A 72089-nucleotide genomic window follows, 5' to 3' on the forward strand; every position below is an offset into this window, starting at 1 on the left:
ATTTCTAGTTTGTAGTATGGATCAAATCAAGCCATGTGCAAACCCTATTAGGGTTGTCAGACTAGTCATGGGTTTTAATGGGTTATAATACTAGGTGCACATGATGGTCATAATTAATATTATGTCAACATTAACGGTGGGTCAAGATTTAGTGGTGTAACCGATTGCTTAGAATAATTAGAATAACCCATATTTACATGTTTATTATGTGTTTAAGGAATTGCCATGTCTATTTTGGACCTGAATAAATATGATGTGGGTATGGGTTAGTCGATTAATGATATTGCTATACATGTAAATTGTGTCTGTTGATGCCATACTCATATATTTAGATTGTTGAATGGTTGTGTGGTATTGTATGATGTTCGAGAAGTAGGGTTAATACAGTCGAGTCTTCCTAGATATGAATCAAAAACACAAATTATTCATGATGTTAATGAGTAGGTTATTAATGTTTGATAATAAATGTTATTAATAAATTATTCATGATGTTATTGAAACTATTATACGAAGTATGGATGAGTTTGATGAGTTGATGAATTAGTTGATCTAAGTTGGGTAACGAGAGGATGTTTTGATACTTGATTTGAACTCTCAATGCATAATTCTAAGTACCTGATAATAACGAGGTTGTGATATGGAGTTAAATCGTTGATTTGGGCTTGGTAATTATGGGCCGCATATGGCACAAAAATGACTCATGAATATGTATGGGCAGCACACACCTAATTATATCAGAATAATACATTGGGTCGCATCCTTTATACCGTTTCGATACAGGATTTTTGTAACCAAATGACTATTGCGTGTCATGAGTGATTGTTGTTACATGCAAGTTCATTTGAATAAGGTTTGAGCTGTTAATGTGTGTCATTGTGATATATGAACTTGTAATGTGAAAACACATATGGCCTGAATACTCGTTACAACTTGTGTGATAATACGTGCCATACTTGCTTACCACTTTTGGAATATATATATAAAGAATATGTGATCAATGTGCATATAAAACTGACTGCCTTTGGTAACCACGGTAGGGTTTGGTTGACCGACTTGGAACAGGTAAAGTAACTTAACAATCCGAGCAATCTAAGGTGAGTTCACTGCACTTTTCTAAGCATGCGTCCCGGTGGTTTGGGACATCTAGTAAACGTTTCTAAAGGGAATACTGGGTAAACTGATTACTTAGGATGTTGGTTATTGAACACAATATAAATCATGTAAGACCCCATACATCTACCGTGTTGCTGAAGAAGCAACGAGGTATTTAGTTGATAGCGCTATTAGGTTTGGCACCCTCACACCGGGCCGAAAGGACGGGCGTGAACTAATTACCTGGACTTCATGACCAATGCCTAGTTAGAGGCATTGGGGTTGGGCATTCACATCGTGTACATATAAGACCCCTTACATCTATTCAAGGTTGTTTGATACCTTGACATCATGACCAATGCCTAAATGGAGGCATTGGGGTTGGGCATTCACATCTATTCGCCACATACGGTAATCGAGCTAATAACAACATCAAAACTAAGCATTAACAGTTGTAAACACACATCTGGTAACTAAACACGTTAACAAAACTTTGAACTCACCAGCGTCGTCTGACACACTTGTCTGCATGCTTGCAGGTTTATAGGGTTATATCTTGTGGAACTTGCCGTCTGGAAGGCTGGAGTGGTCATGGGTCGAGAAACAAAGAATCGTCATACAAGCTTAATGGTTTATGTACACATGGGTTACGAAATACTTAACAAATGAATAATGCTTCCGCTGCATACAATGAATGACATGTAACATTTGTAATACCTTATGTTAATGAATGAAAGTTTATTTAAATACAATCATGAGTTCAATGTGATTGGTGGCTTGGATCCTGGTACGTCACACGCCTCGCGGGGGTTTCCGCAGGTGGTATTTTGGGGGTGTGACATTTTCCCCTGTGAATTCCCGGGGTTTACAAGACACGAAGTACTTGTAGGTGCAGCCCTTGGCACCGGATGCATCAGTATATTCTCGATCACGACGAATACTATTCTCAGCGGACGAGTGATTATCGTCATCTTTCTTGGGTTTGGAGAGTGGTTTGGATTGTGACTTTGGTTTGGAGGGTGGTTTTGATACGGTTCTGCTATGAGACTTGGTGTATTGACGATCAAGAGCTGCCTGAACAGCGTTGTCAATCAGAGCCTTTAGCTGTGTGCCTGTCAGATGCACTTGCGCATTGTCGTAGTCATCTTCGTTTATATGGCTGTTTACTCCGTTGGGATCCGCCATTGTAACTTGAATCTGTTACAGAAGATAACAAAATTTTATTCAGGAGTTTATTATGGAATTGTCTTTTATGGCAATTCGTTAACCATGGTAACAGAGACCATATCTGGTTAACTTATTACTCACTTACTTGTAAGATTTGAATATATCCTAATTTAGCTATAACAATAATATTGGCGGCACAAAGCCTAATCACGAGGATGTTTTATAATATTAGCCGAGATTTCAGAGAATCAAAGGCACAGAGGTTTGAACCGTAGTTATTTTACCCATTTCTGTCAGGGAGTCATAGACCACCACTGTCTTTTGTCTTTATAAGACAATTATTATGACCCATAGGCACCACATCACAAATGGATGTTTTAATAAGGTTGGCCCGTAGGCACTACATCACTAATGGATGTTTTACAAAATTGGCCCGTAGGCACTACATCACTTAATGGATGTTTTATAAAATTGGCCCGTAGGTACTACATCACTAATGGATGTTTTATAAATGATTATCTTTATTGATGATTTAACCCATGATTTATAAATCATTTATTTGGGTTTTGTAATCCCTTAAAGGATTATTGTATAAGAATGACGTGTGTGATTTTAACGAATCACATCTGCCATGATTGTTAACATGCTGACAGAGGTTAACAGGGAATCAGAATCTTTTAATTAGGTCTTACCATCTTGGCTGGATCTTAAAAGACACCTGGCTAGGTTTCACTCTAAGATTCTTTATTTTGGCAGATCAAATTAAAAGGAATGGTTTTGATTTATTTCATATATAGAAATCACAAAATGAAATTCATAACATAATATTCCAAAATTTTAATATGATTACACACCGCCCTAAACGGGACTTTTAAATAGTACATACCTACATAGAGGTTTAAAATAAGTGACAAGTCCACGCAGGGACTAATATAAGATAAGTGTCCATGCAAGGACTAAAAGATAAGTCCACGTAGGGACTGAAATACGATAAATGTCCACGCAGGGACTTCTTTTAAAATAACATTACATTAGAACATACATAAGGACTAATGGTCACGTTTCTTCTTCTTGCCCTTTAGTAGGTTTGCTAAGCCCTTGAGGAATCCTCTGTGGCTCTTACGTTCTTCCTCGAATTCTCTCTCCACACGGCTCAAACGGTGGAGTATTTCTTCTTGTTCGGGAGGAGAGAAACGTGGTTGTGGTGCCTGTTGCGGAACTGGAGGTCTGGGAGGTGCTGGATACCCATGAGCTGAGTAGTCCGGTGCTCCCATGTTCCCATGAGCCCCGTCAGGATATCGTGCATTATACCTGGCCGACACCACATATGGGTCGCGCTCATAGTTGTAGTTGTAATGTGCTTGCGATGACGGTTCGAACGGGTTGTAAGCCGTTGGACCCGTGTACGCAGGTATTGGGTGGTCATACCCAAATGGTGGCGAAGTTGGTGCGGCTGGTGCGGAGTTCGCCTCCTGTACAGGACTTGAAGGTCCTTCTTCTTGTAGTGGCGGGTAGTGGCTACTACTAGAGTGTCGTGGGGTGCTGAAGTGGAAATCTCCCCCTTCTCGTGTGGACATACGGGCATTTGTCCGCCTACGCCTTGGCGGATCAGGCATTACTGGTTGTACCGGTGGCGGTGGTGGTGGCGTAACTGCCACGAAATGTGGATCCTCGGGGGGATCTCGCGGATGTCGCGGTTGTTGTGATGTCTGCTGAGGTGGCGTGTAGTACCACTCATGTCGGTCAAACAACGCTTGGAAACTATCTGGCCCCTGATAGGGTGTGCCATGGAAGGATGACCCATCAGAGACTTCTATCGGATGCGTGGGCGTACCACGAGCAGGTTCTGTCGGATCAGTATCTTCGTCCATATGATCTTCAGAGAAGTGATCTTGTGGCCCTAGTGGAACAAAGCCTGAAGGTTCCTGGATGTAGTCAGCCGGATTAAACTGACCTCTGAAGTATGGAGTAGGGTCGTCAAAATTTCGGTGTGATACCGAACGTTGTAGAGGTATGAAGGAGGGTTGCGGGTTATTGGGATCATTCTCGGAATTTGGCCCAAATGAGTGCCGGTATGATGGCGTCGAGCTGTGCGAGGTGGAATGCCTCGCAGGTTCGTAAAGGTCTCTTCGTCTTTGCGGTTCTTCACTCCTCGTGGTTGAAGGAGCTCGCGTACCTGAAGGCCCGGCTTCGTGATCGTGATGAGTAACGATCTCTCCTCTGCCTCTTCTTCCCCTTCCTCTTCCTCGGAAAATCACTGGCGGCATGTTTCCTGCTTTATAAAACTTTAAATGCCAATAATAAAAGAAAAAGACAAAGTTGGAATAACAATTCGAATTTGTCCTATGTTCTTATCACAACACACTCTACAAGTGACCATGGATGAATGGCAGGTGGCCTAGAGAGTTATGGGTCGAGTAGGGGGCACCCATGACCCTGAGAAACCCATTACTTCATGTTTTACCGCTTTGGACAGCCAACAGCCAACTTTCTGTCGCTGGGCATCGCTTACGGACCGTATGGCTTCGGCCTTGCGGTCCGTAAGCCAGAGGCGGATCAAAATCAATCATTCCCCTCCTTACGGTCCGTAAGGCATAACCTTTACGGTCCGTAAGGAGTTAAAATGAATATCTTTTTAAATCTTTTGTAATGATTATAAAATCTTGGTAATTAATTACCTGACCTTTCGGGTTTGAAGGGGTAACTTTGCGATATGGCCCTCGATTAATTACATTTTAAGGACCTCGCGTTATTTACCCGCATTGTTAAGCCCCCGGTTAGTTTATTTATTATCCGGAAGACCTTAGATTATATTATTGACGCCTTTAACCCTTCTCATACGAATTTGATCATAACTTTCTCGTTTTAAAACGGAACTTCGTGGAATTTATACAGTATATTCTGGTGAGCGTATAATACTGTTACAAAGCCTCGGGAACGTTAAAGGGTCACTCAGAGGTATAATTTAAACATGTTGACACGGTTAACCCCTGTAGCTCGTAATCTTTCACTTTCTTCCGCGTTTCGCTTCCGTACGATCCATGATTTATTCGTTTGAAGGTACGAGCATCATTTAGGGTTACTATACAGTATATTTGCCCTTTGTTGACATTTATAACCCTCGAATTTACATACTTTCAAGGCTTGTCAAAATTAGTCCTTTATTTAATATCAATGCCACGTGTAATCAAATGACACGTGTTAACACATCATTGGACACAAAAATTCGAGGTGTTACATCAATCCTAGGTAATGGGTATCGATTCTTAATTGTAACCTTATTCAACTCTCTATAATCGATACACATTCTCATAGATCCATCTTTCTTTTTCACAAACAACACTGGTGCACCCCAAGGGGATGAACTAGGTTGTATAAATCCTTTGCTTAGTAATTCATCTAGTTGCTTCTTCAATTCTAGCATTTCGGTAGGAGCTAATCGATAAGGTGCCTTGGCTATCGGTGTAGTTCCTGGAATTAGATGAATCTTAAATTCTACCTCCCTATCTGGTGGTAACCCAGGTAACTCTTCCGGGAATATATCTGGGTATTCTGAGACTACAGGAATTTCTTAAGTTCTTTACCTTTAGTACTAATGATTACTGAAATCATATATACTATTCCTTGTTTTCGTTCATAATTAGCAACTTTCATTACTGATATGAATTTCAGTGGCTTTCGAGGTTTATCTCCTGTAATCATGATTACTTCTCCAGTAGATGCTTGAATTTCTATAGAGTTTTTATCACAAATGATTTGAGCATGGTTGGCTATTAACCAATCCATTCATAACACAACATCAAATTCAGCTAATTTCATAGGTAATAGGTTTGCAGCAAATTTATGACCTGAAAGTTCTATTTCTACTTTTTGCAAAACCTGATTGATTTTTACTGAATTCCCATCTGCAGTTTCGACTGTAAAAATCTGCCTAATGGTAGTTAAGGGTAACTTAAGAGCTTGGCAGAATGAAGTATTTATAAAACTTTGGTTTGCACCAGAGTCAAACAATACTTTTGCATAAACGTCGTGAACTAAAAACATACCGGCTATCACATCCGGGATGAGCTCTGCTTCTTGAGTGGTTAGCTGGAATGCTCTGGCATTCTTCTTAGTAGCTCCTTCGGTCGCCTTGGGTTTGTTATCTACTGGTTTGACTAACTTAGGACATTCTGTTTTGAAATGTCCAGCTTCTCCACAATTGTAACAAATTATGGATTTCTTTCTGCACTTTTCTTTACGATGTCCTATCGTTTTGCAAAAATTGCAAATTTTATTACATTTTACAAAATGTTTCTTTTTGCAAGTTTTGCAGAATGGCAAAGTTGAAGATTGCCCTGCTCCTCTTTTCTTGAAACTACTATTACCCACCCTAAATCCTTGGGTAATTTTCTGAGCTAGTTCCTTCTTCCTGTCTTCATCTCTTGTGCGTATTAATTCATCAGTCAGAGTGTTAGCTAATTCTACGGCATCGTCAATAGTGCGAGGTCTCGCAGCCTTAACGATATTGCGAATTTCGCTAATTAATCCCCAAATATAGCGAGAAATGAGTACCGGTTCTGGCGAAGCCAGTGTTGGTACCATTCTAGCATATTCAAAGAATGTCGAAGTATAACCACGACAATCCACACCTATCATCCGATGATTTAGGAACTTATTTGCCATTTGTTCCTTTTCATACTCAGGACAGAATTTTCTTTCTACAAAATTCTTAAATTCTTCCCAAGTCATAGCATAAGCCCTATTTCTTCCTTTAGCTTGTAACACAGTGTTCCACCATTCGAGTGCTCCTTCTTTAAACAAATTTGATGCGTACATGACCTGATCATCTTTGGCACATTTACTTATTGCAATTACTGCTTCAGTTTTCTCTAACCAACGCAGTGATGCAGTCGCCCCTTCATTGCCTGCAAATTCAGTGGTTTTACAAGCAAGGAATTCTTTGAAAGTGCAACCAGGTGTTGCAGCTTTCAGTTTCTTAGGGAGCGGCGTGTGTTGGGATTCATTATCATGATTAATATAATTATTGCCCCCGTTTATACTATTACTGAAGTTATCTTCAGAAGTACGTTTACTAGGAACGATATGTTGTGGTTCGATTGGACTTTTTACAGCAGCAACGAATGCTGGAATAGCATTAGCTATCCCTTGAGCAACAATATTTTCAATATCTTGTCTAGTCATATATTGATCCCCTGGATGTTGCTCCGACTGATTAACCTCATTTACTGGTTCATTACCAATATTTGTCATCTGAATATATATAATTTTTATTAGTATCTGATAAATAGCAATTATCCACAAACAATCAGACAATTTACAATACACGTATAGTCAAAACTATCAATTTCTCGATTCCATTTTATATCTGTTATAGTATGCATCAATACACACCAATATCTTACAAAGTTTTATTCGTAGTTATGTTACAGACTGATTTCACTATTACTTTTACTATTACACAACTACAGTCTTACCATCCTCCTATTTCTCGTCACTTGTCGTCCTAAAAACGAAGCTCCCTTTCATCATACTTCCAGGCAATTTGTCCCCCTATCTCCCTAATTCTATTTCCTGCATCCATCAATTCTTCACCATAATGACGAAGTTCTGCCATATTTTCGTTACTCATTGGTGGATTAGGTAGGGGTTCTGGATCGAATTGTGGAAGAAAGGAATAAGGATCGTTGACAATATTTTGAAATTGCCAATCATTTGTCCACTATTCGTCCATTCCTACAGGTTGGGAGTGGACTATTGGTTCTGGGATTGCTGGTTCAAGACTCATAGGGAGTGGATTTTCAATAGGATAGGTAAAAACATTAGTATTGACAGGCTGAATAGTCTCACAGCTTGCCAATGGAAAATCTATTTCCTCTTGAAAAGTTATTCCCTGGTTTTGGTTGGAGCTCTCTCCAATTTCTATCTGAGTTGGTCTAGAACCTTGTCCTACTTCAATTTCTATTTCCTTAGAATATTCCTCAAACTGTATTTCCATTTGCCTAGAATCTTTCTTGACTTCATTTTCCATCTCTTGGTGTTTAATACTTTCTTTGATTACAATTTCTTTTCCTTTTTCTAAAGGATTATTTATTTTAGGAAGTTTCGTAGCTGGCTTTTTCCTACGTGTACGACTACCCCATACATAATTCTTTCTTTTCTTTCGTTTTGGCTTTGTCAAAGGTGGAGCATTGAATTCTACAGGTTGTTCCACATCAGCAAAGTATCCAGTAAAATCTTTGGAAACTTCTACATTCACCGGGTAAAGATTGAGGTTCTGAAAGGCTTCAGATATCTCATTCATGCTGTGTAGCATATATGCAAAATGCACAAAAATACTAAGTTAAAACTTTGGAACAAAGTTTAACAAATAAACATTGAAGTTTTATTGCACCCTATTTGTACAAAATAACAGGAAAGAACACACTCGGATTTATTTATTTATTTACTGGGAAGTGCTATTACTAGACTTCTGCATGTTCTGCTACTGTGGCTAGCATATACAAATTTGCCCATTTTTCATCTAGCTTGTCTTCCCAAGGTGATTTATTGATTATTTCCTGGGTTTCCTTTTTAATCCTCTTTTCTCGGATTTGCTCTTTACTTTTCTTAATAATCATACTCCTTTTTCTAGGAGAAAGCGGTTTCTCATATTGTGCTTTTCGCACAAATATTCCTTCTTCAGGAATTGTAGGGAGTTTTGAAGATTTAGTTTGGGATGAACTTCCCTCTTCGTTAACTGATCTATCTAATTTAAGATAGATATTTTGCAGCTTTTGTTTACCCATACTGTAACTAACAAATAGTCAGTTTAATAAAACACATAATCACATAATAGTAATCAGGAAAAATTAAGTATCTCTAAATACTTAATTAGCTTAACTCAGTGGCTCTGATACCACCTTATTTCTGTCACGGCCCCCGACCCGGTTTGACCCGTTTCAGGAGCCGCGGGACAGAAATCCCGTGATATATATTTAATTGATTTGCGGAAGTTTATCATCAGGATCTTTTTAAAGCTAAAAACTTTTTCCCGATTATTTTATTCCACAACTCGGGATAAAACTCCGGAAATTTACAATAACATGATTTACTGAGAAATCTTTATTTTTACAAAACATATATTTTTTTTTATTTGATAATGAGCCACTTTCTTAAGCTTAAAATGCTCCCCAACACTTTTCCTGAATTACAATAGATCACCTGAAACATGTTTGAAAAAGATTTTGTCAGCGGGAAATGCTGAGTGAATCATTCAGTTTACTAAAACGACTCGTTTGTTATAATTTACAGTATTAAGAGTTTTTACATATGTTTCTGGTATCTACCAACTACCCACAGTACTTGTCACTCGACCGGATCTGTGACTGTGGTCATATCACCATTGGCTGCCCCAATGAATGACGAATATCACTAAATTTTAGGTTCGCCCACCTAAAGTGATAACAACAGTAGTAATGTGCACAATACCCCACATACTGGCTGTAATTTGGTGATTACATAAACTTAATCACTGTAATTATAATTCTGAAAATAATTTGGAGTATTGTAAAACAGTTGATAAAAAGAGAATGACTCACATTGCAGATTTAACACGGACAGAATATGGTTTAGCCTTGTTAACCTACTTTAAATAATAATGCACACAAAACCGGGTTAGTGATCAATACAGCATTTACGATAACTCACGAGATCAAATTCTCACAACGAACGACAAAGTGCGATACTTAAACATCCATCGAATTAACGATGAACGACAAAGTATAACCCTATGTGGGCGGCACTTAAACATCCATTGGATATATTGATCGGTCGGAAAATGAATCGTAATAGCGATCGAGTTATTACCCTGTTTTGCGGCAGCAATTCGAGACCCGTGTGTGTTTAATTGTAATAATACTATGATAACTCGACGTACAGAAAGCTTTTGGCCGTCGTTTCTAACACAGAATTCAATTGCCAATGTCTGCTATTTATACTGATTTTTGGACACGCTTACGGACCGTATGCCATTTCCCTTTATGGTCCGTAAGGGAAGCAGTCTAATTATATAGGCTAGCTGGGTTCGGGACTAGCCTTGCTGACTCATTTTTAAATCGTATTTCAATCTGTACAACGAAATTTGGTGATAATCATCACTAGGGTTTACCCCCCTTGCGTTTTAGGGGCCCTGATCCTAATTCCGATTGTTCTGAAAATTTTAGGGTTAGTGCAGAATTACTTGGGTGTCTCAATTAGGGTTTTCTTATTGACTAATTATCATTCTAATTATTGATTTTAATGAGAGTTGTTACATACGCCGCCGCACCGGAACCCTAGGATCGCACACCGCTTCAACTATTCTCCAACGGTATTTCAACCAACCACCACCACCACCCACCCCTTACAACCAGCCACCACCACCACCACCTGACCATCGCACCCCCACTCTCTCTCTCAATCCCTCCGGCGACACTATCAACCATCGCAACCCCTTCTCTTTCTCAATCCCTCCGGCGACACCAACAATCGACACCATCAACCATCAAGAACCACCACTGTCTCCATCGCACCACTGCTCGACCTACCGCCATCAAAGTAGACGCACCAATCACCATCATCTCCGGCGAACAAAAACAAGCAGTCGTTTTTTTTTTCAATTTACAGATTGGTTTGAAGGCTTGAATCGGAGGTTAATTTGGGTTTTATTTGTGAGGCTGTAAATTGATGATGGTCTTTTTCAATTTGTATATCTATGCGAATGAAGGAGATAATGATCAGAAGAATAAACGGGTGTTTGTTTAAAGAAAAGAAGAGATAAATGATATATAATATCTTTTTCTTTTTTATGTATTTTTAAAGAATATGGTGAAAAGACAATTTTACCCTCATGTGCATTGCACATGAACAGATTTGACAGAAAAATCTAATTGGGTTAGGGCTAAAGGACAAAACGTGTATGATTTGAAAACATAAAGTACAAAACTCGTCAATTTTAAACATAAAGGACAACGCCTAGGGATGAGCTCGGTACCGTCCGGTACCGGTACCGAAAGAACCGGTACCGAAAATCCCCAAAAGTGGGTACCGGTACCGGTACCGAATATACCCGGTTCGGTACTGGTATTTGAGGGTAAAAACCGGTAAATACCTGTACCGAACCGGTATCGAAAATATCAAAAGTCGGTACCGAATCGGTACGGAAAAAGTACCCGGTCCGGTAAATTCGGTACAGGTACCAGTTCAGTACTGGTTCGGTACCGGTACCGGGTCTAATTTGCTCATCCCTAACAACGCCTGCAAATGGGTATAAAGATAAAGGACAATCCTTGCAATTCACTCTTTTTCTCTAATCACGAACACAAACATGTTTACAACATGTTAGACACAAACTTATTGATTTAAATATAGGCAAAAGATCAAATACAAATAATCTTAACATACTAAACATACAAATTGAAGGAAAACTCAAAAAGACAGGGTGACATTTTTGTAATTACCACCAACTATCAAAGTTACTATACAAATGTTAACTCAACCAAAAATACCTAAAAAACATAATTTTTTTAACATTTTTTATTAAAAAATCGCTACATTTTGTTAGCAAAAAAAAAATAATAAAAAATATTTTTTTTGCTACTACTAAAAGTAGCGATTTTTTAGTTAAAATGTTAAAAAAAATAAAATAATTTGTGTGTTTTTTTTTATTTTTTTTTAGGTTTTTTGGGGGGTTTAGTTTTTAGCATTTTAGCTTGGATGGGGGGGGGGGTTAGGTTTTTTTAGGTTTTTGAGGGTGGGGGGGGGTTAGGTTTTGTTTTTTAGGTTTTTTAGGTATATTTGTAGAGTAACTTTGATAGTTATTGATAATTACAAAAATGTCACCTTGTCTTTTTGAGTCTTCCTTCAATTTGTATGTTTAGGGTATGTTTGGAAAAAGTAGCTGGTAGCTGGTGGCTGAAAGCTGCTAGCTGGTGGCTGGAAGCTGGTAGCTGTTAGCTGTAGCTGGTAGCTAGTAGCTGTAGTTTTGTAGATATATTTGGTGTTTGGCAGAGTAACCGGAGCTTTTAATAAAATGTATAAAAGAGTTAAATGCCATTTTAGTCCCTGTGGTTTGGGCCATTTTGCCAGTTTAGTCCAAAGGTTTCATTTAGAACATGTGGGTCCAAAAAGGTTTCACCGTTGCCATTTTAGTCCACTGGGTTAACTTTATCCATTTCTTCTGTTAACGAGAAGACCAATTCGGTCATTTTATATGGCTGAATTGCCCTTTTAGTTAACAGAATTACATACAAAATGACCAAATTGGCCTTCTCGTTAATATAAAAAATGGATGAAGTTAACCAAGTGGACTAAAATGGCAACTGTCTTTTTGGACTCACAGGTTAAAAATAAAACCTTTGGACTAAACTGGCAAAATGGCCCAAACCACAGGGACTAAAATGGCATTTAACTCTGTATAAAATGACTAAAATGGACATAACTAAAAAATTTAATAGTTTGTGCATTAAAAAGTTCATTATATTTAGAGGTTAAAATAGTCATTTTATCCCTAAAAGCTTGTAGCTCCTTCTAAACGCTAGTAGTAGGAGCGTTCAACCAAAAGCTTCAAGCTCCTAACCTAAAAGCTTCAAACTTCTTCAACCAAACAATGCTTTTTATTGAGTAAGAACTTTTTGTTAAAATCTTAAAGCTTGAAGCTGCTAAAAGCTCCATGCCAAACATACCCTTAGTAGGAGCTTTTTATAAGTTGAATGAGCCCATAAAAGGTACGAGGGGTCCGTCCGCTAAAAGCATTCACATCCATTCCATCATTTTTTCACCTTAAATTACACTAAAAAACACTACATCTTCTTTTTTCTTTTCAATTAAATAATATTCTTTTATACCTTTATCATTACCTTTTCTCTCTCCTCCACTCACAACCACTTTCAAAATATATTAAAAAATTATTGGGGGTGAACAGTGTCCCCTCAAATCTATACATATAATAAAGGAATTCAACTATGGGACACGTGTACTTCAGCTGTGCAATTGCTTTTTGCTTTTGGCGCGCTTCCTTTATCGGGATCCGAATGCCCGTTTTTTTTGACCCACATATTTCACAAAACCCAAATTCCTTTCATCCATTCTCACCAAAACCCTAGACAACTTCTCCTCCCCAGTTCATCCATCTACCACCTCCTAACTTCTCCTCTCAAATCTCTAATGTCGTCGATGGTTTCAGCACCATATCCGCTGCTGCACATCCTCCAAACCCTAGATCTGATACCGGAGTCGATGGTTTCAGCACCATATCCGCCGATCGATGGTAAAGTAAAGAGGAATCATCAGGCTTCCACTCATCTGGATGAGCTTGCTCAGGCTTCTATGGTGGGGAATTTTGTTTTTATGTGCTGCATTTGGATCTACATAATTGAATTTAATGTGCAAATTAAGTGACAGTCTGTTAGGGTTTCTCATACTTCCCTATTCCACATGACTTTGTTACAATCTATCAATTTAACCACTTGCTTGATCAATTGATTTAGTGTGTTTTTTTTTTTTTTTGGTAGGATAAGCAAGAAATTAGAAACTGCTATGATGGATTACTATCTGCTGCTGCAGCTATGACAAATAGTATATTTGGTAGGTGTTTTTCTGTTGAATCCAAATGATATATTTTTTTACAAGAAATTGATATATGTAAATGATGAAGTCTGTTATATTTTGTATCTCATAGTTTTCAGAGTCACTACAGGAAGTAGGGACCTGTTTGCTGGACAAAATCGTAACCGATGCTAATGGTGAATGTGGTAATAAAAGTTTTGTTATAAAACTGTTTGGTTGTTTTTACAGTATTTATGACTTTCGTATACACTTTTGCATGATGTGTTTACTATATACGTTCATGAAGAGTGTTACGGTGGCACAAGGCTGAATTGGGTGGTGATCGACGGCTGATTTACAGCGGTGAACTGCGACATAAAACAAGACGACAACGTCATGCGTGCTGGAGTTGTTTTGGGAAGAGTCGCCAGCCACTAACACAGCAGCTGCTTCTCGACGAGGTAGGGGTTCTAAGAGAATTCGTGCTTCTGAAGTTCGTAATTGTTTTACATAGTCCTATATTATCGGGTCTGCGAGTCATGTACCCTGTTAAGCACACATCGGTTTGACATCTATAAGGTATGTATTCATTTAATTTGTACTGATAGATTATATCTGTATTGATTTTTTTTATATATTGAACTTTTATGATTCTTGATTGGTATTGTGCAGAACATTGATAAAATTCAGTTTGTGAAATGCCCTGTTCTTGTCATCCATGTAAGCATTATTTTTCTTAACTTCCTATATAATCACTCATAAAATCGCCCTTCCCGTTGATACTGATTTTTTTATGAGAGGCTTCTTTTAAGCACTTCATCGTTAGCATTAATAATTTAAGTGTTGCCATAAATATAGGAATGTGGACTTTGTTAGAAACTTATAATAGGTGTCGATGATTACTCATTTTGTTTCTGAGCACCAGGAATCATTCAGTAGGTAAAACATTGTTTATTAGATGATGATCTGTGTCTGATGTAGCTAATTTGAGGTTTGACCTTTGACCATCACCATAATAGATAAATAATAAATAATAATAGATTATTAAATCTCTTATATTATTATATACTTCTATTGTAATAATTATAATATATTATCCTGTATGTATGGTAATTTGTCCATGTGAAAGCTTAAACTTCTAACCTTATTAACGTTATGTGTAATCTAACTTATAATAAAAGACTCCAAATAATGACATATGTCATTCTCTCCTTCAATCTTATAAATTTTATTTATATTTGTTTAATTAGTTTCTTTTAATATTAATATTAATTAATAACCAATATATAGATATCACTTATTTTTATCCTTATCTTTATCCTTATCTTTATCTAAAATTAATAAAAACTTCAATCTTGCAATTTAGACCCTTTATTTTTTTACTTTTAACCCAAAATCTTTCATCTTTTGCAATTTAATCCCAACTCTTTTTCATTTTCAATTTTGTTCCACCATACTTTTCATCTTTCTCAAGTTTTTCGTTTCGTTCTAAATTTTGTGAGTTAACGCACCGCAACGTGCGTGTGTGGTTCAACATTTTTTCATATATTTTTTTCCCGTTTGACTAACCCGTCGCGTCACATCTATTTTTCTACGTTTGGCACGTTCGTCCAACACGCGGGTTCTGGATGGACTTAGTTGTTTTTTTCTATATTTTACGTTTCGGTTTAATTTCTCAGCAACGAGCGTGCGTGATTCAAAGATTTTACGTCTGTTTTTCGCTCGGCGTTATTTTTTTCCCGTTTTTATTTATTTTGTTTTTACGAGCTTTTCTGGTGTTGGTGGTCGCTGACAATGGTATAGTATTGCTACTACTTAACACAGTTTTATGACAATCCCTGCAACGCAGGGGCTTAATACTAGTAAGTAGATATATATGATGACATAAATATTGTAACTAATCAGTAATTCTCTATCTAATCGAACCTATCACAAAAAAAAAGAAGAAATCCTGGAACACACTAAATAATAATTTGAATTCCTTTTAATTCTCCATTATTTATCTCCTATTATTTTGGGGTTTGGGTTTCCATAATATATAGATTCAATTAAATTCCTATAATTTTGTGATATGGATTCCTAAATTTAATTCCACATTTAATCTAATACTAAATAATCTAAACAATCTATCTATAACTTACAAAATAATCTAAACAATCTATCTATAACTCAAATTCTAACTAATTAAATTAAATTATACATTGATATACAAACCCTTATATTTGATATATATATCTACAATTCTCTATACGATAACCCCAAAAGCTCTGGATTATCCATAGCACTGCAGTATATATATGGCTATTTAGTCCTGTTAACCTCACATAAACCCTAAGACGCCTCTACCTGCAATTTTACTCCAGCTACGATTGTATCTCCGGGTAATTTTTCAAATTTCTATCCTCTATATATTATTAGTTTCATCACTACCGTTGTTCTATATGTGATGTGTATATTTCTTCATTGAACCATGGAAGGAAGAATTCTAATATATTTGAACGATATTGATGGCACAAGAAGAAATTTTCAATAAAGGTCAAAGTGGTTAGGCTTTGGAGAAGAAAAAAATCCCAAATTGCTTTTATATTAATTTTGTTTATTTTTATTTTTTGGATTTTAGGTACAAGATTTCAATACGAGTAGAGGATTGCACAGGAACTGTAAATCTTACTCTATTTGTCCGTGATACAGTCAAGCTTTTGGGTTTATCCGCCAAACAATTGGTTGACAAATATTTGCAGGTAATTTCATTATCTTTTAACCTGGTAATTTCATTATCTTTTAACCTGAACAAAACATTTTTTGAATACTATTTCAACATTAGTATCGTTTGAATGTTTATTATTATATTTCAGGAGGTTTCTGGTGATGAGAAAGTCACACCTGTTGAATTCGGTGCTTTCATCGACAAAAAGTATGCCTTTAAAATTCATGTTAAAACGTATATTGTGGACAATAAGGTTGACGGATTTTCTATCAATAAGTTAGTTTGATGCTGTTTCGGTATGTTAAATTAAATTTAATTTTAACCCTCTAACATTAGTTATAACCTTTATCTTAATGTTACAGTTTAAAGAGTTTGACTCGATGAATCTCCCCACCACTGCTTCATTGTCACAAAGTGATGCTGGTGTCAAGGTTGTAGATTATAATAACCTATCCTATTATACAAGATTTAAATAATTACTATTATTTCTTTGTTTTTGTTTTTATTTACTTTTATTTTTTAGGATTCAAAATCCTATACTGTAGATGATGCAACACCGCTATCCGGGAATAATGAAAGTAGAAAGAGTACTGGTGATCTTAAACGCACACTGGAAGGTTCTTATGATGTAGACAACTCATATTCATTTTCTCCATCAAAAAGTCGAAAAACTGAAACCAAAGATGAAACCAAGGCTCAATCCAAAGACAAACTTTTGATCCCTAAACTTGAAAAGTAGTTTTATTACTTTCAAGCTGCAAAAGATTTCGTTCTTTTTTTCCTTGTGTTCTTGTGATTTTATTTTCAAACAAAAGTAGTTGTTGGTTTTTTTATGATCTGATGACTATATTTTATTTTGAAGAATTTTTTTATTACTATTTTAGTTAGTTGTTTATTTTGGCTTGTCTTATTATATACATGAATGCATTATTGTTTTCTATACTAATCACGTTAAATTTGTATATACAAAATCTCACCATATATGAATCATTTACCTTTGAATATAACTTTGCTGAAGCTGAAAGACAAAATTATATGAGTTACGTTACCCAAAAAAAAAAACAATACATAGGCTGAACAACAAGCTAGCGAGACTTTGTAATAACATTCAAGTGTCAAATCAGTGAAATTTGAATTAGATTTTGTATTTTTTATAACTATCATTTGAATTTTTTTACTTGATTTTGTTAATATTGAATAATATTTCATTCTATTTTTATTAAATCCAAACAACTTCAAACTATTTTCTTTTCTTAAACCGCGTGTACACGCGGGTTCTAACCTAGTATACAGATGAACAGTAACATTTTCTCTCTCATCCACTCACAACCACTTTTTATACTGTTTATAGGATTAGGATTAAATACAAAGGATCCTAATTGTAAGAAGTGTAAGAAGGATTTATAAAGTGACACAAAAAAACCCCACTACAAAAAAAAAAAAACCCCTTAAACATCCACCACCACCAAAAACCTAACCCTCCCCCCCACATCACCCACCTTAAAAAAAAAAAAAAAAATTTTTTTTTTTGCCGAGGGGGTGGGGGTTTAGGTTTTTGGGTGGGGGTGGGGTGGGTGTTTAGTTTTTTTTAGGTTTTTGGGGGGTGGAGGAGGGGGGGGGGGGTTAGGTTTTTTTAGGTTTTTGGGGGGTGGGGGGGTGTTTAGGTTTTTTGGTGAGGTATAGTTTTTTTTTTTTTTTGTTTTTTTTGCCGGGGGTGGGGGGGGGGTGTTTAGGTTTTTGGGTTTGGGGGAGGGGGCGGGGTTAGGTTTTTGGGTGGTGGTGGGGTGGGGTGGGGGTGGGTGTTTAGGTTTTTGGTGGTGATGTAGTGGGTTTAGTTTTAGGTTATTGGACACTTGTCACTCTATAAATCCTTCTTACACTTCTTACAATTAGAAGCCTTTGTAGAATAACTTGACCCACTGTTTATATTATAAAAACTCCACTCAAAGAGTGGGTTGGATGTGAATGCTCTAAAGCTTTTCTTTCTTCTATGAAAATCTAAACCTATTTATCTACCCCTTTCCGGTCTCATCTGTTTCAATTCCGCATCATCACAGCAGCCATGATCAGCATCCTTGCTCAGGTAATCAATCATACAAATTCATCTATATCCGTACGCAGACGCAGAAACTAACGGCGGTTATTGCAGGAGCGTCTCCTTGGCGCTGCCCTAGGGAGCGTATTCTCCGGCGTTGTTGTGTTCGAGCAACGGAGAGATATCTACAACACGATCGCACAAATTCAACCTCCTAAACCACAGGTATCTTTCCATATCTCGATCTCTTCTTTTCTGTGTTCTGAATCGCGATTGTGCCTAGTATGTTGTGAAAGTTATATACCGATTTGTGATTGTTTGATTTGATTTGATTCTGATGCAATCTAGGTATTGTTGTAGACTATTGTATTGATGTTAATTATGTTGATTATATTGATTTGTATGCTTATGACTTCTTTTGCCCTAGGGTTTCAGTTTTGATGATTTTGCTTTAATGCTTCTAGTTTTTTTTATTTGTATTTTGGACGGTAAGAATGATGTTTTTAAACGTGCATAGCAATGTATCAACGTTATTTTGGAAGAAATTTGAGAGTTTTTGTTGAATAATGTTGAATGAATACCTATTACACACACAGAGTTGGTGCTTCTAGTTAACTAAGTAACCACTCATAACTAATTTAACTAATTCTAGTCTAAGTAGTTAATGCGGTAAAATATCAGATATCGGTCAAGGACCGATATTTGAGATTTCGGTTATCTCGGTGGGATATCGGTAATTTTAATATCATGCTAAATTTATACATATAGCAATTTAACACTAACAATTGTAATAAGTAAGAACTGACTAAGACTTAAAACACTAACATTTAACCGTAACAATTAACAATTAAGACTTAAAACGCTAATAGCAGCAATAAGAAGAAAAATGAACGGTAGAAATAAGAAGAATGGTACTGATATCGGGAAAATCGGTGATTTATCGATCAAATATCGGTCCTATACATAGTTATCAAAAGCGAGCGCTTTTGGCGCCTAGGCGCTTTTTCTGAGCGACTCGCATTTACTGCGCTTATAGTTCCTAGGTAATAATAGCGCAGCTTATTTCATCCCATGCATATTTAATTCCGGCGACGGTGCTGCTTTCAGCCGGAAACCAGGAAGAAGGGGGAAGAAGAAGAGAGCGGCTGCGTTCATGAGTGTGTTAGGCTTTTAGGGTTTTAAATAAGTTTAGGTATTTAAACATTTAACCCCTCTATCTTTCCCTAGTTTATATTCAGTCCCTAAAACTTGTATTTTTTTACTTAAAAAGTGTAAAACTTGTTTGTGTATTTAAACATTTAAGCCCCTGTACCTTCAGTAGTTTACATTTGGTCCTTAAACTTTTTAATTTATACATAAAAAGTATAAAATTAACATTATAAATACATATATAAATTATAAATAGCTGTTTTTTATTTTTTGAATTATCTACTACCTTATCGCTTTTTTTTTCTCGGGCGCACGCATTATTTGCGCCTATCGCCTAGGCCCTAATCAGTGCCTATGCGCCTAGAGTGCGCTTCGCGCCTTTGATAACTATGGTCCTATATCGTCAAATATCGGACAATATCGCTGATATTATCGGTACCGATATTCTAACCAATATTTTGTACCGCTTTCGCGGCAAGGGACCGATAACCGATATATCACTGATATATCGGTTGATATATCGGGATATTAACTAGTTGTTGATAGCGAATAGCGACAAGTAGCGACAAGGCACCTATAGGCTACGTAGCGAATAGCGACGGCTATTTTATAAATAGCGATTACACAAGAAAAAGAATTTTGAAAATTTTTATATGTATATTACATCAAAATACCCTTGTATATATGCTATTTTACATGTATATTTAACAAAAACCTATAAATCCAGCTATTTTATAGCTATATCTAATTGCTATTTACATAAAAAAAACAATCGCTATCATCGCTATTTGTCGCTATGACCCATATACTTGGTTTTAAAAAGCGCGCCCTAGGCGCACCTAGGCGCAAGGCGCAACAAGGCGCAGGGTCTGGGGATTTTTTGCTTCTCGCCTTGTGTTTTTACAGGAAGCGACCAAAAAGCGCAAATTTTGATGTTTTTTTGTGGGCTTTTTGACCTGAGGCGCGCGCCTCATGTACCTTAGGCATTTTACTGCATAAAAATGTTGTACCTTGGGTTTTTTGACTTGTACATGTAATTAAAATGGTATAAAAGCCTTACTTATAGCTATATTTTGGTTAAAGGAAGCTAAAAACCTATGGGATATGTATGGGATATATAAAAAAAATTATATAAACATCTTGCGCCTCGGGTACGAAAAGCCCACCGCTTTTGCGCTTTGCGCTTCGCGCCTCAATTTTAGACCTCGTCGCTTTTGTGCGCCTCTCGCTTTTTAAAACCAAGCCCATATAGTGACACTACGTCGCATGGCTACATAACATAGCGCGCTATAGCGGTCGCTATAGCCGCTATTAACAACCATGCTAGTATAACAAAATAACCGTAGCCCGTAGGAAATAGTTGCAGCAGCAGGAAATAGGCAGTAGAATGTTGTAGATGATAGTGTTGCTGATAGTTTTTGTTAAAGAATATCAGGGTTAGGCGCGTTAGGGTTAAGGTTCTTTGCTGTCTGTTCATGTATAGTTTAACTTTGTATCTGATACAAACTATCTCAATAAAGTATCTCTTTTCACATTAATAGTTTTAATCGCTCGCGTTGGTGTTAAATCTTCACTAATTAACCTCTTTTTTGGTTGTATCTTCATTGGTTTATGCTTAAGTTTTTATATTGAACACAGGTGAAAGAGCCTATCTCAAGAAAGAAAATCGAGTTTGCACACTATTGGAACAAATCGGTGGATCAGATTTTTGGACCCGCTATTCAGGCTCTCAGCTCGCGGCGCTGGTAGAGACGCAATACTTGTGTTTCCCAACCACTTTATGGTGATGTGTTACTACCTAATTTTTAATCATATACTCGCAATTGCATGCTATTATGTATCTTGAAAATTTCTTGACCTTGTCTGCATTGCCATAGCAAGTTTATCAGTATCTCATATTTTCATTGACTTATATTTTACCATCTTGTATCTCTTTCATTCAGATTTCAATCTGAATATATTGTTCATTAATCATTACAAGATCGATTGTTATAGGTTTCCGACTTTGGGAAGTAAACAAGCAATCATTATAGGTTCTGACTTTGGGGAGTAAACAATCAATCTTTATAGCCCGTTAGGGACCAGTATCACTTGTAGCATTAGGTACTAGGTAGTTGAAATCCATGCTTGCTTTTTTAGACCCACCCATAGGGGTGTCGTTCAAGTTGGGTAATCGGGTTTTGAATAGGAGTAATCAAATAGAAACTTAATGTTCCAAAATCCAAACATAACATATCAATAAAAAAGACACTAAAATAGATTTCTTAACAGTCTTTACTCTTCACGGTTGGCATTGCAAACGTCATGTTTGCTCCTCCGTTTTCTATTTAAAAAGAAAGTCGAATAAAATACGCATTACAATGGTAAGATCTAACATATACAATCATTACAAAAATGATTAATAATATAAATACCTAAATCAATTTCTTGGATTTTGTCACAATCTTCTTTACTGATGACTTTGTTGCTTGAAGTTGATCTACCGTGAAGCCGGTGCAAATTAACCTCTAAACAATCACAAGAGTCAAAGAACTCAACGAATCCAAAACCCTCCCACTTGTGCTAAAAACTGATTCAGAAGCCACCGTTGACACTCGAATGACGACTACGTCTCTATCAATTAAGGATAGAATCGGGAATCTCAGTTTTAACTTCCCACCGATTTTTTACTGCCGCCTCATCAACTCTTTTAATTTCATCTTGGACTAACTAAATTTAAAGTGTGTGCAATGCATTAAATCTGTGTCAATTTTCCATGTAAAAGACACATTTGCTAGAATTTTGGAATATCCTTTACAAAATGTCATTGCCATATCATTAGAACTCGCATTGTCAACCGAAATTTTAAAAACATTTTCAACTTCCCATCTAAGCTGTAATAAATATTTCTCAGCCATGTTCTCAATGTCTGCATCATGATGACTCTTGGGGACAAAAGTGTAAAATACCTTTTTCCTCAATTTCCGGCTGTTATCTACAAAGTTGGCGGTGAGACACGTAATTGGCTTGTTGACTAGAAGTCCAAGTGTTGGTTGTCAAACAAATCCTACCAATATTCTTTGTAATGAAAATCACCAACTTTTGTTTTTTCTTCTTGAAACAAATGGTATATGTCTTCTGTAATTGTGGTTCTACCCTTTGTTTCGAGAAAAAAAACAAAAGTGGGTGATTTTGTTACAAAGAAATAGGCAGGATTTGTTTTACAACCGACACCTGGACTTCTAGTTAACAAGCCAATTACATGGCTCCCCGACCACTTCGTAGATAACAAGTGGAAATTGCGGAAAAAAAGTCTTTGACCTTTTGTTTCGAAGAGAATTATCGTGGTGTAGAAATTGGGAAAGCACTTTAGAAATGTTTGCTAGAACAGGAAATGGAAATGTTTTTACAATTTCAGTTGTATCAACTATATGGAACTCCACTTACCTTATGTTGGAAGTTGCACAAGCTAATGAGTAAACATTTGAGAGATATGACTTGAAGAATCTTACTTTAGATCCGACCTATAACTGCGGGTTTTGAGGTACCTACACACATCGATTGGCAAAATGTTTAGTGATTTATGTCATTCTGAAACCGTTTAATGATGCTACTTTGAGGGTCTCTGGACCCTTTATGTGACATTAAACTCGTCCATAGAATAGGTTTATTCCATTTGTAGTCTTTGTCAGATTGCGATGAAGACAAAGTTTGATAAGTATATTGACAACATACAGAAAATGAACTTATTGGTGTACATTGTTTTGATTCTAAACTCGAGGAACAAAGTAAAGTATTTGGATATACTATTTGTAAATTAAAATTCATTCTCAAGTTCTAACACTACCGAGTCTTCAACATCATTGGCATTAGGTAAATGACAAAACCCGAGATATATGGCATCAAAACCACAATTCAGAAACAAAGGGAAAAGATGAAAACACATATAGTATTTGATTTAGAATTTTTGAATGAAAGTTGTGAAGAGGTTTGAATGAAAGTTGTAATTCAAGTTGAACCGCTATTTTCATTACTTGTCGGTTTGCTTTGCTTGGTTTTGATTTAGAACTATATGTGTTTTCATCTTTTCCCTTTGTTTCTGAATTGTGGTTTTAATGTAAATTCAAGTTGAATCGCTATTTACAGTTTCTGGAAATGACAAATCAAATGGTATGGTCGGCTGGTTTGGCGGTTTAACGGTTTGAATTGGTTCTTCTAAAAAGAAAATCATTAATTTGTATTACAACTCTAAAAGGAAAATTATTAATTTGTATTAAAAACTTTAAAATAATAAAGATGGTTATTGATTCTGATACATATGTTAGTTTATCCTAAAAATAAAAATAATTGTATACAAATAATAATTGGTTAAACGACCGGTTTGGTTTACATGATATGTTCCAAGTTTTAAACCGGAAAGAACCATTAAATCGTCAAAAATGAATAGTGGAAAACACTTTTTTTTTTATAAAAAATAAGAAAAAAGACTGCTTACAGAACACTTTAGATTCACAATGAAAAGGAAAAGAAAAATCGAAAAAATGAAATTACATTACTCGAATCGGAATTCAACTACAAATCAACAATTCCACGTCCATTTTAATGTCGATCAATTGTGTCGTCCATACGAATCTTATTCTTTTACATGGATATATTAATGCATCGTCTTACAATTATGCATTGTTCATGCGTTGCTTCTGAAAGAACCAAGTGCTTTAGCGGCCGCTGCTCTGAGTACAAACTGGTGGTAGAACGCCGCTGCAGCTGCGCCCAAAAACGGTCCGACCCAGAAAAGCCACTGCAAAATATTTGATTTTCATATGAATTAGAGGGACGTTGTTAGCTGTTAAAAACGATAGATAATGTTTTCCATAATGGCCGGTAATACAAACAAATGCATACATGATCATCCCAGGCCTTAGCGTCGTTGTAAATCACGGCAGCACCAAAGCTTCTGGCTGGGTTGATTCCGGTACCGGTGATCGGAATTGTTGCCAAGTGCACCATGAAGACTGCAAACCCTATTGGCAGTGGTGCCAACACCTTCATTTACACATATATTTAGTCATACTATTAGTGTTTCTTTAATTTCTATTATAATAAAAGAAAATTTGAAAAGGGTTAGCTAAAAATATTAAATAAATCGTGGAAAGATAACATTAAATAGTCAATTTTCAACTGGTACATATTATACAAAAAAACAGGTGGACCAGTTTTTTTTCCTTTAAATTTTGTAATATTCCTTTGGTCCATATCTCAACAATAAAATACATGGATAACGTTCAATTAAGATTAAATTTTAAGTATACAATTATTAGAACAATAAAATTAATTTGTAATTTGATGGATATTATGAAATTAAAAAAAAAAATAGTGGGGTAATCAGTTACATAACCACACATGCACGAACAAATGACAAGAAAAGCAAAAAGACACAGATATGACATGCTTACAGGAACATGAGAGTCTCGGGCATTTCTCTTAGGATCAGTAGCCGAGAAGACAGTGTAGACAAGAACAAAGGTGCCGATGATTTCAGCACCTAGTCCGGTACCTTTGCTGTAGCCGTCGGCCAAAGTATTGGCTCCACCGCCATACCTATCGTAGTAAGCACTCTGGAAAGCCTTGACCAAACCCACACCGCATATCGCACCCAAACACTGTGCAACCATGTACATAATAGCCCTAATCAGTGACACCTTCCTAGCCAAGAATAGCCCGAATGTCACAGCTGGGTTAATGTGTCCTCCTGCAAGTGCATGTTAGCCACAACCCTTTATTTCCAACTCAACAAACTAAATAAATTTTCATTTATTTTAGTGTTTGTTACATTAATTTAACTTTTATATTTTCATTTTAAAATTTACTGTTCTAGTTTAAATTTATTTGTTTCTATGCATCACGATAAAGAATTACCCTATAATAAAAGTGTATTTGTAATATCTTTTTATGTCAAACAGGGATTTTATGATCAAATTTTATTTCAACTTAATTCTTTTTATTTTATTTCATTATATCTAAAAACAAAGATTTTGCAACAAAATTATTTTCGATAGCAACATCATTTCCTTTCGGTCGCTAATCTAGTTGCTACTTCTACCACGGTTTTTATCATAAATTTCGCTCGTTTTTTAATTTAAATATTCACTTAATTTATTAATTATTTTTAGTTATTACGCAAATGTCCCGTGGCCTTTTGGCCTAGTGGCAATTGACATAGGTGTTTTTTTTTTTTTTTTACCAAAGTGATACAGGTACAAGTCTCACAAACGAGCAATACATAAATTTTAGGTTTGTGTTTGCCATTAAAAAACACTAAATATGTTTTGAATTATATTCTTGACAAATCAAACCATTAGTTTTCAATTTTTTATCTTACTTTTGGAAGCATATATATCCAACATTCCAACCATAAAAACATGCAAAGTAAGAGCAATAATAACAATAACAATAACAACCAGCAATATAAGTGTAAGTATACTAACCAGAGATACCAGCAGTGCAGTAAACAAGGATAAAAATCATGCCACCAAATGCCCATGCAATCCCAAGGATACCAACACCACCACACTGATCAGCATCCAAGTCGGGGTCAGTCGTGCTCTTGTACCCGATAACCGTCAACACAGTTACATACAAAAACAGAAGTGTGGCAACAAATTCAGCAATGAGAGCTCTGTAGAACGACCATTTGGTCAACTCTGCAGCGTCTATCAATGGTGCTGGAGGCGGGTCATGGTAGTCTTTGCCGCTGTGGTGCTCCGCCACTTCGACTTCTTTTGTCATTGCAACCGGCTGGCGATTGAATAGCTTAGTTTGAGAGGGAGAGAAGAGGGGTGGAGTGTGTGGTGGTGAAAAGATTGGTATTTAATGGAGGTGGTGAAGGAGAAAAAAGATAAGAGTTTATCGTGTAGTAAGATGTATGTTTATTTTATTATGTTTGGAGAATATTTTGTATTTTAATTCAATGATTATGCATGTTTGGTAAAAAATGGAAATTTCCGAATTTGAGTTTAATAAACTAGATTTAAATCAATGATTAACGGACGTTTAATACACCTATACCTAATAAAATAAGTAACTGGTTGTATGACGCAACTTAACCCGGACCGCAAAAAGCTTAAATACAACGATAGACGAATGATCCTCGAAATTTCCAACCTTTGTGAAAAAAATTATGGGTCCGTCATAGATTTGTTTTTTCATTTCTTCTATTTATTCTATTTTTTAATACAAAATAGTTAATTATAAAAATATAAATAACATAATACTTCCTAAATTTTCATTACTAGCTATTTAATATTTCATTACACTAAATTTTAATTATATCTTATTTCAAAATACCGTTTTATAATTTCAAATTTTGTTTATTAAATATTTAATATTTTCTTTATTCAACTCGTAGAATTGCATGATTTTTTTTACCTAGTTATAAGAATAAATAGAGAAACGTATAATTATTTATATTTTTATATCAAATTATTATATTACTAAATCATGTACTCTACTCTTAATCTCTCTTTTACCAAGTCTGTATTAACGGGATATATAATAAGGTTTATTAGTTCTATATTTAAAAAAAACTTATTTTTTATTCACAAATGTAGTTATTTGACAAGTCATGGCAACTCAAGCCAAATCATAAAAGCAAATTCCCACATTAATTTTTTTTTTCAAATATATTCAAAACGATTTTTTTTCCAAACCTGATAATATTAAGCTTCATTCGATTATTATTATGTACACTATCCAGGCATTTTGCATGCATAAGAACACAACAATAGAGAATATTATTAATCATTCTTGTGATGATTGTTTTCACGGAAATTGATCGACTTTTAGAAAATTAGTTTTAATAAACATAATGATAAAGTGAATACTATTATAAAAAAAAAAAAAACTGATGACACAGTAATTCATCAATTGTGAAACGGTAGATAATTGATTGTAAGAAAATTATTATAGGATTTACTTGAATAAAAATTCAAAAATAATTTTATATAAAAGAAAAGGTAATGTATCAAAAAACCCATATTAAAAAAGCTAGAAAATATGTGACATAAGAAGTGTAATCTAATTCTAATAATAAAAGACCTCAAATAATGTCACATATATTCTCCTTCAATTCATTAATGATATTATTAATTAATTAATATCTAATTCTAATTTATGATCTAAATATATAAATTATCTATAATTTTACAATCTATGATATTATTACTTTTTAATATTTGTAAAATTTTCAGAACTCTTAAGAAATAATCATTTTATTTATACATTTCGTCTCTTCCTCACATTAAATATTCAATGTTACGTGTCAAGTTCTAATGAATTATAGATTTTGACAACTATATGATAAGTTATTTAAAATTAATATTAAAAAAAAATTATTCAATCTGTATAATACACAGGTCCCTAATATAATAATTAGTTCTACAATATATATATATATATATATATATATATATATATATATATAAAGTGTAACGTACAGTAGGGCTTATCGCACACTCGTACGATATTGTGAAATCGCATGTTATAAAAAAGCATGTTGGAAATCGCATGTTGGTATTTTTGATGAAACCATATGTTGGTTTTTTTGTAGCAATTTCACATGTTGGTAAATATAATGAAATCGCATGTTGGTATATAAAGCAATTTCGCATGTTGGTTTTTCAGCATAAATCGCATGTTTAAGATTGAATTCGCACCAGATCGTACGGCTGAGGTGATTGCGTACATTTTGTACGATAAGAGCCATTGTATGTTAACCTAACCTTATATATATATATATATATATAGGTAAAGAGTATGGTACAAATATGATTATCCTACATTATGTACGCTATATTATGAGCCGTACACGTGTCCTGATTGAGTTCGGTTTAAGAAGACAATTAACCTATTCATCAGAGGGCAAATTCGTCTCTTCATTCATTCAGCGAGAAGTTCGTTACACTGATATCCCGGTAATTATTATTCAAATCAGTTTCAAATTTTCCATAATTCACAATTTGCAGTTTTCGTTCGTACGTGATAGGGTTTCATTCAATTTGTCTATTTTCGATGGATCCACAGAGTAGCACTGGACGAACAGAAGATGATTTTGAAGGAAATCGACCGATTGGTGATCATGTTCAATTATCTGCATATCAGAGAGTTTTAATTGAGGATGTTTTAAATCCGCGACCTGCAAATCCAATTCCAATTCCAGTTTCAAGTTCAAGTGCTGCAAACGAGATTTCTATTGGTAATTATGTTAATTCAGATATCTAAATTTGTTCGTATAATTGTTTTTTGTTTAAGCGTAGCATTGTTGTAGCTGTTTTTGTAGTTTGAATGTTGATGATACTTATGTATTGTTTTGAGAAGCAGCATGTATAACTTCGCATGTTTTTACTCATTACAATTCGCATTTGGTTTTGTTTTTTTTGTAATTTCGCATTTGATTACATAATAAATCGCATATGTAATTCTGATTAATCAATATCATCATTTCGCATGTATTTATCAGACAATTCGCATGTGGTTTGTATGACTTTTTATGTTTTTTATTTTGATTCATGTAGATGAAAGGGTTTACACTCCGGAAGTGCAGGCATCAGCTACACCTGTTGTTGGGATGCAATTTATCTCCATTGAACAAGCATATGCGTTTTATCAATCATATGCTAAGTTAGCTGGTTTTTCTATTCGGAAAGGTGGCGAAGTATACAGTGGTGGTATAATCAAAACTAAGTATTTTGTTTGTTCTAAAGAGGGACATAAGCCTGTGTGTATTGATGATAATTCCAAGTCAAAAAAGCAATTCAAAACCAGGAACAGGGGGACTATTAGGACCGGATGCAAAGCTCAACTTGTGATTTGCACTGTTGATGGTAGATTATATACAGTCAAGAGATTTGTTGATGGTCATAACCATAAGTTTGTTTGTCAAAATGACATTCACATGCTCCCAGCTTACAGACAATTGTCAGATGTCCAGGAGGAGATGGTTTGGGAACTTGGCACTTTAAACCTTGGTCCTGTCAAAGCTTTCCATATAATGAGGAAACATTATGGTGGTTTCGAGAACGTTGGTGCCACGGTTGATGATTGCAAAAATTTTAGAAAGCGAATAAACAGCTATATAGGAGAGTATGACGCTGACATGGTGATTAATAGGATGACTGACAAAAAACAGTATTTAGCTGATTATTCATTTGAATACTCTGTTGATGATGGCAAACGGTTAACTGGGTTGTTCTGGGCTGATGGTTTATGCAAGCTTAACTATATGGAATTTGGCGATGTGATATCGTTCGATGCAACCTTCAAGACAAACAGGTAACCGTTTCAAAGACAAACATGTTATGTTACTGATTTTTCGCATGTTTTTGTCTGTTAATGAGTGTTCAATATCGCAAGTGTAGACAACAGAGTTGTCACGGCCCCCGACCCGGTTTGACCCGTTTCGGGAGCCGCGGGACAGAAAATCCCGTGGTATTTATTTTTATAGCGGAAGTCTTAACAGGATCGTTTTAAACTTGAAAATTTTGCCCGAGTATTATTTATTTACATTTAGGATAAACCCCGTAAATATCATAATTTCATTATTTTACAAACATGTTTATTTATTTTATTTGAGCCACCACTTCAAGCTTGATAGTGCTCCGTAGCACGTGTACTTAATTTAGTAGGTCACCTGAAACATGTTGTAAAAAAGTTTTGTCAGCGGGGAAATACTGAGTGAATCATTCATTTTGATAAAATGACATATAGTTATAAATTACAGCATAAGAGCGATTACTATGGCAGTATCTTAATTAATATCTGGTCTTGCCACCCGTGTGACGATGGTCATACCACTATTGGGTCCAGTCACCCAATTAGTGATGTTTTGTCACTGTTAGGTCTTATTAGCCTAACCCATGTTAGGGCTTATTGCCTAACGGTGAGAAATTAGTAATGTGCACAATACCCCACTAACCAGCGGTCAAGATAACCACGACTTAATCCCTGTAATTATAACATTTTGAAAATAATTTGGAGTATTGTAAAATAGTTGATAAAAAGAGAATGACTCACATTGCAGATTTAACGGGCAAGGTATAAGCCTACTGATTAGCCTTGATTAAACCTAATTTAATAATAATGCACACACAACAGGTTAGTAACTAATTCAGCAGTTACGTCAATTCACGAGATTAAACCCTCACAATGATTAACAAGTGCAATACTTAATAATTCAATCGGATTCACAACGAATAACAGAGCATAGTCCGAATTCGAACAACACTCTAATATTCAAGTCGAAATCACGACGAATAATCAAAGTACAAGCTCAATTTGAGCAGCACTCGGACAATCGTTGGATAGTTATAATCGATCGGACGTTGAATCATAATAGCGATCGAGTTATTACCCTGATTGCGGCAGCACTTCGTGAATTGTGTGTGTTGTGAACTGTTTCGACTATAACTCAGAGAGTATTGAGAGTTGGGACATCGAATGAACACCGAACTTCAAGTGCCAACGTCCCCTATTTATAGCTGGAAAATGTCCTCCCTCGCGCCACGCGAAGAAGACATGTGTACCCGTCGCGTGGCGCGACGGGTCTACTTTCTAGCCTAGGTTGCTTCGTGTCTAAGTAGTCTTGCTGAGTAAGTTAAACGAACATATTTCGTTTCTACAACAAATTTAGAGGATAAATATCCACTAGGGTTTAACCCCCCTGAGTTTTAGGGGCACTGATCCTGATTCCGATTGTTATGAAAATTTTAGGGTTTATGCGGAATCCCTTGGGTTTCTCAATTAGGGTTTCCTTAATAGCTAATTACCATTATGGATTTTAGTGGCAGTTGTTACAAGAGTGGTGTTGAATATATCGCATGCTTTTCCTTCTGGTTTCGCATTTGATTTTTATTAATTCGCATATAATAAATGTGATTTCACATTTGTTGTCCAGGTACAAGATGGTGTTTGTCCCGTTCACAGGCATTGACAACCACTGTCGGAATGTAACACTCTCAACTGGGTTGTTGGCATCAGAGAGTATTGAATCATATAAATGGCTTCTAAATTCATTTTTAAAGTTATTTGGTCGACAGCCTAATGTTGTAGTGACGGATCAAGACCCTGCTATGAAACAGGCTATTGAGGAGGTTTTCCCTATTAGCAGACACATATTGTGTATGTGGCACATAATGAAAAAAGTGGCAGATAAGGTAGAGCATGCAACATTTTTGGTGTTTTTGTTGGTGTTATTTTTAATTATTATAGCTTTTTGTAATAGACTGATTTAAAATGCATTTATTTGTTAAAGGTTAGGCATGAGTTGTGCAATAATGATGAGTTTAAAAGGAGGATGTGCGACATTGTTTGGACTGATTCGATTGAGCCCGAAGAATTCGAGAGGCAGTGGAAGTTGGTGATGATTGAGTTTGGTCTCACTGAAAACAAATGGATTGATGATATGTTTGGGATGAGATCCATGTGGATTCCGGCTTTTTACCGGCATGAGCCAATGTCAGGTCTTATGAGAACAACTTCAAGATCAGAGAGTGAGAACCATTTTTTTTGTCAGGTTGCTAATTCACAACTCACACTCGTAGAGTTTATGAATCATTTTGATGGGGCAATGGATGTTCAAAGGTTCAATCATAGGAAAAATGATCATATTTCAAGATATACTGAGCCAGCTGATTGGAGTCAAACTACATTGGAAAAAGATGCTGCTAAGATCTACACCAGGTCTATATTTTTTGATCAGCAATTAGAGATACATGGAACAATTTCCGAATGTTTGCCGATGGGCACCGAAGTTGAAGGTCCACGTATCAGAATATTGTTGAAGGATTTTAAAGCACATGGAGATGGTTTATTGGAGGTATTTTTCATGTTTTTTTAGATATGCGAATCCGTTACATTACATATGCAATTTTAGTTTATTTATTTTACATTATTTTTTTAGAAATGCGAAATTGTTATGTTCCACATGCGATATTAATTTGACTCACTTACATGATTGTTAAACATGCGATATTGTTATGTTTATACATGCGATTTTAAACCTTATTATTAATTTTTTTTTGGTTATTTGCTAGGTGTGGTTCAAGAATCTCGAGAATGATGTAACTGCACAGTGTAGCTGTTTGCGTTTTGAGCAGTATGGGCTGCTATGCAAACACATATATTTTCTTTTCAAAATGTTTGGTGTTAAAGAAATACCAAACAAATATGTTATGAAGAGATGGACGAAGGATGTTGTGCCGAATGAGTTAAATGTTAAGTACAATCTAAATGTGGGGGGCAAGGATGTGCATCAGAGGGCTAAACGGATTGCTCGTGAAATCATCCACACAGGGGAGTATTTGGTTAGTAATTTGATTTCCGACTTTGATCAACTTGTCTTAGTGAGGGATCAAATGATGCAGCTTAAAGAGAGAGTTGATCAGAGTCGCATAACCAAGCAACTTGATCCAAAATTTGACCGATTTTCAAAGTTGATTGGTTATCAACAACCATTAACTAATGCTCCCCCTACTGTTCGTGTGCCTGCTGGTATAAGAAACAAAGGCCGCGGCTCGCATAGAAGGATTAAATCTAAGAAGGAACAAATGATCAGCCGCAAAGGGAAAAGGTCAAGGACATGTAGCGTATGTAATGAAAAAGGTCATGACATTCGGACTTGCGGCGAGCTTAAAGCCAAACAACAAGGTAAACAGGGAAAAAAGAAGATGAAGGGTGTGCAGATTGAAGATGGTGTGAGAGACAAAGACAATGAGGGTGAAGACGACGAAGAGGAAGATGACTTTGAAGATTACGTCAGTGATGATGGATCTGAAGAAGAAGATCAGTGGGAAGAGGTGTCTGGAGATGAAGATGACGAGGATGAGTAATGTGTTTTTAAATGTAAATGCGAATTTATAAGAAACACATGCGATTTTATATTCATTAATGTATATCAATTTTCACATGTGATTTTAGTATTATAAACATGCGATTTTTATATGCATCAGTTTAATTTTAGTTTATATGATTTTTCAAATGCGATTTCTCCTTTAATACATGCGATGTTGAGTTATCTTGTTTTTTTTTTTTTTTTTTTATGTTATAGTGGCAAAGATCCCTAATTCATTCATGCGATTTTTAAATCAGATTAAAGCATAATATTTGTTCAAAACATATATCCAAAATACAAAATATTGGTTATTGTCAAACACAGCTACAACCATAAAATGATTTAACAGAAATTTAGTTACTTGGAGCAAAGATTTTGTCACGTTCAGTAGAGCTGAACTCCATCTTCTCCTACACCGTGTTCAGAGCATCTGTCAGGAAAGAGAAGGCTAAGTTATCAGCTCGAGATTGCTCTTTTATGTGATCCAAAGCTTTGTCCCTGAAGCTTGATGGTGGTTCTTGAAGTAGCTTTTCCCATACTGCTTGATTGTTCTTGATTTGTTCAAGGATTTTGCCCTGCACATCAAGAACCAGATGAGAAGAGTTGACATCAGTGCTTATTTCTGTCAACGTGCGAGTTGACAATAGCTCCTTGATTGCAATGTTTTTAATTTTTTCCATATCTTCAGATGCCATTTTTGTTTGTGTCTGTGTGTTTTGTGTGTGTTTTATTTGGTATTATATGTTTTAATATGGAAGGTAGTTATCAAGGTTTTTTATATTAATATAGTAAATTTATTATATAGGTAGGGTGGTAAGTTCAGTAGTATTTATTGTAAAATTCATCATTACATGTCAAATTATAGTCACATCGTTAATAAATTATGGTTTTTTATATAAAATAATATCATTTTTAGTTTTTATGATTGGTAAGTTTTTTTTTTTTTTGTATTTTTGTATTTTTGTTACAAATTTTATTTTTTTTAAAGTTTTTGTTGCAGCCTTATTCGAAATCGCATTTTATTCGAAAGAAATTCGCAAACTGTAAGAAACAAACATTTAAATATCCCTTTCTATGATATCGCATGTTTAATTTATATGAAATCGCACACTATATGAAGGGGATATTGAAAAGTTTGATATCGCATTTGTATTATCATGAATTCGCAAACTATATGAAATTTCAAAGAATTCTTAACTTTTTTACTGATATCGCATATGCATCCATGAATTCGCAAACTATATGAAATTTCAAAGAATTCTTAACTTTTTTACTGATATAGCATATGCATCCCATGAATTCGCAAACTATATGAAATGTCAAAGAATTCTTTTTTTATACCGAATTCGCATTTACATTATCAACGTTTTCGCACATGATTTGTCAATCTGCACCATCTTCTTCGATAGTCAGTGCATAAGAATCGATCCATTTGGTGAATAAGAATCGTTCTGGTTAACTGTTATAATTTCGGTTTTGGTTTTGATTTAGGATCTTACGTTATGATTTTTGACGTTATGATTTTTGAGGTTTTGTTCGCCGTTTATCAGGTGCTTTGATCTTAAATTTGATGATTTTAACCTTGGCGGTTTCCTTTTTATTAATCCTATGTTGACATTTTTAATAGAAAAAGGCGCTGTTTATGAAAGATGATCCGACGGCTGTGGACGACGCGTACATAATGTACGATTAGGTTATTTGTATGATAACCGGCCTCTCTCTCTCTCTCTATATATATATATATATATATATATATATATATATATATATATATATATATAGAGAGGGTAGGGTTCATGCGAGAACCGCGAGAACCAATGTGAACGCAAAAAAATACCTAAAAATCGAAAAAACACACAATTTTTTTTAATATTTTTCTATAAAAATCGCTATATTTTTTTACAAAAAAAAAACGTTTTTTTTTCGAGCAACAGTTATGGATGCACATGTGCATATGTATCATTTCTTGGACAAATTCTGTAATATATTACCAGTAGTAGAAAAATACACTTTCATTTACATTACCATTCGCAATACACTACTTTTTACATTACCAATATTAAGAATGCACATGTGCATCATTATGTATAACCATGATATAACGTGTTTTGGTACAAAAAGTTTATGATTTTAAATGATGAAGTAGGCCCATATACATGTGTTTTGGTTAGTTATATCTAGTGGTTGATGGTTTGATTATATTTGTCACTTCATGATGTAATGTGTTGTTTGGATGGTATAAAGGGTGTTGATGTACATGTAAGAAAGTGAAATATTGGTAATGGTATTGTATTATGGATGGTAGGAGGCAATGGTATTGTATTACGGATGGTAGGAGGTAATGGTAGTGTATTATGGATGGTATGATAGATGAAAGGGAAAGTGTATTCAAAGTGGTGTACCAAAACACGTTATAACATGTTCATACATATAGATGCACATACGCATTTCTAGTGTTGTCAATGTTATAACAAGTTCATACATATAGACGCACATGTGCATTTCTAATATTGTTAATGTAAAATATAGTGTATTATGAATGGTAGTGTAAATGAAAGTGCAATTGTCTGATATTAGTAATGTAATACGGAATATGTCAAAGAAATGATACATATGCACATATGCATGGATAATTGTTACTCGATTTTTTTTTTTTTTTTTTTGTGACGAAATATAGCCATTTTTTTAAAAAGATATTAAAACTTTTTTTGAGTGTTTTTTTGATTTTTTTAGGTATTTTTGGTTGTGTTCACATTGGTTCTCGCAATAAAGGGTGGTTCCTAACGGATCCTTCTCATATATATATATATAGGACAAAGATCCGTTAGGAACTACCCTTTATTGCGAGAACCGCGAGAACCAATGTGAACACAACCAAAAATGCCAAAAAATAGCTAAAAAAACACAAAAATTTTTTTATTAATATTTTTTTATAAAAAAAATCGCTACTTTTAGTAGCAAAAAGTAGGTTTTTTTTTTTTTTTTTTTGGGGGGGGGGGTTAGGTTTTTTGGGGGTTTTAGTTTTTAGCATTTAGCTTGGGGGGGGGGTAGGTTTTTTTAGGATTTTTTAGATATTTTAGGTTGTGTTCACATTGGTTCTCGCGGTTCTCGCAAATGTTTGTGAAACGCCATCATGCCATAAAACGCCCAAAAACTCCCAAATAATAATAAAATTACTTTAGACAAATATTATTAAAAAATAAAAAAAAAGTATAAAACCAGGTACAAGAGAAATAGAACAAAGTGCAATCTTTATCTAAACCCCATTAAAAATACAAAACGCCAAAATCTCGAAAAGGTAACTAGAAACGTTAACTACAAACAGTAAACTGAAACGATAAACAGATGAAGCTGAACAAACAGTAACTACAAAACAGTAAACTGAAGCGACGGAAACTATATTACTAACATTTATTATATTAAAATCCATTCCCTGGGAAATTAAACTTATTTATCTTTTCAAAACGCTATAATTATCTGTTGAATTTGTTTATCTTTTCAAACACCATAATTACCTGTCACTTTATAGACTGCATCCTACATGCGCGGGAAAAAAACTCATTATAAAAGTAGAAAATGTAAAAACAACTTAAACACTCTACACATTATCTAAAACGCCACGTATTGTCCAAAACGCCATGAAACTTAAACAAATGGCCAAGGTTATTGCATGGAGGTTTGAAAGGTCGGAGAGACGTTTCATCCTAAAGTTCTCTGATAGGAGAAGGGTGAAGGTCAGGACAATCAAATCCATACTTAGTGTGGGTGAATGGGTTCAGAGGGATATTCTGGCCCTTGGGGTTCCAATGGCCAACGATTGTGAAAGAACTCGAACGCTAATAAGAAGATTGGAGAGAAAATTTCCAGCAGAAGATGATGATAAAATTGATGATACTCCTCTACCAACAGTTAGCAGTTGAGTGGTGCATGAAGAAGCAGGAACGGTTGAAGTGACTTATCAACACGGGGTGAAATATTTATTGCCGATTGAGGAAATGTTGAAGACAGAGAGGCTATATCTCCTTGAACAACTCTGTGATTTAGCACCTTCGAACGATGCAAGATCCAGGGTTGCAATGATATTTAAGTATAGGATGCGGCAAAGAAGAGACGAGATGATGGCGTTATACGCCAATCTAAAATATGATGATGATAAATCTGAAGAAAGTGAGGAACAAAGGATGGGCACAACTCTGATGTAATCGCATACACAGAAGACTATTAGTTTGTTTTGATTTTGTCTTATTGTAATCTTATGAAATATTAATGAATGGTAATGAACTATTAACAACGCCACGAACGCCAAAAAATTGACCTGGGAAACGCCATAACTCCAAAAAAAATTATCTATGTGACACAAAAACAATTAATTCAACGAGACAAATCCAAAAAAACAGTAAAACGCCAAGTAGTTAATGAATCTAATTAACGCCAAAATAATCTTAGACGCCAAAAATGAAGCCGCATGTGACACACGAAATTGGGAAAAAAAGAAGATTAAAAAGAAAAGAAAGCCCCTCGCACCCTGATTATATCCAGCGCCACGTGTTCCATCAAAGATGCGTTCTCACTGTTCTCAAACTTTAGGGCGTTTTCTCCTGATCCTGTTTCTATATATATGTATATATATATATATATATATATATATATATATATATAACTCATAATAAATAATTCCAAATAATGTCACGTGGTAATACCTCCTCTCTTTCAAACACATTTGTTTATTATTTAAGCAATTACCCAATTATTATTTTTTATTTTTAGCCAACTGTATCATATGTTATATAAACTCATAATCCGCTTTAGTTGATAACCTATGAATTATTTATTTATGTTGTACTTTGTTGATCTTACAACATTCATAACTTATTATGTCTTTACTACTATACTAACATCTGTATGAATGTTTTATTTTTTAGATAAATCGAACACATTTTTTAAACTTAAAATAACAACTGCGTACTATAACACTTTATCCCGTTATTACCAAATATCTTACATATTCGGACGATTTGGTCTCAGATTAAAAAAAATGAATAACTAACGTGCCTCGGTTAACTGATAACCCAGACGGACCGACATAATGGATTAATACACTTAATTTACAGTTTAGATATATTAAAGTTTTAAAATAAAAAAACTTTGTCATTCATGATCATGCTTCAACCTTCCTGCGAACGTCTCCAAAGAGACCGGATTAATAGTGTTCGGTTCTTCGCATGCTTGGTTGTCCGTCCTGTTCCCGCCTTTGTAAAAGCCTAACATAAACACTAAAAACAATTAGTCTTTGAGTTAAACGGTCAAACGCGATTAAAATAACAAAGAAAAACAAATTTTATTTTTCAGAGGTTTATTCCTCTATAATCCAATTCACATCCAATTCGGTCCATTTTTCTTTTAATTCTTTAGAGAATTATTCCTCTACACTTCTTAAACTATAACCCACTGCACAGCCCATATTCCTTGAGTTTTTCGCTCTTACTATTCGGTTTGAGTTTATTACGTAACGACCTGTTTGGGGGCATTATGCATTCGAGTTCATGCCTCCTATTTTCTTATATTATCGGGATGATCAATTCTATCAAAGAACTCATTTTTAGATCTACCTTGAGGTAGTTTTCCCAAAACATTATCCAACGGTGTTTTAGTCAATTTTAGCCCTTTTTCGAACTGGAAAACTTTTTATAATTTTAAATGAAAACTAGCGGGCACATTTAGCTCGTTATCCGATTTAGACTTATTAAGTCCTTAAGGACATAAAAGTTCCCAATGATTTAGTGGTTTAAAAGCCATCTGGTCGAAATTCGTGTCATAGACATGTCCTCGGCTCTAAAGGCCGTTTTACCCAAATACTAGATATACCTCACTTGAGGTAGTATAGTGTCCACCCTTGACTCAACCAACTCTAGTCGGACCATAAGCCCTCACCAAGAGTATGACCAATTACACCTGGCGTGGGTCAAGACATTGACTCATTATCAATACTTTACAATTCTCACTTTCTAATTCTTGGCAATGCATGTCCTTACATTATGCTTACCTGTAATGATAAGACTTAACAAACAAAGCATCAAATGTCATATTCAAATGGTGATAACATCACCATTTGACCCGTTTATCCATTTGACCCGTTCATAGCTTATCCTTCTGGCGATTCGACTAACCACGTAATGTTTATTGCCAAAAGAAAGCTCACACTTACCATCTTACTCATTTGACCCGTTACGATTTGCACCATAGGTACATATTTTCAAAATTCATTGGTTTACCACCAAAAATCCATTTTTACTTGTTCGACCCATTTTGGTTTGCATTAGCAAATGTTTACCACTAAAAACTCATTTTTACTTGTTTGACCTATTTTGGTTCGCGTCGGCCTAAGTTTAGTTCCTTATATTTATCATACAAAGTAAATATTATGGCTCCAACTTTAGCCCCTTGAGTTTAGCTACTTACTTATATTTAGCTTTAACCCACTTACCTCTTAGTATTTAGCTCATCATATAACTACGTTAGATAACCTAGTTACTTTTATTTCGTGTCATACATAAAATTGTACTACTTAATAAAATCAGGTTATGGGTCATCATAGAGTATGACCGACTGATAGACCGTGTCATCCCGATCAGTCAAAAACCCAATTAACCTAGGTAGCTAGGGTAAGTCGGGTATCGTATCCACAAAGAGCATGCAGTCAGTATTGCATGACCTGTTCGATTAGTAAGACTATTTATAAAAATGTACAACGTAATTATGAAGCTTGCTAATTTTATTTGTTTGTTTGGTTTGAAAAGAACCCGGAGTGAACCGACAAATGGCTAGTGTTTAAAACAATTGTTTACTAACTAAGATTGCGAAACTTAACTAAATGGTTGAGAACAATAAATTAGAAACAAGTTCCACACCTGGTTCGATAATTGTAAGACCTAGGGTTCCTACATGTTACCTTGATTTAGTTGCATATAGTGATTAACAGATTTCTATCACGAAGCTTAGGTGCCGAAAGCCATCAACGTCATAGACAACAGACCGCAATGCACTTCGTTACCTCGGACATGTAAATCCTAACCTAAGATAAGGCATGATTGCACATAACCATTTCGCAAAGTCAAATTTTATAATCACTCGACAATTTACGAATTCGAAACAAATGCAAGGAAATTATCAGAGGTTTCAAATACTAAACAACTTGTCACAAAATCAAACTAAACACAAATGTGTAAACCCTAGAAAATCTTATAACAATCTACACCGGGGTGAAACCGAGGAGACTTGCAGCTCATGGTCGAAGGGACGCGATCACCGGATGACGAACACGAACACCATGCCATGACCTTGAGGCTTGAAGGAAGGATGAAGGTTAGGGTTTGGAAGGTGAGTGTGAAAGGATGAAGATGATGGTGATGGTGGACTAGGGTTTTGAAGTGTGGTTGATGATGGGTTAGAGGTTAGGGTTGCTAGGTGAATGTTAGAGATGAAGAAGATCCTCGATTATGGCTCCCCAATGTGTTTTTGAACTCCCAAGACTCGTAACTCCCCAAAATTGGCCAAAGGAAACCTTGCAACCCATCCCCAAACATTCAAACAACAAATTCTGCGACATGGACAACGGGAGGTCGTCGTCGACAGTTAAGAGTGGCGTCGGCGACGCCTTGTGCAGCTTCCAAGTTCTTCCGACGGCTTATTTTGTTGTCTACGTTTGCATTTTCTCCGATGAGACATCTGTGATGCGTCGCCGACGGCCCAGGAGGGCGTCGGCGACGGTGCCTGCAAGTTGGGATTTCCGTTTTTCCCATTTCTTTATCCCGGTTGATGCGTTTTCCGTCCCGGTGGTCCGTAAAGCTCTCGAATAGCTCCTTAAACTCCGTTAGACCTGCAAAACACAACTCTAATCAAAAGTAGGCTAAACGAAACTAAAAATCACGTAAAAACATCAACTTAAACATATACGAACACCAGTTTTCGACCACGTATCACATCCCCACACTTGTCTTTTGCTTGCGCTCAAGCAAATATGTTTTTCACTTTCATGGGGGTCGAACGAAAAACACACATCCCATTCTTGAGACTAAAGTTAAGGTCTAATGTCATACCCGGTCATGATTTTTACAATTTTCAAAACATTTAGCGGTAAAGTGAATAATCACATAGAAAATGGTTACCCAAGATTAACCCGCCCTTGAAACACACATCCCATTCTTGAGACTAAAGTTAAGGTCTTAATAAACTGTAAAACCTCAAAAATTTACGTCCAATAATGTATTGACACGTGTCATAGACTTTGCATATGCAAAAACAAACTTTAGAGGGACTAAAGTTGACAAACGGTGAAAACTATGGAACGTAAGGGTCCAAAGTGTCAACAATGGATAAATAGACTCTATAATAATCCTACATAATGTTTATAACCTTAAACGGATGGATCATGGATCATACGAAGCGGAAATTGCACAAAAGTGAGGAATTACAAACTATAGGGGCTAAAAGTGTCAACATGTTGAATTTATACCTCTGAGTGAACTTTTGGCAGACCCGAAGCTTTGTAATGCTAAAATATACTCACTAGAATATGTGGTAAAAATTTCATGAAGTTTCGTTATCGTATGAGAAAGTTATGACCAAAACCGTACTTGAGGGGTTAAAAGCGTCAACGTCGAATTTCATGGATTTTCGGGTGAGCGCAAAGTTATCCGAGGACATTACCATGTTGGTAAATGTCCCAAGGTTCTTAAAAACCAGATTTGAGGGTTTACGAGTCAAGATTCATAGCCAAAACCTCGCGTGCAAAGACAAGGACCAAAGCTGCCATTTTTAATCAAAGTTTGGTAGCCCAGGTGCAGCTTTTTGCGATCAGCTGCTGTTGAGTCCAAATTCTGAGTGCTTGACAGCTGGTATCACCTCCATTTCCCCCCAATAGATGGACATGCAATATGGGACACTTGGTAGCCTCTCATAACCTCTAAAACTCCTTAAAATCTGATCAAAGGCATCACATTTTGAGTTCTTGTAATAGTAACAAGAACACTCACAACTTCAAGAATTCACAAGGCTTCTCCAGGGATAATCTGATCGACAAGGCAGCCTCCTAGTGTTATCTAAGCTTCATTAGAACCTTTGTAAGCCTTCATATCATCCTCTAATCCGTTCTAGCATAGATTATTAGTTAAAAGTCAAATCGTTGTTCATATAGTTTGACTTTTCGATTAAACGAGTTTGGCTCTGTCATTTCTCAAATTGAAACCACTTATAAGTTGGTATTTATGTGGGAAACAAACCCTCAAAAGGGTATTCTCTGATTCCCACTCTAAGCATGCTATTTGTCGAGTCAAAGGTGTTCTTAAAAAGTCAACAGAAATCGTTTTTGCGAAATATAGCATAAATGGTAATGTGGATGACATGCAATCAGTTTGATCATCAAAAATAAATTATAATGAATATAAGAATGTGTTTTATCATAATCAACTCGACAATCTTTAGTATAAACACGAATCGGAACCGAAAGTCTTGCAAAACGACTTTTTCGTTGACTCTCGATTCGGATCCGTGCATGCATGTTTGAGATCTGTATTAGAGTTTACTTTTGACCATTTTTATTTAAGTTCAACTCTCTGGAATTTTTACAACTTAAGTCTATGCTTAACCGATCCATATGCATGTTTCCGATTATGCTTAAAAGTTGACTATTTTGCCCTTTTTGATATAAAACGTGATTTTTGGAAAAGTGAAAGAGTATAAATCTTTATTATTAATTTATAAACTTGCACCGAAAATTTGAGGTCAGTTGGTGGTCCAGATTTTGAGTTATGGCCGATAGCGTAAAACTATATCTTTATGTTTAATAAACGGCGCATTTAGCGTATAACCTATTTAAGGCCACTTTTCGATATAAAACTTTTTACCCACTGATGTTATATAATATTCTGGGATTTTTGAAGATTTTTAATTAATTTTTGGCTGATCGGATCATACGTCGCTAAGTCGATTCGGTTAATGCCGGTTTTGACCGTTTAAGCCATAAAATGAGTTTTATACATTCTTTTGACCCCAAACCTTTTTCTACTGATTTTATTTGTTAAATAAATTATTTTGGGCATTCTGGAAATATAAAAATCTCAGCTTTCTTTTAAAAACCCGGAAACGGCTCTAAATCGCATTTTTAGCGTTTTTAGCGCATTGTAAGCGTTATACTCATATTAAACATATAAGACTCATACCTACTGATGTATTTAGCATATTTTCATATAATAACAGTAAGTATAAGATTTTGAACTCAGATTTCCAGTTTTGTCGTTTTTAGCCCTTGTGAAATTACTAAAATACCCCTACGGTGCATAGTTTGATTTTAAATGATAAGTTTTGTCTACGGGTCATACCCTACTGTTATAACATGACAAATTAAGTATATTTACTGTATAATTCAGACCCAATAACTCAGATTTCCAAATTGACTCTTTTATAATCTTTTAAATGACCAAAATGCCCTTATGAGGCGTAAATTGAGTTTAAATCCATTCGGGGCATAATAGAACATAACTTACTGATATTATATCATATTTAAAGCATATTATCTCAGGGAACTTGCATTTGACTCATTTGGCTACCCGTATCGCCCTTTTTGCGTTCGGTTCGGTTTACGTAACTAGTTTGCGTAAATTGACCGAAACGGGTCAAACGTTATCATTTTTATCTCAAAATCCAGAATGTATTTAGTATACCTATATTAAACAAGTATTCAAACTTGTCGGATCTAAATCACATTCTATCCGGTCTTTCGCTTAATCGTGCGCTTGAACCGTATCGTCCTTAAAACTAGCCGGTCAAAGCTAAAGCTTAAATAAAAGACCCGTTAGGAATCTAATAGGTTATTATAAACCTTTGTTTCAGATTAGGAGGCCCAGTAAAAGCTACCTACACTTACCCATTGTGATTCATACTTGCTCAGGTAAATACATTTTGACTTATTTTCCCTATACGGGCTTGGGGTACGGTATATAGAATACCGCTTGATCGAGCGCACAAATCCTGCGCCTTGGGTGTACAGTCTTGAATAGTTTGTGCGACTCGTTTAAACAGTCTTGTCTTACTTTAGGCTTTGGGGGGTTATTGACCGTGTCCCGGATATCCTTGGCATTATCTTACGAGATGGCCACGACCAGAGCACGGGGTGTAGGCGTACACCCGACGTGTATAACTCTTTAATGTGGTGTGTCATTTAATCTTTAGCCCGGACAGCAGATCCCGGGCCACCAAAAGTACGAGTACATGTAATTCGTTCACAAGTTTATATTGCATAATTATCCCAAGTTAATAAAAATATTTATGCCTTGTGCATTTAAATCAATTTTCAATCATTTTCAAAATGAGTCGGTTGATTTGTATTTACCAGTGTAAACTGACGTATTTTTCCCAAAAGGTTAAGTGCAGGTACTATACGAACTAGGCTGGCTGTTTCCTAAGAGCGTCCACTATAGTCTCGCAAGCTCGGACGACAAATAAACTGTTGAACAATATATCTCATTTTTAATTGATCCGCCTGTGGATCCGTTTCAACTACTTGTGATATTTATTATTTCATTTTAATTAAAGTTGAAATGAATCTATTTCTGCTTCCGTTGTGCATTATTATATTGTGTTGTTTGTCTATGACGATGCCAACCACGTCACTGTACCCCACACCGGGCCCACCAGTGACACGTGGAGATCGGGGTGTGACATAAACTGTGTCTGATGTCTTGCAACTCCACCCTTCGAATGCTTATGCCCGAACCCTCATCCCCAACTTTGTTGGTTGGAGTAATAAGGATGGGAGAAAGGTAGGAATGAACTTGGGCTTCTTTTGGCGCTAACTCGTCTAGCGGTGTTATGTCTTCATCTCGGTTCAAACATTCAGTTTCTTGCTCCGGAAGATCTATAACCTCTTCCACCATATCACCATCAAACATGGTACCACTAGCCAACATCTTTTGGTCTCGTCTAAGTTGAGCTAGTTATTCGGCGAGTTGACCCACTTGCTTTGCCAATGCCTCGTGAGCTTTATCTCTCACCTCAAGTTCCTTCTTCAATTGCATCTTAATTTCTTGCCTTGAATCTTTTATTACATTCAGGATCGCATCAAGCTTTGAAATTATTGAATCTTGAGGTTCCTCGTATGCCGGTTAAGGGTATTCGTTATAATAATCATCATACTCCTCCCGGTAACTTGAGAAATGTGGCAATTCAGGTTCATAGTAGTATTCTTGATAATTTGCTAGTAGTGGTGGTGGTTCAACGTATGGGTAATATGAAGATAGACCATTGAGATCTTCATAATCTGCCCTCCCATATCCGTACCATTCGACGAGGGAGTCTTCCCGATCCTTGTATGCTTGAATCTTCTCGTAGAAAACAGAACAATCCTTTAATAGATGCTCTTCGCTTCCGCAACATTCACACGGGTCATCATCTACCCAATCCATAATGAACGATGGTGCCTCCAAAACATGTTCCTGCACAAACAAGCTCGACCACCCAATGTATAATCACAGAAATACAAGAAAGAAAACTTAAAAACTAAAATTGAATAAGCAATGAAATACTAAGCGCACTAGCTCCCCGGCAACGATGCCATTTTGACAGACCGTGTCATCCCGATCAGTCAAAAACTCAATTAACATAGGTAGCTAGGGTAAGTCGGGTATCGTATCCACGAAGAGCATGTGGTCAGTATTGCACGACCTGTTCGATTAGTTAGACTATTTACAAAAATGTACAACGTAATTATGAAGCTTGCTAATTTTATTTGTTTGTTTGGTTTGAAAAGAACTCGGAGTGAACCGACAAATGGCTATTGTTTAAAACAATTGTTTACTAACTAAGATCGTGAAACTTAACTAAATGGTTGAAAACAATTGTTCTATATTAATTAATCCAGATTGATAGCTAGAAAATTATGAAATATTAGCGGTGGCATGGAAACCATAAATTGTGTTTGGGTGATTTTTGGCGTTTTAGGATTTTCTCGTGGGAATATAACCTTAGGAACCGCTTCAACAAATTATCGGATTAAAAACAATTTTGCCTTGTGATTTCGATAAGGTTTAAGATTATAACTCTTTGATATTTTTGTGTGATACTTCAATGGGGTATGCTTAATTTTATTTTGAATTTAAAATTATCTGAATCAAATGCCAACCCTTTTTCATATGGGTTATGCTACGATTTAAAAATTATTAGTTAATTTATCGTTATCTTGTATAAGTTGGAATGTGTATTTATTTCTATCATATATCCTAAGACATAATTATTATTGGTTATTTTGCTATAATATATAAAACGCATGAAACGTAATGGTAGTAAAATATATACTTGCAAATTAACATTACATTGAGAAATTGAGTATATTTGTTATTACAGAAATAACTTATTTGATAATATATTAATGACATCATAGAACTTGAGTCTAGACTTAACATAGGAATACTCCCGATTCTAATCTGGAATTTAGTGCTTCCAATTATTTTATATATTGGATACGTCGCCAAGCGAAGGAGCCGTAAAAGGAGTTCTCCATACCCGGAGCCCCGAGATGCTGAGCTTCGTACCACGGCTAAAATGAAATGAACATCCGAGGAGAAAGCATTCAGAAATAAAATAACGAGGAAGAGACTCCTTTTACTGAAGATCGCTTCCTTAGAAGTTTTTATAACGGTATTTATCTTTTGGTCCCTTTGAGGACAACATTATTTCCTTTAAGTTCCTTTGAGGACAATTCAGTATTTTTAAAATCATTGGAATACTTTATCAAAATTTCATTTATTCAATATATAAGAATATAATATATGAAATAAATTAAAGTAACATTCCTTTTTGCAAGATCTACCATTATTATAAGATGGCAAAATCTAAAAAAGGACAAGACCTAGCCCAGGTGTCATTTAAGACAGAGCCAAGATGGTATCTTCATAATTAGATTCAGATCCATAATTAACGTCTCAACTTAAGATTGATCTGCGTTATGTTAAAAAGAGAATCTTAGGGGTGAAACCTAGCCACGTGTCGTCGCAGACATGGCCAAGATGGTAGAACCTGTCAAAAAGATTCCAAATTTATGTTAACATTTGAAAGTGTGTTAACATGCTGGGCAAATTGTGATGCAGTATAAATCACACAGGCCATATTTGAAAATTGGGATTTATTTAAAATTCCCTGCAAGTAAAATAGCCATCCATTAAGGATGAAGTGCCTACGGGTAATAAATTTGAAAATTGGGATTTATTTAAAATTCCCTGCAAGTAAAATAGCCATCCATTAAGGATGAAGTGCCTACGGGTAATAAATTTGAAAATTGGGATTTATTTAAAATTCCCTGCAAGTAAAATAGCCATCCATTAAGGATGAAGTGCCTACGGGTAATAAATTTGAAAATTGGGATTTATTTAAAATTCCCTGCAAGTAAAATAGCCATCCATTAAGGATGAAGTGCCTACGGGTAATAAATTTGAAAATTGGGATTTATTTAAAATTCCCTGCAAGTAAAATAGCCATCCATTAAGGATGAAGTGCCTACGGGTAATAAATTTGAAAATTGGGATTTATTTAAAATTCCCTGTAAGTAGAATAGCCATCCCTTATAAGGGAAGCGCCTACGGGCTATAGTGGATGTCGTATAAGACTAAAGGCAGTGGTAGCCTACAGCTCCCTGTTAGGAAAAGGTAATGAACTTTGATTCAAACCTTACTGCCGCGATTCTTTGAGATCATGGCTTATAAATTAAACTTGTCTGCGCGACTAGGCCATTTGTGCCAGTATTAACTTTTAAATTAGGATTATGATAAAAATCCTGAATAAAATAAATATCTTTCCTTCTCTGCCAGTATACAGTTTAAAAAGAATCTTAAGGGTAAGACCTAGCCTTCACGGCCAAGATGGTGAAACCTACTCAAGGGATTCAGATCCTTGTTAACACCTAAGAACGTGTTAGCACTCTTGACAAATGTGATTCGAAAAATCACAACAGTCATCCTCATATTGGACTCTTCCAATTCCCTTATCTAGCCTAGTGATGTAGAAATCATGGCTTATATCATCCTACGAGACAATCATATTATAAACATCCGTTAGTGATGAAATGCTTGTAAGCTAAACTTGTTATCCGAAAGACAACGACAGTGATGGCCTTTGACCTCCTGTCTAAAATATTGGACTAGGTCCAAACATAATAGTCTATAAGATCAATGCGATCATGACTAATAATATGATGATCATGTTATTTAACATCTCTTAGTGATATTTTGCCTACGAGATATAATATATTGTCCAATAGTGACAAGACAATTATATTTTTTATAATTCTTTGCCCAAGGGGGGTGAGCTATGCTCAAATTCCATAGTCTATATGATCAACGCGATCCTGACCAGTATCATCAGTATGGTCACCATAATATTAACCTCCTTAGTGATGAAAAGCTTATGGGCTATACCTTGTTCTATTTGTAATAGGACAAAGCTAGTGGTGGACTTTATGACCCCCTGTTCAAAGTGGTGGGTTATACCCAACCCTACAGTCTATATGATCAGTGTGATCATGACTAATATCATCTGATACGATGATCCTATTATTTTATAGAATATTTAAGGTACAATCTTGGGCCTTCCTATCTTCATAAGGAGCTTTCGAAAGTACTTCCCGATTCAAGGGTTATGATTGTATGCATCTTGACAGTGAATTAGATAACGAAGCTAGAGTAATACAATAAACACATGGTGGATACGCTGCTGGTACTTCCTATATATAAGTGTGTTTATTGTACTACCCTTCGTGGTGTTATCCTGAATCACCGATAAGATCTATATCACCCACGGGTTATATGTTATATTGTCCATTAGAGACATTGTCAGATATGACCATTGTGGTACATCGTCGAAAGTGATGGGCAATGCCCAAGCCTTAAAGTCTATGAGATCGATAAGATCATGACTGATATACTCAATGATGATAATTATATATACATATATGTATATATGTAAGCATCCATTAATGATGTCCTAGGATTTGCCTATGTGCCAAAATAAAAATAAATCGCCTTTCAAGACGATGACAAGGGTAGCCTATGACTCCCTGTCCAATGGTGAAGAACTAGATTCAAATCTTAAAACCCCTAATCTAATAAGATTTCGGATTATAAATTAATGTCCTCTATAACAGGCATTTGTTACCATATTTTATAACGTCGTATGCAACAAGGCCTTCGTGCCATATGATTATTTATGTCCTCCCTGGCGGACTAATGTTTCATACTTTAGAAAGCCATTATGGCAAGCCTTCGAGTTATCTAAAATCATCGATATGCCAAAGACAGCTGGGACATTTTGATCCCCTGTTAAAAGGGTAGCGGACTCGGCCAAAGCCCTAAAGGCCATTAATGATCCTTTTGTGTCTTAGGCCGGATATGATTGATGTACACTCAGATAACACTCCTTAGGAATGCTTATATGGTTTAATAATACCATGATTAATGTATGATATGTCACACCCCAACCGATGGCGGAATCATCGGGGCGCGGCACTAGGCGAATCAGATTGCTCAAGAGAATCCATAACAACTATATTGCGATAATATTTATTACATTTGTCATCCCATACTAACAAACAATACAATCACGTAAGTCATCACAGATTTCTTGTCCTCTCGAACAATTCAAATCCGACAACCTAGATTTTAGATGAGTTTCTAGACTTCCTAGCTTGATTTGATGTAAACTTCGGCTAAACCTGCAACATACGTTAAAACTTTGTCAATACAAAAGTATTGGCGAGTATACAGGTTTGATATGTGATAGTGTGATAGATTAAAAGTGCGGCGAATTTCCACATGCATAAACGTAATACACAACATATATACTCACAAAACTGATACTACCAGCTAAGTCCTCGATGCTCGACTCTTGATGGCATAACTAGACCCCGTCGGGCGAAATAGTACTATACTAGTCTTGGTGGGACGTCGCGAGTATAAGTCCTAGCATACATGTACTAGCATCACGTATATCTATGCAAACAGTTATTCGCAAGTGATAAATAGTCCAATTAAATCATTCGTTTGATAAGTTTGGTTCTTATGGAACGTATGTTACACCCAAAATTCGATAAAAGGGGTCAAGTATACTCACAGCGCGTTTTCGGTTAGGTTTGCGGAATCGGTGCCGGAGAATGTCCTGATTTCAGACAATTTATGTGAGTGATAGATTACTATGCGTTAAACGGTATCGATTTGCGTGAAATCGGGCAAAATTGGGTTAAAATCGGACAAAATGGTGAAATTGGGCTGGCCCAGTCGAACAGGCCACTCAATCGAGTGGGCCTGGTCGGTCGGACGGATGGGCCTGATCGATCGGACGGATGGGCCTGATCGATCGGACGGCTTGATCGATCGAATGGGCCGTTCGATCGAATGGGCCACTCGATCGATTGGCCTGTTCGATCGAATGGGCCACTCGATCGACTGGTCTGTTCGATCGATTGGGCCACTCGATCGACTGGTCTGTTCGATCGATTGGGCCACTCGATCGACTGGTCTGTTCGATCGATTGGGCCACTCGATTGGCCATCCTGTTCGGCTGTTTTCGATGATTTTTCGAGCGTTTATCGGCGTTTTGGGTCGAGTCGTTACGACGAGGTGTTAAGCAACTGAAATCCCGTCAATTCCAACCTGTTTCATCGGCCGGGAATCACCCCGTTCGTCGGAACTGGTCGTTTTTGTCGGTTTTTCCGTGTTTAACTCGAAATCGATCATTTTATCACTAGATCTGATGTAAAAACCTTGATTTTACTTAGGAAATGCCCTGGATCTGAGTTGTTCTTGATGATATGAGGTCAACACTTGAAGTTCATAAGAACTTTGTGATGAAATCTATCCGAACATCCCAAATCCGTGGCCCTTTGATTAGAAAAACATTGATTTGGTTGAGATTCATGGAGAATCGTATGTAAATCATCCGAATCTGAGTTGTTCTTCATGGGATGACATCACCTTTGAAGAACTTTATGGTGACATCACCTTAGAACACCCCAAATCCGTTGATTTCACGGTTAAAAATTGAGATTTGAAAGGTAGAAAGATGAAGGATTGCATTTGGATCAAGAAAGTACAAGATTCGGGTTGAAAACTTACAAGAATCGGAAGAAATCGAGAGATTTGAGGGCTGGAGCGTCTTGGTCGGTTAGGAGCAGCAACACAAGTGTTTGGGAGTGAATGGAGGGGTATTTATAGGCAAGGAAGGGGAAAGGAAGGCAAAACAGTGACTGGATCGGCTGGCCCAGTCGATCGGCTGGCCCAGTCGATCGGTTGGCCCAGTCGATCGGCTGGCCCAGTCGATCGGCTGGCCCAGTCGATCGGCTGGCCCAGTCGATCGGCTGGCCCAGTCGATCGGCTGGCCCAGTCGATCGGCTGGCCCATTCGATCGGACTGGCCCATCCGATCGGCTGGTCCATCCGATCGGACTGGCCTATCTGATTGGGCCGGTCTGACCAATTGGACTAGCCTGATCGAATTGATCCGTTCGGAAGCCTTTTGATCCCGTTTTTGGTGCGATTTCGACGGTTTGAGCCATATTTTCATATATTTATATAATTATTAAATTATTTATTATTATTAATCACAAAAGGGCCGTATATACGTATTTATGTATCCAATTCTCAGTGCGGTGATCGAGTTACGCGTGCCTTCGAGTGCGTTCTTCGATGTGATGTGCCACAATGATTATCGGGGCACCACTTACTCATATTGCCATCATCGTCATGACGGTTAGAGTCATAGTACTCACCCGATAACCCTCGTTAGCGTTGATTACTCACATTTTTGACACCTCACGCTCATCGAGAAGGGTAGTTTAGGCCCATATTCGACATCATCGTGAGTGTTATGCAAAATAGGTTTGTACTAATGATAGAATATGCGTAATCGTTCGATTATACTTCGATTTAGCGATAAAATTGGTATGATTACATTATGATCCGAATCTCCGGTGCTAGGCGTAACGAGTGTGTCGAGTAGTAACAACGCACGAAGGTGCGGGTTGTTACAGTATCCCCTCCTTTAGGAAATTTCGTCCCGAAATTAATCCAATAGTAGGGTCGTAAGGGTTGATGCGATTGAGAGTAGAGATTATTAGCGTCTAGATAACGAGCGATCGATTACGATTTGGCGAGTGAAAATAGAGAGAGCATACGATTCGATTATTTAGAAGTGATAACACATACAAAAAGCAATTTTTATAGCGTTTTAAACTTACCAATACTCGATTAATTTCCGAAGTTAATTAAGAAAAATCTTCTCATGGCGCGGTGTCGACCGTTTTGATGTCCACACCAGCGCTATGTGGAGGGTTTTGTTATTTGATAACAGGTTTTGAGTTTTACATTTTAAAAGAATCAGGTGGCAAAATAAGTTTTAAGAAAACTTTCCTACAACGTGGGTTCGAGCGGAACTCGACTGCCGAACCCTCGTTCTCGGGAAGATTCCTGTCGGTCATTGCAAAGGTTTTTAAGAAAAGAATTGGACTTATGAAATTTTCATTGGGCACGGAGCCAAACTGATTCAATGTTTTCTCCATGTTGTAAGGAATTTCATTTGTCCAACGGTTTTAGTAAAAAATTTTTTATAAAAATAGGTTTTCCTTAATACTATGGAAAAATAACTTACATCGGGCCCCACGTGGCACCTTCCCACAAAAGTTCGTTAATATGGTTAAAACACTTATATATAGGAAGTACCAGCGGCGTATCCACCATGCTTTACCCATATTAACTCTGTTTCATGAGGCAGTGTCATGCGTGCCGATAAGACACAGATAGAATTTCGATTCCCTTGATCCTAGCGATGAGGTGCTAGACCGAGTTTTGAATAGAAATAAGTTGGATGCAAACCAAGCGTAGGCAGCGGGTGCGAGTAGTCCGGTCGCACAACGCTGATATGGTATGCTTGGTTGGGCAACGAATGACACGATTTTGATTCGGGTAAATGAGATTTCGATTTGATTCCACACGAAGTTCGCATGGCACGTTTCCACAAGACTTGCTAATATGACAAACACCATGTTTCCATATTAGTTTTATCTTGTGAAGCAATGTCTTGCACCCTAACATTACACCACCTGCGATGACTTCCAAGTAACATTCGAACATCGATAGACAATAGATTTCAACAGATTGATAAGCGACGATTGTTGCGTTGCGAGTGATAGACGATTGATTGAACTGGTTACACCACGAATAGTACTAAGGCTAGCCCACACGGCCTTTTTCCACAAAGTCAACTAATGTGGTCAAAACATCACCATGTTTCAACCTTGTTAGTTTCGTCTCGTGAAGCGAGGTCTTGTGCGCTAACATGACACGTAGAATGCGTGCATTGATAAGTAATAGCGAACCATGATAAGAGTATCGAGTTGGTGGATTAGGTGCGAGGCGCGTTAAGAGTGGAAGGCGGCGAGTGATTCTCGATACTCGTCTAGCGAATCCACAATAGACGATCCACACCAGCTGATAGAAGTTCACACAATTGACAACAACTAGCGTTAGAGATTTCTAGACAAACACATGATGCGATTGCGATTTCGAGCCACTTATCGAATGATTTGATTGCGAGATTGATCCGGCAAAACTGCGATTAAGTTGCGTTCTAGACTTTACGACCAGTCTCGCGTTGCTCCAATTGCTCTTCGGGGTGAACTTACCTAAGTTCATCGATGTGGCAATTTGTGTACGCGGACTTACGAGAAGCCTCGCAGTGATGCGGTTTAGTTTTGTTACGCCTTGTGATTGATGGTAGAGTGTCAAATTAACCATAATAGTATAATAGGTCTAATAACGTCCAACTCCACATGGCACTTTCTTCACGAAGTTTCGGTAGTATGGTAAAGCGTACCCCCGCGTCACCCCTACTACTTATGCCCCGTGCTTTGGTGTCACACTTTGTTGACACGGCCTTGACCGTGCTTTTAAACGTTATGGCACCATTAGAACTTCACTACGATCTCCGTGCACTGACCAAGATAATCCCGTGTGCACCCGTGATTAGTTGTCCCTTGCACGTATACCGTACCTCGTTCTAAGAGTGTTATAGGGATAAAATACATAATATAGTACATAGTGCTAGCGTCTAGATAGTGCTCGATTGTAAGAGAAATAGAATCCACACACGATGATATATGAAATAAGTTCCAGAAATGATAGCGTTAAGTCGCATTATTACAACAACATTAGGATCAAAATAACGTTGTTGTGGATACTTGCGGAGACGGCGGTTGTTGATGACTTCCTTCCAGGTTACGGTCTTGTACGGCACTGCGACGTATAATGCCCATACCAGTTGCAATTTGCGCATTAGCGACATTTTGCTTCTAGCGGGTGATGATACGTGCATGTGAAACACAGGGGATGAGATCCATTGTAAGCGCGTTGTGACTGAACTGGGACTGATCGGAGAGGTTCGGGTTGCGGCAGTCCAGTTGTTGAAGAGTCTGGGCTCACGGTCTTTCGTTTGCGGCTCGGTTGGGCTTCCTGAGTTGATGCGGCGTTGTCTTCGGATTCGCCTGACGATTTAGCAGAGGCATTGTCGGAGTAATTCTTAGAAGAATCCTCCGAGGAGCTGTCAGATGATCCATCGACCGATTCTCCAGAGGAATCGTCGGACGAGTTGATGATGATTGCTTGATGAGCTCGTTTGACAGGCTTCTTGGAGAAGAATCCGTCCACGATTCGTTTGCTGTTGAGCTCTGCGGCTAGACGGTAGGCTTCTTCGATGGTAGTAGGTTTTGCAGCTTCGACAAAATCACCCACACACTCTGGTAAGCCACGAATATACTTCGCGATAGCTTTCTTTGGAGTGTCGACTTGACTTGGGCAGATTATGCTAAGCTGTTTGAACCTTGCTGTATAGCACGCATTATCACTTTCGGTTTGCTTGATTTCCCAAAATTCGTTCTCTAGCTTCTGGACTTCGTGAGGAGGGCAATATTCTTCCTTCATGAGTTCCTTCAGCTCGCCCCATGAGAGGGCGTAAGCTGCGGAGATCCCACGTTTGTTGCGTTCGGCGGTCCACCAATCGAGTGCTCGGGATTGGAATACTCCGGTGGCGCAAGTAGTTTGGAGGTCCTCGGGGCACCCACTCTGACGAAGGGTAACCTCGATGGCATCGAACCACTGGAGTAATTGAGAAACATCTCCTTCACCCGTGAAAGGCATCGGATCACAGGCTTTGAAGTGTTTGTAGAGGAATGCAGATTCCGTCTTGACGTCTTCCGGGGCTCGAGAGTGGCTTTGAGAGTGCACTTGCGCGACAATTTGAGGAATGAGCTTGACCACTTCCTTGGTCACAATTGAGGCAATCCTCTTATCGGCGCGTCGTTGGGCTCTTCTCCTAGCTACTTGTCTCGAGATCGAGTTGTTGGAAGGCATCTAGACAGAAGGATTCGGAATGAGATTCGATCATAATGATTTCTGAACTTTTGATGCGATTTGATTCGATCAAAACTCGGTATAGAATTTAACTAAACACATAGGAGCCACATAGGAAAATTCTAGGTTCCTAAACTCTCACATAATTGATTCGTTTTGTATATAGTACGTATAGGTATAGCTGTAGGTTACACATAGATATTGATTCAGAATTCGCGAGGACGCGGTAAGGGGAATAGCGTAAGCGAATTCGAGTACTTAGGCGTTTGTTTCGTTGCGATCATTCGGTCTTTGTTTTAGATTGCGATGGCTGTGCAAGTTGTGCGCTTTGTAAATCGAGGTTCGTAAATTCGATAAATCGAGAAATCGGTAAATCGTAAAGCTTAAATTTGAAAACTCATAGACGTAAACCATACACGTAAAATTTAGATGGAATGCCTTGGGTGTTTAGGCGTTGACTACCCAAGTAACCCGACTATAACCAACAGGTTCGGGCATACGCGTTGACCTAGAGGACTCACGCTTCCACTGGGATGCAGCTCCTAACATTCGTCTCTCTAGTCTTCGCGCAGCCTGAGTCGTTGTTATGGTCGTGTCCTTGGTGAGAGCTTTTGTAAACCATTTTATAGAGTGGAACAGTTGATTAAGGTATGGGTTTCACCCCTGGCTTAACAACTTCGTTCCCATTTGTGGTTGTGCTCATCGAATAAATCCGAGAGTTCCACCAGAATTTCGAAATGGAGACCTTTTGTCGAGATGTGGATGTCACTCCTAGCTCAACAAAGAGTTCTCGTGCTAGAAAAATACGCTGAGTGAGTGATCCTATCGAGAGTTATTGGTTTTCACACCTGGTCTCGACTAGATCACTCGGTTTTGTTATGCGAGTAGTTTTGAAAACATGTGTATTGTGTCAGCCTTAGGAAAGGCTAAGTAACCTTCTAGCCTTAGGAAAGGCTCTTTGTGTGAAGCTGTAGTATGCGGTGTTCACACAATAGTTGTAACTTTTCAACAAATTCGATCGAGAGTAGCAAGTTGGCCCAAACAAACCCTAACGAGTTCGTAAGAGTCGGCCTGTTGGTACTTAGACTATAGACTAGGTCACTTTCATAAGACATCGACCCGGACTAGGTCGAGTCTCAAACTTTGCCTAATTCCCTATAGTTATGGCTCTGATACCAATCTGTCACACCCCAACCGATGGCGGAATCATCGGGGCGCGGCACTAGGCGAATCAGATTGCTCAAGAGAATCCATAACAACTATATTGCGATAATATTTATTACATTTGTCATCCCATACTAACAAACAATACAATCACGTAAGTCATCACAGATTTCTTGTCCTCTCGAACAATTCAAATCCGACAACCTAGATTTTAGATGAGTTTCTAGACTTCCTAGCTTGATTTGATGTAAACTTCGGCTAAACCTGCAACATACGTTAAAACTTTGTCAATACAAAAGTATTGGCGAGTATACAGGTTTGATATGTGATAGTGTGATAGATTAAAAGTGCTGCGAATTTCCACATGCATAAACGTAATACACAACATATATACTCACAAAACTGATACTACCAGCTAAGTCCTCGATGCTCGACTCTTGATGGCATAACTAGACCCCGTCGGGCGAAATAGTACTATACTAGTCTTGGTGGGACGTCGCGAGTATAAGTCCTAGCATACATGTACTAGCATCACGTATATCTATGCAAACAGTTATTCGCAAGTGATAAATAGTCCAATTAAATCATTCGTTTGATAAGTTTGGTTCTTATGGAACGTATGTTACACCCAAAATTCGATAAAAGGGGTCAAGTATACTCACAGCGCGTTTTCGGTTAGGTTTGCGGAATCGGTGCCGGAGAATGTCCTGATTTCAGACAATTTATGTGAGTGATAGATTACTATGCGTTAAACGGTATCGATTTGCGTGAAATCGGGCAAAATTGGGTTAAAATCGGACAAAATGGTGAAATTGGGCTGGCCCAGTCGAACAGGCCACTCAATCGAGTGGGCCTGGTCGGTCGGACGGATGGGCCTGATCGATCGGACGGATGGGCCTGATCGATCGGACGGCTTGATCGATCGAATGGGCCGTTCGATCGAATGGGCCACTCGATCGATTGGCCTGTTCGATCGAATGGGCCACTCGATCGACTGGTCTGTTCGATCGATTGGGCCACTCGATCGACTGGTCTGTTCGATTGATTGGGCCACTCGATCGACTGGTCTGTTCGATCGATTGGGCCACTCGATTGGCCATCCTGTTCGGCTGTTTTCGATGATTTTTCGAGCGTTTATCGGCGTTTTGGGTCGAGTCGTTACGACGAGGTGTTAAGCAACTGAAATCCCGTCAATTCCAACCTGTTTCATCGGCCGGGAATCACCCCGTTCGTCGGAACTGGTCGTTTTTGTCGGTTTTTCCGTGTTTAACTCGAAATCGATCATTTTATCACTAGATCTGATGTAAAAACCTTGATTTTACTTAGGAAATGCCCTGGATCTGAGTTGTTCTTGATGATATGAGGTCAACACTTGAAGTTCATAAGAACTTTGTGATGAAATCTATCCGAACATCCCAAATCCGTGGCCCTTTGATTAGAAAAACATTGATTTGGTTGAGATTCATGGAGAATCGTATGTAAATCATCCGAATCTGAGTTGTTCTTCATGGGATGACATCACCTTTGAAGAACTTTATGGTGACATCACCTTAGAACACCCCAAATCCGTTGATTTCACGGTTAAAAATTGAGATTTGAAAGGTAGAAAGATGAAGGATTGCATTTGGATCAAGAAAGTACAAGATTCGGGTTGAAAACTTACAAGAATCGGAAGAAATCGAGAGATTTGAGGGCTGGAGCGTCTTGGTCGGTTAGGAGCAGCAACACAAGTGTTTGGGAGTGAATGGAGGGGTATTTATAGGCAAGGAAGGGGAAAGGAAGGCAAAACAGTGACTGGATCGGCTGGCCCAGTCGATCGGCTGGCCCAGTCGATCGGTTGGCCCAGTCGATCGGCTGGCCCAGTCGATCGGCTGGCCCAGTCGATCGGTTGGCCCAGTCGATCGGCTGGCCCAGTCGATCGGCTGGCCCAGTCGATCGGCTGGCCCAGTCGATCGGACTGGCCCATCCGATCGGCTGGTCCATCCGATCGGACTGGCCTATCTGATTGGGCCGGTCTGACCAATTGGACTAGCCTGATCGAATTGATCCGTTCGGAAGCCTTTTGATCCCGTTTTTGGTGCGATTTCGACGGTTTGAGCCATATTTTCATATATTTATATAATTATTAAATTATTTATTATTATTAATCACAAAAGGGCCGTATATACGTATTTATGTATCCAATTCTCAGTGCGGTGATCGAGTTACGCGTGCCTTCGAGTGCGTTCTTCGATGTGATGTGCCACAATGATTATCGGGGCACCACTTACTCATATTGCCATCATCGTCATGACGGTTAGAGTCATAGTACTCACCCGATAACCCTCGTTAGCGTTGATTACTCACATTTTTGACACCTCACGCTCATCGAGAAGGGTAGTTTAGGCCCATATTCGACATCATCGTGAGTGTTATGCAAAATAGGTTTGTACTAATGATAGAATATGCGTAATCGTTCGATTATACTTCGATTTAGCGATAAAATTGGTATGATTACATTATGATCCGAATCTCCGGTGCTAGGCGTAACGAGTGTGTCGAGTAGTAACAACGCACGAAGGTGCGGGTTGTTACATGATAAGTCATCAGAGCAATGACTAGCTGATTGAAATGCACGCAATAAATTGTCACATTTGGTATTTAATACCAAAAGATTCGAGTAGGGAAAAACTCGTATAAGACAAGCAACAGTCGCAATGCTAGAGATGCGACAAATGTTAACGGTGCATCAAGAGTGAACCTCAATGTTAAAGGAGTTAATCTCCAAAACCAAAGTTAACGCAGTTGTTAGAAAGGTTATGGGAAAACTCATGAAATGATTCAAGAAAGCCAAATGTTGTTTACGCTAGAACACATGTCGCTACTCAAATAAGAGTTTTACTCATACTCCATATGCGAAGAATGACCCAAAGAAAATCATATGTGACAAGGAGCCCATTTTTAGGATGTACTTAAAAAGTACTTCGCCTCATGAAAGTCAAGAGACTTCAATAGTTAAAAAGGGGCCACTGATTGCAAGGAATTGTTGAAAGAAGTAGAAACCATTAGATATAACAGTGGTTATGCTGGAAAGCACGCGGTAAGGTATGCGTCATAAACATTCGGTGGTAATACCCTTAAATTATGAGGACAATAATGGAGTCCCCTTATACAATATGGGATGATCCAAATTTTAAGGACCTTATTAGAAAAACTTGGTATCCACTTTGCAAAGTGGAAAAGAGGAAATAAGAATTTTTCCGACCCCCATAAGAACTAGAAACTATCGGCAGTAGGTTGCAAGCATTAATTCATGGGTTGAGATAGTGCTCTTATTCGGTTAACCTAGAATTTAAGCATAATGCACTATATATATTATGATTTAGCATCAGCAACGAGAGGGCACCTTAAGGTTTCAAAGCCTGCTTACTATGAATCCATTATGGATCCACCTCCGCTACTTATGATTATATAAATTAAGAAATAACCAGTCAAGCTTAGACTGCCCTACAAATGGTCAAAGATCCTATAGCTAAGTTTAAAAGGGATTAAGAATGGAGGCGTTTAACCTTCCTGATGAATAATTAGAGGCAGTTCACATTAATAATGACTCCAGATAAACCCTTATTGTGACTCTTTTGGTTAAGGGTTACGTTTGAATTCAGGAACTGCTAAGTCTCTCATAAGATTTTAAGCCTAGCAAACTTTTAAGAATTTTCCCGTAAGAACCCCTGACATTAAGTGTAAGGTAAAACTTACAAGTGAAATCATAAGAACCATCCCTTCTGTTCGTGTCAGAAACTTCCAATTGCAAAAGTATAGAAGTAGCCTCTCTCTAGAGGTAGCGCGTCAGCACATATAGTTGATATCTCTTTAATCTCTATCGATTACGAATACCAGACAGTATGATTAAAGCGTCATATGAGGATTGATGTATCTTAATATGTTCCATAGATTGCTTCCATGCCTGATCAGTATGGAAGTTTAATGCATGGGACCACAAGGATATTCCGATGGTCATATGGTACTAAAGTCAACTAATGTATTCAAAGAAGATATCCATAATGGAATTGTCCAAGTAAATGTTCCCGATTAAGGAATTCCTGGACTTGTGACATAAATGTGTCAGTTATCTGACACAGAAAATGATGGATGAACTGGAGCCTGAGATTTGGAAAATCTCTGTAATCTCCTTGTATCTTGATTTTCTCCTTCTAAGATTACCTTGTTTACCTTCTGAGAGGCAAGTAGAATTAAGATTTCTATATCCCATTTAGGGTTGTATCTTTATGAATCCCCAAGTCGGCTAGTACCATCATTGGATAATTCGAAACCCAATTAAGTAAGTTTTAAAATAAAGGATTCATATAGCCTAACTCGATATCCTGAAGAAATCGGTATCGTTAATTAAGAAAGACGGTTCATTTTGCTTATGCATGAAAGACCGCAACCCAAAATAGGCAACAATTAAGAATTTCCATCAGTTGCCCAGGATCGTCGACTGTTCGACTAACTGTGAGAATTAACTATCCCTTAGGATTAGTCTTAAGTAATGGTTGGAATAACCATTTCACAATTAAGATAAGCTTTTCTATAATAATTGATGTATAAGTATCAAGGCTACTCCTTTGGGGACCTTGCTTAGATGGAATGTTGATTATCTATTGTTAAAATAGAAGATTGGTAAGTCCAATCATCCGGTCTGATAGTTGCCTTGGAAACAACGAATAAGATCAGGCAAATCCATGATCATCTGTAAGATTGCCGGTTTTGGCAGAAAAATCAAAGAGTTATGAAAATAGCAACCCTCCTAAGTCCTTGATAAGGAATAAGGTTCAACAAAGACATCACTCTGGAAGGGTGTGCCAAATTAATAAGTATCAGGTTAGTTAAGCGCTGATTATATATAAAAATCATTCGAAGGAATCGAATGTATCAGAGATCACATAACTCATGAGCTAAAAGCCTATTTAAGGAGCTTGGTGGAGCTCGCGATGTATTACACCCTAAGGATTAAGGGATATATTTAGCCAATAAATCAAGAGGCACTATCACATAACGGTTGAAAGACTTGTGAGATAATGATAAACCCGTACCGAATGCGAATCCAAGGCGCAAAGATTTTCACGTCAAAGTAGGTGGAAAAGTGTCACTTAAGGTATCGCCCTGGAAAGGGGCGATGCGATTTGGTAAGAAAGGCAAGCTAAGCCCGAGATCCAAAGGACTTTTCGAGATTGTCGAACGTGTCGGGTCAGTCGCTTATAAGTTGAACTTGCCTGAAGAACTTAACGCTATTCATAATGTGTTCCACATCTGTAATTTGAAGAAGTGTTTCGCGGACGAATCACTGGTTATACCGCATACAGATATACACATAGATGAGAGTTTGAAGTTCGTGGAAAAACCATTGTCGATTGAGGATCGACAGGTGAAGAAGCTTCGAAGGAAGCATGTGCCTATTGTTAAAGTTAAATGGGATGCCCGTAGAGGTCCCGAATATACGTGGGAAGTGGAATCCACGATGAAAGAAAAATATCCCCATTTGTTTCAGTAAATCTCGAGGTCGAGATTTCTTTTAAGGGGGTGAGGATGTAACACCTCAAAAATTTACGTCCAATAATGTATTGACACGTGTCATAGACTTTGCATATGCAAAAACAAACTTTAGAGGGACTAAAGTTGACAAACGGTGAAAACTATGGAACGTAAGGGTCCAAAGTGTCAACAATGGATAAATAGACTCTATAATAACCCTACATAATGTTTATAACCTTAAACGGATGGATCATGGATCATACGAAGCGGAAATTGCACAAAAGTGAGGAATTACAAACTATAGGGGCTAAAAGTGTCAACATGTTGAATTTATACCTCTGAGTGAACTTTTGGCAGACCCGAAGCTTTGTAATGCTAAAATATACTCACTAGAATATGTGGTAAAAATTTCATGAAGTTTCGTTATCGTATGAGAAAGTTATGACCAAAACCGTACTTGAGGGGTTAAAAGCGTCAACGTCGAATTTCATGGATTTTCGGGTGAGCGCAAAGTTATCCGAGGACATTACCATGTTGGTAAATGTCCCAAGGTTCTTAAAAACCAGATTTGAGGGTTTACGAGTCAAGATTCATAGCCAAAACCTCGCGTGCAAAGACAAGGACCAAAGCTGCCATTTTTAATCAAAGTTTGGTAGCCCAGGTGCAGCTTTTTGCGATCAGCTGCTGTTGAGTCCAAATTCTGAGTGCTTGACAGCTGGTATCACCTCCATTTCCCCCCAATAGATGGACATGCAATATGGGACACTTGGTAGCCTCTCATAACCTCTAAAACTCCTTAAAATCTGATCAAAGGCATCACATTTTGAGTTCTTGTAATAGTAACAAGAACACTCACAACTTCAAGAATTCACAAGGCTTCTCCAGGGATAATCTGATCGACAAGGCAGCCTCCTAGTGTTATCTAAGCTTCATTAGAACCTTTGTAAGCCTTCATATCATCCTCTAATCCGTTCTAGCATAGATTATTAGTTAAAAGTCAAATCGTTGTTCATATAGTTTGACTTTTCGATTAAACGAGTTTGGCTCTGTCATTTCTCAAATTGAAACCACTTATAAGTTGGTATTTATGTGGGAAACAAACCCTCAAAAGGGTATTCTCTGATTCCCACTCTAAGCATGCTATTTGTCGAGTCAAAGGTGTTCTTAAAAAGTCAACAGAAATCGTTTTTGCGAAATATAGCATAAATGGTAATGTGGATGACATGCAATCAGTTTGATCATAAAAAATAAATTATAATGAATATAAGAATGTGTTTTATCATAATCAACTCGACAATCTTTAGTATAAACACGAATCGGAACCGAAAGTCTTGCAAAACGACTTTTTCGTTGACTCTCGATTCGGATCCGTGCATGCATGTTTGAGATCTGTATTAGAGTTTACTTTTGACCATTTTTATTTAAGTTCAACTCTCTGGAATTTTTACAACTTAAGTCTATGCTTAACCGATCCATATGCATGTTTCCGATTATGCTTAAAAGTTGACTATTTTGCCCTTTTTGATATAAAACGTGATTTTTGGAAAAGTGAAAGAGTATAAATCTTTATTATTAATTTATAAACTTGCACCGAAAATTTGAGGTCAGTTGGTGGTCCAGATTTTGAGTTATGGCCGATAGCGTAAAACTATATCTTTATGTTTAATAAATGGCGCATTTAGCGTATAACCTATTTAAGGCCACTTTTCGATATAAAACTTTTTACCCACTGATGTTATATAATATTCTGGGATTTTTGAAGATTTTTAATTAATTTTTGGCTGATCGGATCATACGTCGCTAAGTCGATTCGGTTAATGCCGGTTTTGACCGTTTAAGCCATAAAATGAGTTTTATACATTCTTTTGACCCCAAACCTTTTTCTACTGATTTTATTTGTTAAATAAATTATTTTGGGCATTCTGGAAATATAAAAATCTCAGCTTTCTTTTAAAAACCCGGAAACGGCTCTAAATCGCATTTTTAGCGTTTTTAGCGCATTGTAAGCGTTATACTCATATTAAACATATAAGACTCATACCTACTGATGTATTTAGCATATTTTCATATAATAACAGTAAGTATAAGATTTTGAACTCAGATTTCCAGTTTTGTCGTTTTTAGCCCTTGTGAAATTACTAAAATACCCCTACGGTGCATAGTTTGATTTTAAATGATAAGTTTTGTCTACGGGTCATACCCTACTGTTATAACATGACAAATTAAGTATATTTACTGTATAATTCAGACCCGTAACTCAGATTTCCAAATTGACTCTTTTATAATCTTTTAAATGACCAAAATGCCCTTATGAGGCGTAAATTGAGTGTAAATCCATTCGGGGCATAATAGAACATAACTTACTGATATTATATCATATTTAAAGCATATTATCTCAGGGAACTTGCATTTGACTCATTTGGCTACCCGTATCGCCCTTTTTGCGTTCGGTTCGGTTTACGTAACTAGTTTGCGTAAATTGACCGAAACGGGTCAAACGTTATCATTTTTATCTCAAAATCCAGAATGTATTTAGTATACCTATATTAAACAAGTATTCAAACTTGTCGGATCTAAATCACATTCTATCCGGTCTTTCGCTTAATCGTGCGCTTGAACCGTATCGTCCTTAAAACTAGCCGGTCAAAGCTAAAGCTTAAATAAAAGACCCGTTAGGAATCTAATAGGTTATTATAACCTTTGTTCCAGATTAGGAGGCCCAGTAAAAGCTACCTACACTTACCCATTATGATTCATACTTGCTCAGGTAAATACATTTTGACTTATTTTCCCTATACGGGCTTGGGGTACGGTATATAGAATACCGCTTGATCGAGCGCACAAATCCTGCGCCTTGGGTGTACAGTCTTGAATAGTTTGTGCGACTCGTTTAAACAGTCTTGTCTTACTTTAGGCTTTGGGGGTTATTGACCGTGTCCCGGATATCCTTGGCATTATCTTACGAGATGGCCACGACCAGAGCACGGGGTGTAGGCGTACACCCGACGTGTATAACTCTTTAATGTGGTGTGTCATTTAATCTTTAGCCCGGACAGCAGATCCCGGGCCACCAAAAGTACGAGTACATGTAATTCGTTCACAAGTTTATATTGCATAATTATCCCAAGTTAATAAAAATATTTATGCCTTGTGCATTTAAATCAATTTTCAATCATTTTCAAAATGAGTCGGTTGATTTGTATTTACCAGTGTAAACTGACGTATTTTTCCCAAAAGGTTAAGTGCAGGTACTATACGAACTAGGCTGGCTGTTTCCTAAGAGCGTCCACTATAGTCTCGCAAGCTCGGACGACAAATAAACTGTTGAACAATATATCTCATTTTTAATTGATCCGCCTGTGGATCCGTTTCAACTACTTGTGATATTTATTATTTCATTTTAATTAAAGTTGAAATGAATCTATTTCTGCTTCCGTTGTGCATTATTATATTGTGTTGTTTGTCTATGACGATGCCAACCACGTCACTGTACCCCACACCGGGCCCACCGGTGACACGTGGAGATCGGGGTGTGACATAAACTGTGTCTGATGTCTTGCAACTCCACCCTTCGAATGCTTATGCCCGAACCCTCATCCCCAACTTTGTTGGTTGGAGTAATAAGGATGGGAGAAAGGTAGGAATGAACTTGGGCTTCTTTTGGCGCTAACTCGTCTAGCGGTGTTATGTCTTCATCTCGGTTCAAACATTCAGTTTCTTGCTCCGGAAGATCTATAACCTCTTCCACCATATCACCATCAAACATGGTACCACTAGCCAACATCTTTTGGTCTCGTCTAAGTTGAGCTAGTTATTCGGCGAGTTGACCCACTTGCTTTGCCAATGCCTCATGAGCTTTATCTCTTACCTCAAGTTCCTTCTTCAATTGCATCTTAATTTCTTGTCTTGAATCTTTTATTACATTCAGGATCGCATCAAGCTTTGAAATTATTGAATCTTGAGGTTCCTCGTATGCCGGTTAAGGGTATTCGTTATAATAATCATCATACTCCTCCCGGTAACTTGAGAAATGTGGCAATTCAGGTTCATAGTAGTATTCTTGATAATTTGCTAGTAGTGGTGGTGGTTCAACGTATGGGTAATATGAAGATAGACCATTGAGATCTTCATAATCTGCCCTCCCATATCCGTACCATTCGACGAGGGAGTCTTCCCGATCCTTGTATGCTTGAATCTTCTCGTAGAAAACAGAACAATCCTTTAATAGATGCTCTTCGCTTCCGCAACATTCACACGGGTCATCATCTACCCAATCCATAATGAACGATGGTGCCTCCAAAACATGTTCCTGCACAAACAAGCTCGACCACCCAATGTATAATCACAGAAATACAAGAAAGAAAACTTAAAAACTAAAATTGAATAAGCAATGAAATACTAAGCGCACTAGCTCCCTGGCAACGATGCCATTTTGACAGACCGTGTCATCCCGATCAGTCAAAAACTCAATTAACATAGGTAGCTAGGGTAAGTCGGGTATCGTATCCACGAAGAGCATGTGGTCAGTATTGCACGACCTGTTCGATTAGTTAGACTATTTACAAAAATGTACAACGTAATTATGAAGCTTGCTAATTTTATTTGTTTGTTTGGTTTGAAAAGAACTCGGAGTGAACCGACAAATGGCTATTGTTTAAAACAATTGTTTACTAACTAAGATCGTGAAACTTAACTAAATGGTTGAAAACAATTGTTCTATATTAATTAATCCAGATTGATAGCTAGAAAATTATGAAATATTAGCGGTGGCATGGAAACCATAAATTGTGTTTGGGTGATTTTCGGCGTTTTAGGATTTTCTCGTGGGAAGATAACCTTAGGAACCGCTTCAACAAATTATCGGATTAAAAACAATTTTGCCTTGTGATTTCGATAAGGTTTAAGATTATAACTCTTTGATATTTTTGTGTGATACTTCAATGGGGTATGCTTAATTTTATTTTGAATTTAAAATTATCTGAATCAAATGCCAACCCTTTTTCATATGGGTTATGCTACGATTTAAAAATTATTAGTTAATTTATCGTTATCTTGTATAAGTTGGAATGTGTATTTATTTCTATCATATATCCTAAGACATAATTATTATTGGTTATTTTGCTATAATATATAAAACGCATGAAACGTAATGGTAGTAAAATATATACTTGCAAATTAACATTACATTGAGAAATTGAGTATATTTGTTATTACAGAAATAACTTATTTGATAATATATTAATGACATCATAGAACTTGATGGGGATATTTGTTTTGGTTCAAATTCATTGAAAAATATTTATAAAAAATATATACTTTTAATTAGTTATATCTTGATAAGTTAATACATAAATTATATATGTTTTCTCATAAGTGAAATAATATGTTTACGTATAAGTGATGAAATAAATATTATTTCACAACTTTAGTTGTATGGATTTTCGGTCCGAAAACTTTCCATTTCATTAAAGAATTCAACTCTGCCTTATTTGCGTCTTTTCTCTTTTGGCCAATCATTTCTTTTAGGCAGATCTTAAATTTTGATTCTCATCATTTTATCATTTCAAGCGTTATTTTATATATGAAAGTATAACGACGTCGATTTCAATTCGATTCCATATATATTTAGACATGATATAAATTAACGAGATCTCTTTAACAGGTACCTGAGGTTCTTCTGGAATCATCATGTCTAATATCCCTTAGCTATGATTTTATCCCACTGGATTTTCCTAGCAAGGTTTTTAATGAGACAACATCTCCAAGCATTTAGGTTGATAACCAAGGGGGAGTATTATAAATATATATTGTTATGATTATCAACTCCATAAATAGATTATCTTGTTCACCAAATTTCCCTCTCCTATGTATATAGGATATTGTATCTCAATGTATAAGGCCACTGGGGGCGGAATGAATATCACGCGTGATACAATAAAATAACGCGTGGAACAATTGTTTTTCCCACCGCCACCATTAGTTCAACGCGTTATACAATAACGAGAACCCGATTTCGTTATTTTCTTCATGGCGTGATGGTTTTTTTGTGAGGGTATTGTTGGTTGGAGGAAAATTGTTGGGTGTGGTGGTGAGTGATGACCACCGCCACTAAAAAAGGTTGTGAGTGATGGAAAAATGGTTGCTGACATGGCGGAACATGATTGGATATTGTGAGTGATGGAATTCTATCACTACTGACCACCCCCACTCCCCTAATTAGTTCTTTTTTTCTTTATATAACTCTTTTCTTCTTCCTTTATTATTTACTATTAGGCTAGTTTTACAACAGACACACACGTATTTATTCCGAAAATGAACATAAATATATAAATAATAATGGTTAAACGACTGGCTTGGTTTTACAAGGTCGGTCCCAAGTCGAACCATTAACTCGTAAATTGTGGAAAACACTTTCAAAAGAAAAAAAAAGACCACTTACAAAACACTTTAGATCCACAATGAAAAGGAAAAAAGAAAAAATTAAAATGAAATTACATCACTCAAAAATAATTGAACTACAAATCAACATGCTCGATCAATTGTGTCGTCCGTACAGTTTTATTCTTTTTGCATGGATATATAAATTCATCGTCTTAAAATTATGCATTGCTTCTGAAAGAAGCAAGTGCTTTAACGGCCCCTGCTCTGAGTACAAACTGGTGGTAAAACGCCGCTGCAGCTGCGCCCAGAAACGGTCCGACCCAATAAAGCCACTGCAAATATTTAACACTCGTATGAATTAGAGGGTGTGTGTTAGCTGTTAAAAATGATAGATAATGTTTTTCATGATGGCGGGTAATATAAACAAATGCATACATGATCATCCCAGGCCTTGTCGTCGTTGTAAATCACCGCAGCGCCAAAGCTTCTCGCTGGGTTGATTCCGCTGCCAGTGATATGAATGGTTGCCAAGTGCACCAAGAAGACTGCAAATCCTATTGGCAATGGTGCCAACACCTTCATTGTTTTACAAGTTTAAACATGTTATTAATATTTCTTTATTTTCCATTATATAAAAGAAAATTGAAAAGTGTTAGCTATAAATATTAATAAATCGTGTAAAGATAACAATAATTAGCCATAATTTCCCAACTGCTTAAAAATATTAATAAATCGTGTAAAGATAACAGTAATTAGTCATTTCTCAACTGCTACATATTATATAAAAAAGCAGGTGGGCTAGTTTTTTTTTAAAGATTTTGTAATATTTCTTTGTCCATGTGGAGTATTAACCTAACCAATATCTAAACACACTTTATTCCTTGCAAAAATAACTTCAATAATTTCTTTGTCCATGTGGAGTATTAACTTAAATAGATAAGAGTAAAGTTCAGTTAAGATTAAATTTGAAGTATACAACTAGTAGTATAATTCTTTTTTTTTTTAACTACAAATTTTGGATCACTGACGGACCACTGTAGTATTATCGTACCACCAGCAGAACCACCCGATCATATCCATATTCACTAGACGATAATGCCTATACACAAATTTAGGAGGAAACCCAATAAATCTGGAAAAATCCAATTGTGTGAATCGAACCCAGAACCTAATGGTCTCTAAGCTTTGTACTGCTGTTTTTAGAAAACACATACACCATTAGATCCTTTACCTCATCGACGGCTGGAAATTGTTGAATTAGGTTGAAACACGGATTGGGCCTTTAGGGGCGACTTTTTATATGCCGCCCCTATTGCTAGGTTTTCTTGTAGTGGTAATCCGTAATCAATTACATAACTACGCATGCACGAACAAACGACAAGGAAAGCAAAAAGAGATAGATATGACATGCTTACAGGAACATGAGAGTCTCGGGCATTTCTCTTAGGATCAGTAGCCGAGAAGACGGTGTATACAAGAACAAAGGTGCCAATGATTTCAGCACCTAGTCCGGTACCTTTGCTATAGCCGTCGGACAACGTATTGGCTCCACCACCATACCTATTGTAGTATGAACTCTGGAAAGCCTTGACCAAACCCGCACCACATATTGCACCCAAACATTGTGCAACCATGTACAAGATAGCCCTAATTAGTGACACCTTCCTAGCCAAGAATAGCCCGAATGTCACAGCTGGGTTAATGTGTCCTCCTGCAAGTGCATGTTAACAACAACCCTTTAAATTGTTTCCAAGTCAAGAAACCAAATGAATTTTGGTTTATTTAGAGTAATGCTACATAAATTTAACTTAATATTTATTATTTATAAAATATTTACTATTCTAGTTTAAGTTTATTTGTTTCTATGATTCACGATAAGAAAATCATCTAAAAGAAAAGTATACCTGTAATATCTTTTTACGTCAAACAGGGATTTTATTATCGAAATTTACTTCAATTTAACTCTTTTTCATTTTTAATAAAAATAAAAATTTTGTAACAAATTACATTTGATAGCTACATCATTTCCTTTCGGTCAATAATCTAGTTGCTACCTTTATCACAGTTTCTATCATAAATTTCGGTCGTTTTTACCCCTTTTTAATTTAAATGTAAATATCCTTAATTTAATTATTTTTTATAACCATTGCGCAAATGTCAAGTGTTTATCCTAACCAAAATGGTGAAGGTTCAAATCTCACGAAATAAGGAATAGATAAATTTTAGAGGCGTGTGTTTTGGTGTTAAAAAAAACTTTTCTACAAATATGCATACTGGACAGGGGCGGATATAGCTTTTAAATAAGGGTAGCCCCCGCTACCCCTTAACGCTACGACAGTAGTGTAAATTTTGAAAAAATTTGACGTTTTTTCCGATTTTGTTACCTTTTTTTAAACTTTGCCCATATAAAGATTTTCTAGATCCGTCACTTTACATACAAATATAAAAAAAAGTCTTAAAGCAGTAATTTGTGGACTGAATAATCATAGTTATATGTTTTGAATTATATTCTTGCCAAATCAAACTGTTAGTTTTTAATTTTTTATCTTATTTTTGGTAGCATTGCCAAATCAAACTGTTAGTTATTTATTTTTTTATCTTATTTTTGGTAGCATATATATTATATTCAAACCTTAAAATCTTGCAAATTAAGAGCAATAATAATAATAACAACCATCAATACAAGTGTAAGTATACTAACCAGAGATACCAGCAGTGCAGTAAACAAGGACAAAAATCATGCCACCAAATGCCCATGCAATCCCAAGGATACCAACACCACCACACTGATCAGCATCCAAGTTGGGGTCAGTCGTGCTCTTGTACCCGATAACCGTCGAAACCCCAACGTACAGAAACAAAACAGTAGCAACAAATTCAGCAATGAGCGCTCTGTAGAAGGACCATTGCGTCAACTCTTCGGCAACGATCAATGGTGACGGAGGCGGGTCGTGGTAGTCTTTGCGCCCGTGGTGCTCTGCCACTTCAACGTCATTTGGCATTGCAACCGGTGATT

At 36.8% G+C, this 72089-nt stretch overlaps 4 protein-coding genes across 16 annotated transcripts in view; 2 read left to right on the forward strand and 2 right to left on the reverse strand.

Moving 5' to 3' along the window:
• The first annotated feature begins 13297 nt into the window (after positions 1 to 13297).
• Positions 13298 to 17426, forward strand: LOC110908768. Of its 13 annotated transcripts, none has more exons than XR_004862680.1 (9): positions 13299 to 13608; positions 13791 to 13863; positions 13958 to 14030; positions 14132 to 14403; positions 14497 to 16359; positions 16445 to 16565; positions 16680 to 16738; positions 16894 to 16962; positions 17055 to 17426. XR_004862680.1 is itself a non-coding variant. In XM_022153752.2 (9 exons), coding segments are annotated over exons 5-9 (513 nt in total). In that variant the 5' UTR covers positions 13313 to 13608; positions 13791 to 13863; positions 13934 to 14030; positions 14132 to 14403; positions 14497 to 14542; the 3' UTR covers positions 17271 to 17426. The 13 variants fall into 13 exon arrangements, 4 of the variants coding, with proteins under 4 accessions (XP_022009444.1, XP_022009440.1, XP_022009446.1 ...); XR_004862681.1 differs by having other exon boundaries at positions 14497 to 16205; XR_002574914.2 differs by having other exon boundaries at positions 13312 to 13608; positions 14497 to 14544.
• A 6776-nt stretch (positions 17427 to 24202) lies between these two features.
• Positions 24203 to 26597, reverse strand: LOC110908794 (aquaporin PIP2-2). Its single transcript, XM_022153777.2, has 4 exons — positions 26180 to 26597; positions 25148 to 25443; positions 24597 to 24737; positions 24203 to 24492 (listed from the first exon to the last, which is right to left on the reverse strand). The coding sequence occupies exons 1-4, from the start codon at positions 26478 to 26480 to the stop codon at positions 24379 to 24381; spliced, it is 852 nt and encodes a 283-aa protein (XP_022009469.1). The 5' UTR covers positions 26481 to 26597; the 3' UTR covers positions 24203 to 24378.
• Positions 26598 to 29844: 3247 nt separating this feature from the next.
• LOC118480268 (protein FAR1-RELATED SEQUENCE 2-like) lies at positions 29845 to 33574 on the forward strand. Its single transcript, XM_035975028.1, has 5 exons — positions 29845 to 30020; positions 31642 to 31693; positions 31784 to 31900; positions 31999 to 32236; positions 33348 to 33574. Exons 1-5 carry the CDS (start codon positions 29845 to 29847, stop codon positions 33572 to 33574), a joined length of 810 nt encoding a protein of 269 aa, XP_035830921.1.
• A 35418-nt stretch (positions 33575 to 68992) lies between these two features.
• LOC110908807 (aquaporin PIP2-2-like) overlaps positions 68993 to 72089 on the reverse strand; it is a 3132-nt gene continuing 35 nt past the window's right edge. The window contains exons 1-4 of the mRNA XM_035975267.1: positions 71775 to 72089; positions 70489 to 70784; positions 69509 to 69649; positions 68993 to 69405 (exon numbers count right to left, since the gene is read on the reverse strand). The exon at positions 71775 to 72089 is cut by the window's right edge and continues 35 nt beyond it. Coding sequence (XP_035831160.1) covers positions 69292 to 69405; positions 69509 to 69649; positions 70489 to 70784; positions 71775 to 72075 — 852 coding nt within the window. The 5' untranslated portion in view covers positions 72076 to 72089 and the 3' untranslated portion in view covers positions 68993 to 69291. The remainder of the gene's footprint in view (positions 69406 to 69508; positions 69650 to 70488; positions 70785 to 71774) is intronic.

The sequence above is a fragment of the Helianthus annuus genome, chromosome 7 (genome assembly GCF_002127325.2).
Source record: "Helianthus annuus cultivar XRQ/B chromosome 7, HanXRQr2.0-SUNRISE, whole genome shotgun sequence".
NCBI lineage: Eukaryota > Viridiplantae > Streptophyta > Magnoliopsida > Asterales > Asteraceae > Helianthus > Helianthus annuus.

Excerpts from the sequence above, each read along its gene's own strand:
- LOC110908794 (XM_022153777.2), bottom strand. The coding sequence starts at position 26,480 with ATGACAAAAGAAGTCGAAGTGGCGGAGCACCACAGCGGCAAAGACTAC. Across the intron at positions 25,444-26,179 it reads CTGCACTGCTGGTATCTCTG|GAGGACACATTAACCCAGCT; the intron begins GTTAGTATACTT and ends ATGCACTTGCAG. Across the intron at positions 24,493-24,596 it reads CTAAGGCCTGGGATGATCAT|TGGCTTTTCTGGGTCGGACC; the intron begins GTATGCATTTGT and ends AATATTTTGCAG.
- LOC110908768 (XM_022153752.2), top strand. Across the intron at positions 16,566-16,679 it reads TGGTTGACAAATATTTGCAG|GAGGTTTCTGGTGATGAGAA; the intron begins GTAATTTCATTA and ends ATTATATTTCAG. Across the intron at positions 16,785-16,893 it reads CGTATATTGTGGACAATAAG|TTTAAAGAGTTTGACTCGAT; the intron begins GTTGACGGATTT and ends TTAATGTTACAG.
- LOC118480268 (XM_035975028.1), top strand. The coding sequence starts at position 29,845 with ATGGTGATTAATAGGATGACTGACAAAAAACAGTATTTAGCTGATTAT. Across the intron at positions 30,021-31,641 it reads GCAACCTTCAAGACAAACAG|GTACAAGATGGTGTTTGTCC; the intron begins GTAACCGTTTCA and ends TTTGTTGTCCAG. Across the intron at positions 31,694-31,783 it reads TTGACAACCACTGTCGGAAT|CCTAATGTTGTAGTGACGGA; the intron begins GTAACACTCTCA and ends TTTGGTCGACAG.